This window comes from Tenrec ecaudatus, chromosome 2 (assembly GCF_050624435.1).
Source record: "Tenrec ecaudatus isolate mTenEca1 chromosome 2, mTenEca1.hap1, whole genome shotgun sequence".
NCBI lineage: Eukaryota > Metazoa > Chordata > Mammalia > Afrosoricida > Tenrecidae > Tenrec > Tenrec ecaudatus.
In genome coordinates, this window is record NC_134531.1 from 288,742,840 (window position 1) to 288,814,313 (window position 71,474).

Sequence of the window (71,474 nt, forward strand, 5' to 3'; positions counted from 1 at the left end):
TAGAAATCTGGTTTGTCTCTCTAGAGAACCCTGTCCAACACAACTAGTATCAACATATGGGGTAATATCAGACTTATGGACTTGATCTGGACTGGGCTGGGATGTGTTCTCAATATCCAATTATTATTTGATATAAAGCTCTCTCTTACACTCATATGAGGGCCTCCCTATATTTGTTTCTCTAGTCATCCCTGCCTAAAACAATACTCCTAAGACAAAGTGCACACTATGATAGTATCTCCCATAGTAAATTTATGAGGATAAGTCGGCAGATCAGTTGCTATTGAGTCAATTGTACCTCGTGGTGATCCTACGTGTATCTGAGTAGAACGGCGCTCCAAGAGGTTTGAAAGGTCACATTTTTAGGAACGTTACCAGATCTTGTTTCTGAGTTGCCTCTGGGTGGATTTGAACCTCCAACCTTTTGGTTGGCAGCTGAACATGTCAAACATTCCTACCACCCAGCAACAAGAATACAACAATACATGATAAAGCCGCGAGAATCACGAGTCTCCCAACTGAGAGCTATTTGTTTCTTGGCTGTCTGTGTGCTGTGCATGTGTGTATGTATTTGTGTTTGTGTATATGTGTGTGTGCATGAGTACTCTTGCATCTATTTGGGTACCCACTTGAGTATTTTGGAAATGTGGGGGTAGAGAGATGATCTCCTTTCTTTATGAGTCAGCCCTGATTCCTTTTTACCTCTCCTGGACTGGTCTAGTGCCCAAAGCAAACATGTGATTGAGTCCAGTAACAACTTGGGCCGAGAAGATGCTTGGGGCTGGATTCTGAAGCAGACACTGCAGTGTGGCTTGGCCCAGGCCCTTGGCAGAGCTCTGGTGTTAGGTTCCATCGGAGGCCCTGCTGGAAAAGGCACTGGTACCTTTTCAGAAACTTGCCAAATCAGGCACAGACTTCCTGGCAGCCCCACTGAGGCAGCTCACTGATTGGAATCTGGCTCTCAGGGGGTGACTGGCAAGAGAAACAAAAGCAAAACAACCTACCAAATCCTTACACACCTTATAAAATGTGCCTTGGAAATTTTGTCCCCAAACTGTCAAAGAGTAGAACTAATGATCCTATCCCCGCACTACTCCTCCCAAGGCCAAATTCTTGGGCATTCAAATTTATATGTACAGAAAATACATCCAATTAGCTTGATATTTATTATTATTATTTTTAATCTGACCATTGCCAGCATCAAGTGAGTCTGTGGCTCAAAGTAAAATCAGGTTAGGCCACTCCTTCTGAAGCCCAGGAAAGGTAATGGGGTCGTTCTCCTCTGCCTGGTGGCTCACTGTGCATCCAAGATTGGCTTCCTTGTTTTGGAAAGGGTGATGGCAATGTATGTACAAATGTCCTTGATACAATTGATGTATGGATTGTTATAAGAGCTGCAATAGCTCCTAATCAAATGATTTATTAACAATAAAAATAATAGAGACTTCCAGGCCCCTCACAGTCACAAAAGCAACCAAGCCAAGCCCGTCAGGTCATAGGACTTTATTTCACTTCAAAGGCCAACTTTTGAAATCATGTGCGTGTAACCCGCCTGCGAGACATTGCCCTGATTCTCTGCATTTCCTCTGATGGGATAAGTCAGCTTGTCTCCACTCTGTCTGAGGTTGTGGAACCGGAATTCCATTGGCGGGATGGAATGTAGATTAGGTTCCTCAGGTCTAACTGAACCCAGAAGGATCAATTTAGAGAGGGAATATGGGATAGCTTCCAGCTGCCACCTGGTGGAAACGTCAGGTATCGAACAAGCAGGTCACAGCTGGATTTTCACCTGCTCAGCGAACCAAATTAAACCACACACACTGCCATGGAGTCACGCCTGGCTCGTGGCGATCCCTGCGGGTTTCCCAGATGGTAACTGCGGGTGTAGAAAGCCCATGCTTCCTCCCGCGGAGCGGTGGGTGGTTTCGAAGTGCCGACCCTGTGGATCGCAGCCACCACTCCACCCCCCGGGGTCCCGATGCTCCCCAAAAGCCCTGTTAAGATGCCCACGAAAGAATCCAGGACGTTGAGCAGTAGGAAGACTTAACACCCCCGCCCCCCCGACGCCCCCACAGCTGCCCTTGAGAAAGGCTGGTGGTCAGAGCCTGCTTAGGGGGGGGGGGTTGGGGGGGGTGTCCATCTGCTTCCACAGCCAGGCATGCAAGCCCACGGAGCACAGAGAGCAGACCCCACAGAGACAAGTCTGGGTGCCAAGGCTTGATAAGTTACAGGAAATGATGAACCGAACCAGAAACAGCTTGATTAAATTGCCACATTTGGAATAGTTGCTTTATTGGCATCTGATCATGGGGAACTGTCACCCATCATGGGGTCTTTTCAGGTGGGGGCCATGATATTTGAACGGTGAAAAGGGAAAGCAGGCAGGACCTTGGGCCTTCACTCCAGGTGGCCTGTCTCCTGGCTGCAGAAGTTAAAAAACAAAGGACAGGCTCACTGCCATGGTCAGGGTAGAACTGAGTCTGTGAGTTTGAGACTGTAGCTGCCCCCCACCCCCTGCCCCCAAACCGTTTTATTAGGAGCTAATCCAGACACAGTACCATTCCGTAGTTCAAGCACATCAAGCAGTATTGAACCATTGCTACCAAATTCAGTTTCAAAACATTTTCTTCCTTCTTGAACTCCTTGATATCAGCACCCCACCCTTACTTCCTGAGGTAGTTTATTGTACCAACCTGGCTGATAAATATATGTGGGGTTAATTGCAGGGTGGAGGGATAAATGGCTCGGTGAGCCTCGCCTTTCCAGTTCTCAGGTCTCTTGCTTTGTGATGGTGGGACCAGGGTGCAGCTGCCTTAGCCAGTTTCCTGCTTCAACTGACAAAGCTCATTTCCTGCAAGACATCCCTGAAGAGAAGCCACACGCACCTACCCCGATGCAGGCCTGGGTGCTGGAGCAGCTGTGTGGAGACCCTTGCCAGCACATAGATGCTTACACATTCACTGACTCGGCTTTCCTCCTGCAGTCGGCATCATTGCGTCTATCTTGTAAGGTGGAGGAGGACTTTGTGGATTGGTGTTGGACATATGGGTTAATGGGTTAATATTGGACTTGTGGGCTTGGGCATTACTGGGTTGGGATGTTTCCTAGATGCACACTTAACTTTTATATAAAACTCTCTCTTATACATATGAGTTTCTGTGGATTTGTTTCTCTAATGTACCCAGACTAACACATTCCCCCATCTCCCCCCACTGTTACACCCCAACCGCAACCAGGAACACATATTCTAGTTGTCTCTATAGACTCTTCAATCCTGGGTTTCATATACCAAAAAAACATACATAAACACATAGCAAAGCTTCAAGAAGGCTATTCACAATGAAAAAATGCAACAGAGATCAACCCTAATATGAGAAAACACAGATCCACCCAAGTGGATCACATCAGAACAGGAATAAAAGGAACGTGGGCCCAGCGCGTGGGTTTCAATGAACAGGTTTTATTAGAGGTGTTTAGACTGGACGAAGAGTCAAAGGGGCAGGGGGAGGGGCGCGTGGAAGACAGAGTGGAGAGAGAACAGCAGAAAGGAAGAAGGAGAGCTAGAGAGAGGAAAAGAAAGAGGGACGGACGTGCGACCACAAGAGAAGGTGAAGAAACACAGAGAGCAGGACCAAAGGAATCTATATTAATAAACTTTGGGGACAGAAATAAATGATTAGGTCTAAAAGGAGCCGGACACCCCTCTCACCGCCCACCCCCCCCCAACCCCTGCCATTGACTGTGGGACCAGCAGGACAGTGAGGGGGGAGGGAGGTTTTGAGGGTGTCACGTTACACTGGATGGGGATGTAAAAGGGGTTAGAGAAGCTGCTATGGCTGAGACCTGTAGCTGCTGGACCCTTTAAGTGACAAAGTTTTAACCCTTCAAGTCATATTTGTCATTTTAATCTACGAGAGAGACGGTAACTTTTTATCGGAGGAAAAAGCCGCCTTTCTCCTGAAGAGCAGCTGGTGGTTTTGAACTGCTGACGGTGAGGATCACAAGGATATACAGTTGTTATTTTTAGGAAATTGAAATATGGGAGCTATCTTGACTCTCTATACAATTCTTGTTTTTTTTAAATACAATTCTTATTTATTTATTTTTGGTGATGTTTCCCCTCCCCAATTTTTCCTTTTCCTCAACTGTGATATTTCATGCATCTTGAGATTATTTTTTTTAATTTTGGAAGCCTATCTTCAAGTATTTCCCCCTGAAATGAAAACTACAATTTGACCCAGGGAAATGATCGTTCTTATACAGATCCTATAGTTCATCCTTAAGGACTCAGATCAAAATCCTAGTAAGAATTCACCGCAGGAATTCAGATGAAACATTCTGTGGTAGTTACACAATCTGTTGTCAATTTGGGACTTGAGAGGATTAAGAGTGAAGAGGGTGGAGTCTAGTCTGTCAATTGGATAATAGCCAATGAGGCCTCTATGTGGGCATGGCCTTCTCCTGAGGATTCTGGGAATTCTTGGATTTCCTCCTTAGAGGTGGAAGATACACTCTATTTACTCCCTAGGAGACATTGCAGCTGACAAGACACATGGAACTATGCTAGTGCCCAGAGCAGGAGAAGCCACATGGACCTATCCTGATGCAACCAGACCTCTGAGGCCAGAGAAGTCACATAGAGACCCCTGCCAGCTCTGAGATGCTTACAATGCCACTGGATCCAAAGATTTTCTACTCACTGGCCTGTGATTGTCCTGCATTTGGCATCATTGTATATGTTTTGTGAGTCTGACGAGGACTTTATAGATTGGTATTGGATATATAGGCTAATATTGGGCTTATGGGCTTGGACTGGGTTGGGATGCTTTCTTAATGTACAATTACCCTTTATATAAGACTTTCTCTTATACACATGAGTTTCTATGAATTTGTTTCTCTAGTCTACCCAGACTAACACACATACATTAGTTTTCTGAGCCTCAGTGCAAATAGGAGCTGTCTTCTTAAGAGGTATGCATGCAATTTACCTTTCAAAATGGGAAATATAGTTTGCTTTTACAAGGAGCTGTAAACAGCTTAAATGGCCATTAGTAGAAGAATGGCTAAAGGAACTCTGGTACATACACACAGTGGAATACAATGCAACCCTAAAAACAATTGTGGCAATTATACAATCTGTTGTCAATTTGAGAGGATTAAGAGTAAAGGGGTGGAGTTTAGCATGTCAATCATGTCACAGCTTGATGACCTCATTTAGATATGCTAAGGAGATAAACAGCTCACTGGAGGGGGACAGAGGCTCATTGCCTGGTAGATATTGCAGCTGACAAGACACATGGAGCTACAGCAGTGCCCTGAGATTGAGGGACCACGTGGAGACCTCTGCCAGCGCTGACGCTTACAACACCTCTGGATCCACAAGACTTCCCACTCACTGACCTGTGATCTTCCTGCATTCCATGCCATTGCATGTGCTTCACGAGTCTGAAGAGAGATTCATAGGTTGCTGTCAGATAGATGGGCTAATATCGGACTTATGGACTTGATCTGGTCTGGGCTGGGATGTTTTCTTAATGTACGATTGCTCTTTATATAAAGATATTTTTTTTAATCTTTTTATTGGGGCTCATAAGGCTCTTATCACAATCTGTACATACATCAAGTGAGCAAAGCACCCTTATACATTCGTTGCACTCGTCATTCTCATAATTCACCTTCCACTTGGGTTCCTGAAATCAGCTCGGTTTCCCTTTTTTCCCCCCATCCCCCTCCCTCCCCGATCCCACCCCTGGTCCCTTGATAGTTTATAAATAATTATTATATCTTATCTTACACTCCCCGGCGTCTCCCCTCACCCGCCTCCCCATTGCCCATCTCCCAGAGAGGAGGTTACACATAGATCTCCGAGATCGGTTCTCCCTTTCTACTCCCCCTTCCCTCCTGGTGTCGCCACTCCCACCGCTGGTGTTGAGGGGTTCGTCTGTCCTAGATTCCCTGTGCCTCCGGATCCCCACTGCACTGCTGTACATCCTCTGGTATAACCAGGTCCGCAAGGCAAGGTAGAATTGGGGTCATGATGATTGGGAGGGGAGGAAACGTTCAGGAACTAGAGGAAGGTTTTGAGTTTCATTGTTGCTAAAAGATCTTTTTTATTCACCTGAGTCTCCCTAGATTTGTTTCTCTAGTCTACCCGGACTAACACAAAAATGAAACCATGAAACACCTCATGACATGTAGGGACCTGAAAACTATTATACTGAGTGAAGCTAGCCAATCACAAGTGGACACCTACTATATGAGACCACTACTCTAAGGATCAACTCCGAGATGCAGGTCGGCTTCTGCTCTCAGGGCATGCAATCCCCCAAGCAATGAGGTAGAGAGCCTGCCTTGTTAGTGCCCACGGAACATATATCATCCCTTTTACATGTACGTCTTAAAAATCACTTCAACAGAGGAGACCTCATCTCAGCCAGGGTCAGTTGCTCAAGGTGGAGGGAGAAGAAGAAGGCCATTGAGCTGCTGCCATACAACATTATGCTGTAGTCACTCCAAATCCACAGTCTGCTACAAGAGGGACAAGCAAATTCAAGTCAAGATAGGGGGAATGGAGCATTAAGCTAGTTAATGTTCACTGTGCCAACCTGGTCGATAAACACATGCAGGTTAATTGAAGGGTGGAGTGATAAATGGTTCGGTGAGCCTCACCTTCCTAGTTCTAGGGTCTCTTGCTCTCTGATGGTCAGACCAGGGTGTAGCTGCCTTAGCCAGTTCCCTACTTCAGCTGGCAAGGCTCACTTTCTGCAAGACATCCCCAAGGAGAAGCCACATGGACCTACCCCGATGCAGGCCTGGGTGCTAGAGCAGCCGTGTGGAGACCCCTGCCAGCGCTGAGATGCTTACATATTCACTGATCTGGCTTTCCTCCTGGAGTTGGCATCATTGTGTCTGCTTTGTGAGATGGAGGAGGACTCTTTAGATCAATGTCATACATATGGTCTGAAGTTGGACTTATGGGCTTGGGCAGCACTGGTTTGGGATGCATTCTTAATGTACACTTACCCTTTATATAAAACTCGTTCTTATATATAGGAGTTTCTGTGGACTTGTTTCCCTAGTGTGCCTAGACTAACACAGAGAAAGTGGATACACTTATGTTGGTGGGCACACCAGGTAGAGCAATCTTCCAATGCACAGAAACACTTCGCAAATACTTACAGAGAACCCAAGGGGAGAAGATGCCAGGGCCCTGTTCCTGATTGGACATTTTTGACCTAGTTCCCATCTAGTCCTCAGTGACCCAGTCTGTGTGCGGTGGACTGCTGGGACTTTAGACTCTGTCCTTTGAAGGTACGCACATCTTTCAGAGGCCACACAGAAGGGCTTGATGTGCAAACCCCACAACACAAATTGAGTTTTACCTCAAACCCACCGATAGCAGTGTCCAGGAAGTGAAACCTCCCTAGGACGTTAGGCTGAAACGCCCTAGTGGGAGAAGCAGAAGACTGCGGTCCCAAGGCTATGGTATTGGTGATGGCTATGGGCTTTGGTTCAGATCTCTTGCTTTGTGGTTGCCCAGTGTACGGTGGTACGGGACTACCATGCTATCATGATTTTCATTTGAGAAGAGCCCTTCTCATCAGCAGTCAAGTAGGTGGCTAACTGGTACGCCGTGCCATCATCCAGGGATACCAAGGAGGTCAGACAAGTTTTGAGGGAGGAGAGCCGCTGACGATGAAGTGAAGAAAGTAGAAAGGTGAAGATGGAGCTCTAGAGTCCAGGTAACTGCTCCCCAGTCTAATGTTCAGGGGAGAAATCTGCCGTGGAGCCGTCATGGATGAGTTTTTAATGTACGGGGGAGTGTACCAGGGGGAGTGTGTATAGTGGTAGACAAGGAACTGAGCAAGGAAGAGGAACTGTCCAGCAAGATGCAGCTGGAGCAGGGAGTGAGGAGGAGAGCCAGTCAGCTGGCATGTCACGGGTGCCAGGGAAGAGATTATTTCAAAGAGGAAGGGTCAGTAGCGTGAAAGGAAGACCCAGAATTTCATGAAAAGGAGGTTATTGCTGAGTGTGCAGGCTTCTCTGCTTCACATCATCTCTTCCTCCTTCTCTGGGACACTGAAGCTGAACCCTGTAGGTCTTATCACTTGGGCGCCCCTGGGTGCCTCATTGGGTGCAGCCAATAGTGGGCAGTTCAGCAGGCCAGAGAGGGCCCATCTGTCTCGTCATTTCCTCCTGCCTTAGTGCCTGACCTCTGACAGCAATGGAGCTCCCCTGCCACTTGCTTCCACCAAGGGTCCTCTTCCCCCCGGTTCTAGTTCTCACCACGTCCTCCTATTGTCTCCTCCTCTCCAAGAAGGACCATGGCTTTCTATACCTGCCACTCTCTGAGGCCTCGCCAAACATGTTTGTTTGTGAACCCCTGCGTGCTCCGCCGATGGAGGCCCTGTGCTGTAACCATTCGGAATACTGACAGAGAACCCAATGTTAGCATAAAGGTAGAAGACACATTGCCTAAGAATGAGTAGATTGGGTGGGGAGGAAAAAGTTATACTTTCAAAAATGTTGGCTGGAGAGAGAGAGAGAGAGAGAGAGAGAGAGAGAGAGAGAGAGAGAGAGAGAGAGAGAGAGAGAGAGAGAGAGAGAGAGAGAGAGAGAGAGAACGCAAGTGGACAAACCAGGCAGAGAACCTCTGCTCAAGACTTGTTTATGTTGCAATGCTAGTGGCAAAGGGCCAATGAAATGGAAACTCCGCTGCCACCGAGTGTCTTCCAGCTCCCTGTAACCTGGGTGGGGTTGGTGGGGCTCAGTCCACCGTGACAGGAGCAGACAGTGTCTTATTTCTCTGTAAAGGGTCAGTAGAGGAACACTTACTGTCCATGTGAGAGTGTAATTAATTAATTGCCTAAAGCATGACAAGGCAGAACGATTTGGAACCTAGAACACAGGAGAATTTGCCTCGGTGAGTTCAATTCTCTCTCTCTCTCTCTCTCTGAGTCCATTCCGACCCAGAGTGACCCCATAGGGAAGGGCAGGACTGAACTGCCTCTGTGAGTTTCCGAGTCCGTAACTCTTTACCGGAGTTGAAAGCCCCAGTCTTCACCTGTGGTGTGTCCAGGCCACCTTATTTCACCAGTTGGAGGTGCGGTAATGGGAACTTGAGAGGATTTTTGTCCTAAGACATCTGTTGTCCCCTGTAATCACAGAAAATGCAGAGAGCATGATGCTTATCTGGGGGTGGTGCAACCTCTGTGCAGGATGAACAACTGAGAGGCTGAAGTTGTGAGTTGCCTCCAGGCCCCTCAGCAGAAAGGCTTTTGAAAAGCGAATCCGTGAAACACTATGGAATACAGTGCTAGTCTGGCACACACAGGGTCACCGGATGCCACTCAATAGCAAACTGGTGGTGGTGGTGGGGTTAACATAGGATCCAGCTTATGCCAGGAGAACGTGAGTCTAATGAGTATAGTGGGGCATTGAGAATCTTGGCAGGAGGTGGATCAGAGATGAAAAGTGCAGGTAGGTAGGTTCAGATAGGGAGAGACTAGAGGTTGAGGATTTGTGATTTAGTGAGGCTTAAGATCAGATCTATAACCCCCAGAATCATAAACAACAAAATGATTGGTTTTACTTTTATTTACTTCTGTAGGGTAGATACTATGAGATATTTTCCGAGGGATTCAAATGATTGGTTTTTGGCTACAGAGCAGGCAAGTAGTTTTATTTTTTGAATTGAGGTAAAAATATGGGATATATTCTATAATAAAAGTATAGACTATATTATTTTTCCAATTCTGCTTTTTCACATGTATACTCCAGTGATGAGGTTGGCATCGATCATGTCGATTAATCAAATGGTCATTGTGTAAAGTCATTAAGTTTAGCAATAACGGATACATGAGTGTTTACAACGTGTCTCTCACTCTTTTAACGTGTGAATGTCAGAGATGAACACCCTTGTCTGGAGTCCCCTTTTCACTGTTGAACTTATTTATTTATTAGTTTAGAAACTGAGTAAGCAATCATGGTGTATTAGTCTGGCAGACTAGAGAAACGAAAGTCATAAGCACTCATATTTTATATCCCAACCTAGGGTTGTCCAAACCCGTAAGTCCAACCCATATATCTGACACCAATCCACCAAGCCCATAAGTTCAGCCCATATGTCGGATACCAATCCACAAAGTCCTCCTCCAGCTCACAAAACACACACAGTGACATTGACTGCAGGAGGAAAGCCAAATCAGTGAATGTGTAAGCATCTCAGCACTGACAGGGGTCTCCACATGGGTGCTCCAGCATCCAGGGTAGGTCCATATGGCTTCTCCTTAGGGATGTCTTGCAGGAAGTGAGTCTTGCCATCTGAAGCAGAGAACTGGCTAAGGCAGCTGCACCCTGGTCTGACCATCAGAGAGCAAGAGACCCAAGAACTAGAAAGGCGAGGCTCACCGAGTCATTTATCCCTCCACCCTTCAATTAACCCCACAGGTGTTTATTGGCCTTGACACAACAAACCTTAACTATCACACATGGCTTCCATTTTAGAGCTCAAATCCAGTTTCTAGCCCTCCCCCCGGCATAATACTTTGATAGGCTGATGTTTATTCAATACCCACAATTGTTATGCTCAATTTGCCAGGGTACAGTATGAGGCAATTCTAATCTGTCCTGTATTCGCTGTGAACCAGTGGACTTCAGAGACACAGCAATCCCTCAAGACAAAACTTTCCGGCATGTCTCCTGCCCTCTAGTGGCCAATATTTTGTATAACGTCCTGCTGATAAAATGCAGTTTGTAGAATCCTCCTTTCAGCCACCACAGAGCAAAGTACAGAAGAAGCCTCATCTATACGCCAAGCACTCCATCTTTCTCCTGTGGTGAGTTCAAGGAAATATTTTTTCCTATCATCACAGAAAATCCAGGCTTGGGATAGGGTTGGAGCAGGGGCAGATCACCCAATAAACGAGGTAAACGTGGGCTTGATTGTGCTATTTTGACTTGTCCGTAGAGAATTTTCACATGTGGTTTTATCACATCATTACGGTTTTTTACAGATTAGTCAGCAGCCTATGCTGACCTTGTTTATTTGGTAATCCTTGATTGGATTGGAGCTAAGGGATGATAATGGAATGGGTCAATAAGTATTTACGTATGTCTGCATGTGGACAGCGTGACAAGCATACCTATAAGCAAGCACGCACACACACACACACACACACACACACACATCTGTGTTCGCTTAAGACGTTGGCATGCACTATTTTGGTTTGACAATGAATTTTGTCTCATTATAATAACAACACATTTTTAAATGTAAAATACAAATAATATTATGCTACTATTGGGAAAATTACTGTTAATACTTGGTTTAGATCAGTGGTTCTCAACCTTCCTAATGCTGCGGCCCTTTCATACAGTTCCTCATGTTGTGGTGACCCCCCCAACCACAAAATTATTTTTGTTTCTACTTTATCACTGTAATTTTGCTACTGTGATGAATCGGGCAAATCCTGTGAAAGGGTCGTTCAACCCCCAAAGGGGTTATGACCTACAGGTTGAGAATTGCTGGTTTAGATCCTTCTAGATCATTTTCTTTCAATAAGTGGATGTGTATTTTTCTCCCCATGGGATCCCACTGTAAATGGTTTTCAAATTGATTTTAAAAATCCCTTAGGTTACTGATAAAAGATAGCTCACATTCACATGTATTTCTTTATAGCAGGTGGTTTCCAAACCCTTGGTAGGAAATGTCATGTGAGCCACCTCTAGGGGTCTGGGCAGGCTGATGGGTGGGCCCTGTTTCCCCAGACACCCTCAGCCACTGTTCACCAGAGAGCAAGAACGAGCGGGGCAGGACTAACAGAGCCATTTATCTCTTTGCCCTCTAATCAAATGGCAACCTGATTAATCCCATGTTCCTATTAGCCAGGTTGGCACAATAAACCTAACTATCACAGGGAGTGTGGATAGGATGGTTAGGAAAAATTACTGAGAAAATGACCCCCAAAATGGAGATTGTGTTTCAGGGGGGTGATGTTTTAGGTAGAGAAAAAGAGGTGGGCAAAAAATGGATTATGGCAAGTGTTTTAAGCAAGTAAGGATAACACCCTGCCACTCAGTTACTTCAGACTCATGGTGACACCTTGTGTTACCAGGTAGAGCTAGTCTTAGTCTTTAAGGATGACCACCAGGACTTTCTTCCAGTGCTGCTGAGTGGGTTCAAACAGCTTTTAGATTCACCTGCAGGTTAAGCTAGATGCACTGAAGAAAAGGTGTGAAGGCCACATCTGACCTCTAGCTGCACAACAGAGGAGAATCCAACTCCACAGCTGCCCAAGGATGATTGATTCCTATTAGGCAGACGAGGTCAGACATGCCTCCATGCTTCAACCTTCTTCATCCAATTCTACGTCTCTGCGAGGCTGAATGAATTGCAATGGCCACAGAGAACTCACACGGATTATGATTATGACGGTGTATTACAGAAGTTAATGGGTTACAAGTCAGGAGTAGAAATGTTGAAAGATACAGGGTTTTGTTTGTTTTTTTAAGTGATTTTGAGGCAGGGACAAAGAAACCTGTGGAATGTGAAAAGGGCCTGGGACCTTCAATACCCATCCCCACCCCCCAACCCCATACCATTTCTGTAACCTACTTGCTAACTGCTGGCCAGACCTCCCCACCTCAAGCCCTGTGAATCCACTCCCCTTCCTTATAAAATGCTCCCGGACAGACTGAACTTGGGGCTCAGTCTCAGGATAAGAATCCACTGAGGCACATGTCAACACAATAAAGTCCTTCTTTTTGCTACACCCCACCTGGCACTGGCAACTCCTGCAGAGTGACTCTGGAAACAGTTCTTCTCAGCCTTGCTGCATGCACACCTCTGGCTGGGCTTCGGTTCCTCAGCTGGGCATTTTATAAGATTCCTGCCGGGCTTCGACAAGCTTGACAAGGATTCTTTAGCTCTGCTGTTGGCACTCACCTTTACTCCTCCCTGGGCCAGGAAACCTGCCCTCTGTCTCACTCAGGCACCTCTGCTTCTCATCTCAGTGTCTGCTCCGCTGTGACTCTTTTCCCTTGATGGTTGTGGATTCTCTCTTCTTGCTTCTAAGATGCCTTTCTACCCAGTGGAATGGCACAACAGACCAATCCCCACATGAACTCTCGACACCTTGTCTGCATGTTCCCACCTGTCTTTTTTTTATTAAAATACATTCATGTTTTATTATGCTTTTAAGATAAGCAAAATGATCCCTTTGATAAAACTATTTTAAATAATTTTAAAACAAATTCTCAGTAAAATGTACTATTTTATTTATAAATCATTTTATTGGGGCTCATACAACTCTTATCACAATCCATATACATTCGTTGCCCTCATCATTCTCAAAATTCGCCTTCCACTTGGGTTCCTGAAATCAGCTCATTTTCCTTTTTTCCCTCCCCGCCCCCCCTCACCCATCTTTTGTTGGGAGTTACAAAAACTTTGGATCGAAAGGTCACACCAAGTAATTACATTGTGCCACTGTGCACTATGTAGTAAAAGTAACAATGTTAATACTCCTAAGAGTAGATACATGTTAGGCACTATGCCAAAGCACTTGACATGTATTAACTCATTTAATCTAACGATGAGACCACACAGTGAAGTAGGTGATGCTGTGATTTTCACTTTCCTTTTGCCCATGAGCAGACTAAGTTCTGGAAATGTGACATGTCTTTCCCCAAATAACACAGCTCATAGGTGACAGTCAGAATTGGAACCTCACCAAAATCCACCTAGGGCTGATGGCAATGCATCATGGTGGGTGGGGGCCCTTGGCTGGAGAGGAGTCAGCTATTTCTGAGGTAAATGAGGCAGGCGGGAGCGGCGGGCCTTGGGATAGCATTTCCTCTTGAACACTGATCAGGAGTGCGGGTGATGGAGTCACACAAGCTTCAAGCGGATTGGATGCGTTTGTGCTGTCATTCTAGACATGGAGGGGTCGTCTTTGACTTACTTGGATAGTCACTCTTTCCTTTCGTTCCAGCTTACAGTTTGCCTAAGCCCTCTTTCCTTTATTTCCTCCTTTCCCCTGGAGTCTAAGGCGGAGTTGGAGGTGCATGCACTAATTCAACTCTGGCCTCGGTGTAAAATTCTTGAGAGTAGTCTCAAACTTATCTGTGCCCGAGAATTATATATGTAGAAGCTTAAGGAAGGAAGGAAAGGTGGGAAGGAGAGAGGGGGAGAGAAGAAAGGAAGGGAAGTGGGGAGGGAGGCAGGATGGAAAGCAGAATCCTGATTCGATTCCATTAAACAGTCCCAAAGCACTCCCCTGGGGCTGGGGTCCCTGACTGGTACAAATGGCGAGGCACTCCATTTCTAGTTGAAAAACCATCCACTTGGAGGCGCCTCGAAGCACTAGCCCATAGAACAGACAGGTTCTGTCAATTCTGACAGGTGCGGGCTCAAACAACCCTGCGGAGCAAAGCATGCTGTCGTCAAGAGTCGGGATTCATTACTAATGATTAGAGGGCAACTGACCGCAACCACAACCCTCGCGACTCCGACGCTCAGGCCAGTGGTTGGATCTTTTCCAGTCCCGCCTGCTAGCAGTAGTTGAATAATGAATGTTAGGCACCAGATGGTTTCCAAAGAGGCCGGGTGGCATACATTTTGCACTGATGATTGCAGGGGCAGCAGTTCGAAACCACCAGTTGCTCAGCAAGAGAAAGATGAGGCTTTCTGTTCTCCTACAGCGTTACAGTCTCCCCAACGCACAGAGGAATGTATACTCAGCCACATTCCGTCCCAGTCCGGTACCTTGAGTCCAAATCCGGCAGTGGGTGTGGTTTGTGAAGGCGGCCTCCGGAAGCCCCTCCCTCTTACCCGCCCCCTTACCACCGGTCACGCCTCTGCCTCTTTCCGGAAGCCCCCTCCCTCTTACCCGCCCCCTTCCAGCCGGCCCCGCCCCTACCTCTGTCCAAGGTGGCTTCCCGTCGCTTCCTCGTCCCTCTTCCCCGCCCACTTCCGGCTTTCTCAGTTCCCTCCCCCGGCTCTCAAGATGGCTGCCGGGCGCCCGGGGCCGGAGCCGTGGAACCGCGTGAAGATTCCCAGAGCCGGGAGCCGCACCGCAGTGACCGTGCAGGACCCTGGTCCGGCCCTGTGTGAGTTGGGGGCTCCAGCGGGGAAGCGGCGGCCGCAGGGACGGCAGACGTTTGCGCGGGCGGCCTTCCGGCGCGGGAGGCGCACGTGGGCCGGGGGCGGGGCTTCCTGGGTCCGTGGGGCGCTGGGGCGCGCGCGGTGAGGCGGGGCCTTCCGGCGCACTTGGGCCGGGGGCGGGGCTTCCTGGGTCCGTGGGGCGCTGGGGCGCGCGCGGTGAGGCGGGGCCTTCTGGCGCTCGTGGGCCGGGGGGCGGGGCTTCCTGGGTCCGTGGGGCGCTGGGGCGCGCGCGGTGAGGCGGAGCCTTTCGGCGCACGTGGGCCGGGGGCGGGGCTTCCTGGGTCCGTGGGGCGCTGGGGCGCGCGCGGTGAGGCGGAGCCTTTCGGCGCACGTGGGCCGGGGGCGGGGCTTCCTGGGTCCGTGGGGCGCTGGGGCGCGCGCGGTGAGGCGGGGCCTTCTGGCGCTCGTGGGCCGGGGGGCGGGGCTTCCTGGGTCCGTGGGGCGCTGGGGCGCGCGCGGTGAGGCGGGGCCTTCTGGCGCTCGTGGGCCGGGGGGCGGGGCTTCCTGGGTCCGTGGGGCGCTGGGGCGCGCGCGGTGAGGCGGGGCCTTCTGGCGCGCGGGGGGCGGGGCTTCCTGGGTCAGTGGGGCGCTGGGGCGCGCGCGGTGACGCGGGCTGGGCAGGTTTCCCTGGTGGGCTCCTCGAGCCTCCTGCTTCGTTGCTCTGGTCCGTTGCTTACCTCGTATTCCGCTGCCGCCGTGAGGCTTAGACTGGGCCGGGCCGGTGACGGATAAAAGCCCAGCCCTGCGCTGTGGGATGAAAGAGGCGCCCAAAGTTAGGAGGGAATAGTGCTGCCTGGGAATGTACTCTGGTCACCGGACCGAGTTGGTCTTCAATCGCTATCTTGTGACATCTCTATGGATCTAGTTCTTCCTACCCGTCCGTGGTGTTGGGAGTGTAATGATGTCATTTAGGACCCCTGTTTGGTGGTATTGCTTTTGTTAGACTGTGGGAGCAGTAGTTGGCTTGGCGCTGGACTTGAACTTGACTTTTCCCCTTTGCTGGAGTGTGGAGGGAGTTATTTAACCTGCTTTGGTTTGCCCATTTTCAAATGGGGACCAAAGGGGGGCCCACTTTGTTGGAGGAACGGATTCTTGTTATGGGTGAAGCAGATGGGACACTGCCTGACCTGGGAAAGAAGTACTCAAGAGCCAGAAGCTAATTTTAATACCAACTACCTGGAACCCTTCCTATGAATCTTCTAGTCCATCAGCCCGATGGATGTAGTGTTCAGATTAATCTTTCCTATTCCTCTGTTCATGACTTCCTTACCAAGCTCTACATGAAAACAACAGAAACTTTCTGCCCTCCTCTGGCTACCCCCCAAGACAGACTAAAGAGTCAGTAGAAGTGTCCTAAAGGGGTTCCAAGGCGGTAATCTGCAGGAAGCCGACTACTACATTTTTCTCCAGATCACTTTTGGGTTAGCACGGTGTTGTTTTAACCACTCCCGCCAGGGCTGGCTGAGAGCCATAGAGGACACGACTCTATGGTCGATTTTTCTAAAGATATTCTTACCCTGTTTCTCCGAAAATAAGACCGTGTCTTATATTAATATTTGCACCCAAAGATGTGCTAGGTCTTATTTTCAGGGGTTATCATATTTTTCCATGAAGAAGAATACGATATACATTTATTGTTCATTGTTTATTAAAAGAGACCGTGCACTTCCTGTCTGCTCTGGGTGCGCTGCAGCCACCAGTGAGCTGCACGGTGGTGCCTGCTGCTACCGTCCAAAGCCCAGAGTTACAGTAGCTTGGTGGGGGGGGGCGCTTATTTTCTGGGAGGTCTTATTTTCGGGAGGATGCCTTATATTTCAGGGAGAGGCAAAACTAAGTAGGTCTTATTTTGGGGGGATGTCTTACTTTCGGGGAAACACGGTATCTAACTCAAAACCAGTATCCAAGTATTTAGCATGGACTTTTACAAGTATAAGTTGACCTGGGTCGGAGCCCTGGTGGTGGTGTGGTTACACTTGAGGCTGCTAATGCAAGGTTATCAATTTGCTCTGTTGGAGAAAGCTGAGGCTTTGTAAAGTTACAGGGTCGTAAACTCACAGGGACAGTCTTCCCTGCCCCTTAGGGTCACTCTGGGTAGTGGGTATTTTCTTTCTTTTGAGAAGGAACTCTGTCAGCATAATAGGTTAGGCCTTAAGTTGTTAATGTCAGGGTGTTGGAACCCACCAGCCCACTGAGGGTGAAAGATGAGGCTTGCTGCTCCCATAAAGATTTACCGCCTGGAAACATGAGGGTAGTAGTACGATAGGATGGCAGGGAGTTTGGTTTTGTTTTTTAAGAGTATGAGTTTATCTATTCTTGCTATTTACAACCTGCAGGGTGCTAACTAATTGTATACCAAATGACTGCCAAGGTTTCATCTAACGATGGTTACAATTATGATAAAATGTGATGGAGGAATACTTTCTTGTTCAGCAAATCTTATCGCAATGATTTTCTGTCATTTTCCAATTTTTCATCTCCTCAGAATAATTATGTGCTCACAGTTGGGGTTGCTTTTGTTATTTCATTCTCTCCCTTCCACAGAAGGAAAGATGCTTCTTTCAGTGTCTTTTATGTACTTGCTATAGAAATATGTACTGTCTTATTAAAATCTCTGGGTAGGCCGTTGCGTTGCAGCTGCCATTAAAGAGTGCTGCCTCGTCACCCGGTTGCTGCAGAGCCCAGCCCTGGACGCAGAGACAGATGTGTTGTGCGCAGTCATTTACAGCAATCACCACAGAATGGGCCGCCACAAGCCCCACTTGGCCCTCAAACAGGTGAGGAGAAAGTCCGTGTTTAAGTCTGCCACTTACTATTTTGTAGGACAGCTCTATGATTTGCATTCCTTCAGGTCACAGTTACCTGGAGATTTTCATTTATTCCTGAAAACATTTCGCTTAAAAAAAAGAAAGAAAATATGATATTAGTTGTTTCTTAGTCTTGTTTCTGGTGACTAAATAGCTTTTTGTAACTGAAAAAAATACACAGTAGTTCAGGAGCCCTGCTGGCACAGTGGTTACATGCTCAACGGTAAACCAGAGGTTCCACAGTTTGAACCCACCTGCTGCTCCAGGGGAGAAAGACGAGGCTGCCTGCTTCCTTGAAGATTTACAGCCTTGAAAACCCAATGGGGCAGGTCCTATAGGGCCCTTATTAGTCTGTCTTGACTCACTATCCTTTTTGTTTTCTCCAGGGCACAGATATATGATAATTTGAGCAAATGGTAGCCATTGGGAAGTAGTTTCCCAAGCACAGTCAAAATTCTGAAACCATAACAAACGTGTAGTGACTTTATTGTGGGATCAGTAGAACATTAGGGTAATTGGTTATGTAAGTGTAAAGTGGATTCATGAAATATTTAATACACAAAATTGGGCCTCTTGGAACAGAGCTTTGAGTTTCTTCACTCCGGGTGGAGAATGTGTTGAGGATCTGGATCTCGCTCTGCCTTCTCAGTCACATTTGTAACCCCATTTGCATTATATACGTGTGAACGTGTGCTGCACTTGCTCTTCCAGGTTGAGCAGTGTTTAAAACGTTTGAAAACCATGGATTTGGAGGGTTCAATTGAAGATCTCTCGGCGCTGTTCTCGTCCAGGTAAGTGATCTGGCTGCCTTGTGAAGTGGTAGGCAGGGAACTTGATGTCTTGTGATCTCCCTGGGAGGTGGAACGTACCTCCGCTAACCAGGTCCAGTTTTAAGGAAGGCTACTTGGTACCTGGGGAAATAAATATCCACCCACTGGCTTGTGCCAGAGACTGGAGGGGCATGGAAATCTTGGCCTCAGTGGACTACAGTGAAGCCTCTCGTGGTTGTTGTTGAGCATAACCATCACATATTGAGAGCCCTGTGGCATCGAATTGGTCTTGGACCACCAGCCACCCCAAGGGAGAAAGACGGGCTTTCACCTCCCATAGAGTTACAGTCTCGGAAACTCACAGGGACAGTTGTACCCTGCCCTAGAAGGTCACTGTGAATCGGAATTGACTCAGTGGCAGTGAGTTTTTGGGAGTTCGCAATCTGATTGTAAAGCAAGTCTGCATTTGAAAAGTGATACACAAACACATTGTATTTCAAGATGAAGTAATAATACCTTTCTGTTCTTGTCCAGTGGACATCAGCCTGTCTCTGCCAAAGAGTGTGTCATCCCCAGCCAGCCAGTGGTCGAAGGGGTGTTGATGAAGGTGTTGGGAGCCTGTAAGCTGTTACTTCGCTTGCTGGACTGTTGTTGCAAGACATTCCTGTATCCTTGAATCCATTTGAGCGTCTTCCTTGACCGGGAATTGTGTGGGTGTATTTCTTACTATTTCTCTTTGAAGGGAGAAGTTTGTGGGAGATAGTGCTTTTGGACAGTTCTTGAAAGTTAGCTTCTTGGCCACCTCTTTCCCAGAATTGTCTGTCAGCCCAGTGTTTCTCAAAGTGGGCAATGCTGCCCCCTGGGGGTACTGGAATGATGGGGTAGGGGTTGGGAAACTTCAAAAACATGCCTACACAATCCTGCATTGGTTACACGTTGAGCTGCTAACTACAAGGTCAGCGATTCAAAACCATCAGATGGGAGAGATGAGGTTTCCTACTTCCAATATAAAGTTACAAACTTGGGAACTCAGAGACAGTTCTTCATTATGAGTCAGACTTAGTGAGTTGTAGGTTATAGGATACATATTTTTAATTGCCTCGGAGTGCTGAGTAATTTTTTTGAAAAGGGTATAGGCAGGCCATATAAGTGGGACCGTAAGGTCGAGTCACCTAAGAGCTTTAGTCATTTGAAATGATTACTCTTAGAACCGAAACCGTAGAAACTTAATAGAAATGTAATAACAGGAGAGATGGTAGAGCAAATATTACTGAATTTCTGTTATTGAGTGTAGAACACGTCTAAGGCTTTCATACTTCCAGAATCTTGCTTTTGTTTCCAATGTGTTCTCTTGTAAACAACGCTCATGGAACAAAATTACTTTGGTTTTGCTTGCTGGCCTTCACTCGATTCTCCAGCCTGACTGTGAAGCATCTTGGTGTGCACGAGTTCATTATTTTAAACCTTGTGATGGTGGCGCTGGTGAGCAGGTTGTGGTATGTATACGTCCTTCAGATCCTTTATTCTTTCTCAGACCTCTGCCTCCGTCCGCCTCGGCTTCTCATGAGTAGTTTTCAAGGGGGACTCAGTGGCAGTGATCCCACAGCAGCCGGACCGTTGGTGGCGTTGCTGGGCTGGCTGTGCACGTGGTGATTTCCGCCATGAGGTTTCGGATTTGACCTTGTGCATGTGCTTTCCCATCTTTCCTTCCCCTGCAGCCTCACTCCCCTGGAGCCTGGTTGAGTTGATGCCAAGAACACTAGCAAGACTTGAACACTAAACAGACCTCTTGCATGCTATGCTCTATCTCGTGACCCTGACCGGATGGGTCCTTAGACTCAGAACCTGCCCATATTTTGTAATGAGACCTGTGTGGGGCCATTGAAGTAGGATGGAAAGCTCTGATGTTCCAGGGAGAAAGCTGGGCAGGGGCAGGAGGAAGATGAGTGACAGTTCTGCTTTTGGAGAAGCAGCTGACCTGTTTCCTTTGTGGGGAATTCTTTTTAATTGCGAGGAATACCCATGTGGCAACATGTGCCACTTCCTCACACACGCAGCTCAGTGACATTAGTGCAGTTTGACCATCGCTCTAACCTGCTCCCAGCTTAGTGCCCCCTACACATTGGAGGCCTCTTTTCCCCTCTCGGGAGACCTTGTGGCGTAGTTATTGAGTTGAGCTGCAACCGGAAGGCCAGCAGTTCGAAACCGTCGCAACTCCTTGAGAGAAAGAAAGTGTGAAAAGGTAGAGTCCCTGAAGCTCACAGGGGCAGGTCTCCCCTGCCCCATCTGGCCGCTGTGAGTGGGCCTGGCCTCCTGGTAGTGAGTGTTTCTTCAATCAGCTTGCTTATTTGTAACCTGATGTAACAATATTGCCCAATCAGGGGTTTTTAAATGTCAAACCTTCATCCTCTAAAGTTCCATCTATTTTAAAAAGTTACATGCATGTAAGAAATTCAGAAGTATAGAATGTGCAGAACCTGAAATTTGTCGGAAATCTCACCCCACACAGATACCATAACCACATGTACGATTTTGATGTGCATGCGTTGAACCATTTCTTTGTGTAGTACTTTTTTCACTTTTAAAAAATTTCAGTAAGATTTTATACTTGGAGTTTTCTTTTTGAGTTAAACAAATCTGTCGTCTTACAGATTCATATTTTAGTACTTTCTAGCTATATATAAAAGCAGGAGTAGTGGGCATTGATTTTCAGCGTGGACTCTGTTATGGTGACTTTGTAAATTGTAATTACTGGCTAACTGAGAACCTTTCTTTCTTTCTGTAGGGTTCTCTATAAAGGGGTTTTAAAAAGACTCATGTCGTTGTACGAGCCATTGTTTGGACTGCTACAAGAAATCTCCCGGATTCAACCAATGCCTTACTTTCAGGATTTCACGTTTCCTCCTGAGATTGCAGACTTTTTAGGACAGCCGTATTTTGACGTCTGTAAGAGGGCAAAGCCTACACCGTTTGCAGCTAAAGGAGTAACTAGATTGCTGAATAAACTATTTCTAACAAAAGAGCAACAATCACCATTGCCCATTGAAGAAGCCTTACTTAGAATTAGGAAGAACGTCACACCGCTGAAGAGCAATGTAGACTATTCTGTGGATCTTGGGCAGCCAGTGAAGAGTAAGAAAGTCTGCAAAGGTGAGTTGCTTTGACGTGCACACACACTCTAGTAGAAGCTATTGGGCTGTCTGTGTCATCCTGTGCGCGAGGGAGAATCAGTGGTCGCCCACAGTGATGATCTTTGGAGAGGTACAAGAATACCTGCTGTCTCTGCTTGAGAATTTACAGTGGTTTCTTTGGGTCTGGGTCTTTTTAGTTCTTTGCTTTCTTGGTTTCCCTTTTATCGTCGTTGTCCAAAAATGCTTATAAGCATTTAGGAGTTTGTCGTACATTTAGAAGAGCATTCCTAAATTTTTGTGTTTGGGGTCTTTTCCCTCTACAGAAGAATCATCAGCATTTGATGTGAGAGCCTTCTGCAGACAGCTGAAACAAAAAACTGCACAGGTTGGTCTGGCTTATTTTAATAGAGCTTATCCATTTGTAGTGTGGATGCCACTGACCTGTAAAACAACCAAACACAAAGTGAATCCACTGCTATTGGGTTGATTTAGACTCATGGAGGCCCTGTAAGACAGTCAAACTGCTCCCGTGAGTTTCCTAGGCTGTAAATCTTGACGAGAGTAGAAAGCCCTATCTTTCTCCATGAAGCGGCTAGTGGGCTTGAACTGCTGACCTTGTAGTGTAACCCACTAGGCCATCAGTAAGTGGGTTACACTTGTCACTTACTTATGATAGGATTTGAATCCTTTTTATTCCTTGCTCTGAGCCGAGTGCCTTCTTAGTCCTCAGTGTTTGGTTCTGAAGGAACATAGGTGATTTCATGGGATTTTAATGGGTCCAGTTAATTGAATGCCTTCAGAGAAGTTTTAGAAAAATTTCTCTAGAATTGGGAAGTGGCCCCTGGGGACCTAGTGGAAGTGTGGCTTGCACTGCAACTTAAGTGTATGGGCTTTGCCGTCACCCAGAAACGGTGAGGCCTAACTGGCTTGTCCTAGCTGGGTCACCTTGCACAAGCCCCTGGGCTTCTCTTGGCCTGTCTCTCCTAATTACAGTATGTTCTCTGTAGGGCTGTGCCAGTTATAAGGCACGCCACGTGTTCAACGGTGAGTGCAGTAGGGGAGCACTTCGTTGTTTTTAGAGAGCATCGATGTCGTCATCCTTGTCCTTTTTCATGAGACTTCTAGTCCGTTCTTCCTGTCGGGGTTCTGGATTTAACACAATTTCTCTCATTACTGAGAATGTCTAAATTCTGTTGTCCGGACCTAAGAGGTACATCGGACACATGCTCAGCTTCTGTTACGCTTAAAATCTATCTTCTCAAACGTTTTATTCATTTCCTTTGTGGGTTATGTCATCCCTTCTATTTATGAATTCTTAGGCATATTTAATAAGCCAGGGTACTTTGTTGAACTCTTATAAGGACTCCTTCTAGCATATCCTGTTTAATTCATAAGTTCCAGATAAAGGAGTAATAATAGCTGATACTCACGTTGCAATTACTCTGTGCCAAGCGTTCTGAATGCTTTCTATAGATCAATGCTTATATTTCTCAGAAAAGGCCATGAGGTAGGTATTATTGATGTTTCCATATTGCTGGTGAGGAAACTGAGGCATTGAAAGATCAAGAAGCTTCCTCAGCCCCCCAGCAGTCTGGTCTCATTGTCTCTGTTCTGTGCCATCACACCAGGCTCAAACATGAAATCCTCAGTTGCCTGCCTCGAGAGAACTGTGCCTCTTTGTGACCCTTGGAACTTGTGTCACCTCTGTCACCTGGCCGTTCTGTCACCTGGCCGTCTGCTCCTCGGGCAGCTGGTCTGAAGCTGACTGATCAGATCTCTTTTCTTCATGACTAATCATAGCCACATTTTTATTAGCACTAATAGCTCACTTTCTGTTTGAGCAAATTTCTCTTCCTATCACCAAATATTCACTTGATAGATCTCATTGGTGTTCTACATTTTGGGGGGAGCTGAACAATTTGGAAGAGGGCAAGCTAGCTAAGGAGGTTAAGCCACTTATATTAAATCTGTATAAAATTGAATTCATTTGCAGCGGGGCCTTTCCTAGTACACAGGGAAGAACACAGACAAAACTTGTGTTAGAAAAAGTGGAATGAAACTAAATCTTTTAAGACACAAAGAAACTTAAGTGAGTTGAAGAAGGCTTTTTACTAAGTTCTTGCTTGTAAACACTGCTTGCTTTCCGGCTTTGCTAGTCGTGTGAGTCTGGCTTTTTCTGGCTCTATGTTAACACATTACTGTCATGTTTGAAATATTATTCTCACTGTTCGTGTTTCAGGAGACCGGCTTTGAGTGGAAACATCCTCAGGCCAACGTAAAGGGCACCAGGCATTCTCCGCTGAAAGTGACGGAACCCAGTCCCTGTGCCAAACGGTTGGTGCAAAGCCTCCGAGAGGCTGAGACTTTCGGGCAACTTTGCGAAGAAATCCAGTTGGCGGTTGTGTGGTGCAGGAGCAACAAACTCAGAGCTCAGGCCACCTTTCTGGGCAACAAACTTCTTAAAAGTCACCGGCTGAAACATGTGGAGGCTCAAGGGTTCAGGTAGGTAGACCACAAAGAGTGGAGTCCTATGTTTTTTCTTTTGTCATCGAGGCAGACATGTATACACCCCGGTCGCTTTTCTGTAAAACAGGATGTCTGCCCAGCAGCCGGACGACGGCTAAGGGTGGGGTCTACCCCAACTGCAGCCCTTTTTGGTTTTGTCAGGACAAAGGTGCCCATCATAGTGAGGAAGAAAGTGAAATCAGGTCATGAATTATCATGATCCTTGCCATTCCAGCTGTTTATTCAGAACACTTCAGGAATGTCTACTGTGCCGGGATGACCACTGACATAGTCCTCCCAAGGCTCCTGCTTGGTAGGAGTGGGGGTGGGGGAGGAATGGCATTTGCTATGAGTGTCAGGGCAGCTGGATGCAGGGTGCTGCTTCCTGTGAGGGCTCATGCCAGCCTACCTGCCAGGACTGAGGCCAGCAGTCATGCTCACAGCAGCCTCTCCTGTCGATTCTTTCCCTGCGATTCTCACATTCCCAGAACTGCATAAAGGTGGCTGTCTGATTGTGAGCCAGCATTGCATGAAGCACCACGTGGAGAGACTTTAGACTTTTATCCTTTTTCTTGGAAAAAGAGTAGCTGCCCGTGGGGACATTGTCACTCATGGATGGGCATCCAGGCCCCTACTGACCTTCAGGGAGGCAGTCGTTCTGGCCAGTCTTTCACAGAAGTACCCCTTAGGAAATTACCTGCGCATCCACCGTCAGTTCTGGACTGCGGATATAGGTATCATACACCTGCTCAGGGCTTTCTAATGGGTGTCAGTGAACCGCTCTAACTGCCCAAAATCTATTAAGCTTTCTTTTTAAAGAGTCTTGGAAAAGATATGCCCACTTTAGAAGACCACCATCTGGGTAGTGAGGGTTTTAGAACAAGTTTTGATTAAAAATCAGGGCAGATGTCGAGTATTCGAGGGATGCATGATTTGGGGAGGTTTTCCCACTGGAGACAGCTGCTGGTCTGCAGCCCTCTGAACAGGATTTCTTCTCTGTGGAAGCTCAGCCTGGGACAGAGAGGCTTTCTGCTCAATATTGGCCTTACTGTCAGCATCGGGTGAGGCAGAGGTTAGAATGATTAAACGATAATGGGAAAGTTAACAAATGTGTTTACTTGGGTAAACATTTTTCTGTACCCCTTAAAAAGTGTTCTTTCATGCTGCGCAGTAATACGTTTCAGAAATACATGGCATTTATAGTACATTTTGCAGCAGACTTGATGTCCACACTAAACTGGATGGGTAGCAGAACTGCATTTTCTAGATGAAGAATGGGAAAGTTTTGTTCCATGTGCTCAAATTTGAGATCTAGAACTCAGTTCAGGACTTGCTTTTTTAAAAATTCCACCTCTTTACATTCAGCTGAAAGGTACCATATATACTTGAGTATAAGCTGAGGCACCTAATTTTACTACAACAAACTGGGGGGGCTTTTTCAGCATAAAAAATGTATAATCTCAATGTATATACGGTACTTAAAATTTTTCAAGTGAGGTCGTGATTTACATTATAATGGTCTTCCTCGGTTTCCTATCTGCTTAAAACAGTTAGTGGGGAAGTGTGGAGGGGCTGAGAGTCCTCCCGAAATACTAACCTTCCAATCTGCTGATCCCATGTGGGGAGGCAGCCCTGTGAGGTGCTGTTGTGCCCGTCCCAGGGCACCTGGCCAGATGCAAAATTCAGAACTATCAGATGCTTGAGTTCTGAATTTCCAAATATGAAGATATGCTGTCAGAATTAGGGTAACGGAAGGCTGTCAGTTTGTCAGGGAAAGTCCTGCCTTCTCTTTCTTCACCTGTTCTTTTTTTATCAGCCACCTGCCACAACACCAAATTAGTACAGAGATTCCACCATCTGTGAAACCTTGGGCTGGATTCCGTTAGGCACTGAAGTGCTGAGCGATTCCATTGCTCGGCATCCTCCCTAGGCCGTTGTAGTTACTTTCTTTACATTGGTAGCATAATGGGACTGGACTCTCTGCCTACAACCTGAGTCACAGGGCTTGATCCAACCAGTTTTATGTTGAAACTCCTATTTCCATGTTCCTCGTGGTGATTTTGGGATTGTACACAGGCCTCTTGTTCTGGGCGACCAGGGCAATTCCAAGTCCTGGCCACACTGTAGTGCGGCGCCCTCTGACATTCTGCTAGGGCCTTTGGCTGTAGCAGCTTTGCTAAGCCATCTTGCTGAGGGTTCTACTGCACCAAGGCGGCCTGATGGCACCCATATAGGGTTGCTCTGAGTTGGAAGTGACTCAGTTATTCTGCTTTACCAAGTACGTTCCCTGCGCCCTCCAGAGATGTGTCCAAGTGCATGATCCTAGAAACAAGTCTCAACATCCTTGTTTCTAAGAAGTATTCTCGCTGTACTTCTTTTTAGATTAGTTGGTTCTTTGGGCAGCCTAATTATGGTATGTCAACACCGTAATTCAAACATATCGATTCCTCTGTGGTTGTCTGTCTTTATTGCCCAGCTTTCACATGCACGTGAGGGGATTGAAAAAAGTACCACGGCCTGGGTCAGGTACACCTGGGTCCTCAAAGTGCTGTTTTTATGCACTTTAAAGCTTTGTCTTTCAACATTTTAAAGAGGCCTTTTGCAGCAGATCTGTCCAGTGCAGCACATGGTTTGGTTTCTTGACTGCTGCTTCCAAGGGCGTTGGTGACTCCGAGTCTAACCAAATCCTTTTCAGTCCTTTCTGTTTGTCCTGGGGTTGCTATTGGCTCCAGTAGTAAGGATTCCGTTTCTCTTTATGTTGTGTTGTAATCACTACTGAAGGTATACTCTTTGGTCTTCGAGCCTTCCGATGACAGCACGTGAGGTTGTCATCAGCACTTGTTTGTCAACGGGTCCCCCGTCTAATGCTGCTTTTCATACAGTCCAGCTTCTCAGGGTATTGCTCAGCATACAGATCAAAAGGATACAACGCTGAGGCATACCTTTCTTGATCTTATCCTATTAGAACAGCCGCTGCCTCGGTACATGGACAGGTTCCACAGGAACACAAGCAGTGTTCTGTGTAGTGTATCCGTAATTTGTTATAATCCAGTCATAGGCCTTGAACATACACTGTGCTTTTCTGTTCAGTTGGCAGTTGGTAGAATTAGAAAGGAGACAAAAGAGCTTGAGAATGTTTTCCTGCATCTTAACAAACTCGTTTTTCATTTCTCTCCTCTCAAGCTTGCCAAAGAAATTAGAGTGCATAAAGACATCTATTTGCAACTGCTTGCTTCGTGGCTCAGGTAACAAAACTTCAAAGCATCATCTGAGACCGAGAAGATCACAGAATAAATTTTTACGGAGACAAAGGAAACCACAGAGAACACTGCAGCCAAGCCTTTTAAAGGAAATTCAGCAGGTTCCTCCAGGGACTCCGAAGGGGGCCACAGGTACCAGTGTGAAACAAAGACTCTCACACCTTGCAGCTAACAGAGCTGGGCTGTACCCTCACAGTACGCAACTCTTAAACAATAAAGCTTCAACCCTTGGTGGAACTAAGGAGAAACAAAATGATCGAAATCTTACAGGAAGCACTGAAAATAAAATTGGTTCCCGGACAGTGATCCAAGTGGACAGACATAATACATCAGGAACTATGAAGGAGACAGATGATATTGATGACATTTTTGCTTTAATGGGAATTTAGATGCTTATTGCCTTTCAGCCGTGAGCAAGCTGCTCAAGGTGCTGCTGTTTCCGTGGAGCTGCTGAGAGCTGGAAGTAGCGCTTGGACCGAGGAGCTGCAGCAGAGCAATGCTGCACGGGGGAGTTTGCGGTTCCATCGGCATTCACTGCAGCGTTGTGTCATTTAATGAACAAACACTTACTGGCTTCAACTATAAGCCAGGGACCACGATGAAAAATTAGGTGCCATTCCTTGACTGAGGCTGGTCAGTCCTGGAAAAGCTGAATATTATGTTACCGGAATTGAAGACTTTGAATAATGAAGTTTACAGAAACCTGATTTGACTTGAGGGTTGGGTGAGGACTAGGGATGGTGCACAGGAAATAGCTCTTTCCTTTCTGGCTCAGTTGTGGGTATGTCCACCTCGGCATTTCAAGGCTTCCTGCTTCCGATGTTTTTGCTTTGTTTATATCTGTGGTGCTCTGGTGGTGCCGTGGTTCTAAGTTGGGCTGGTAATTGCAAGGTCAACAGTTCAAAATCACCAGTCACTCTGGGAGAAAAATGGGCTTTCTACTACTCCCTTAAAGAGTTACTGCCTTGGGAACTCACAGGGGCAGTTCTACCCTGTCTTGGAGGGTGGCTATGAGTTGGCATTGACCCAGTGAGAGGTTTTTTTGGTTTGGTGGGTATATAGAAATAAAAATCTAAATGTAAAACTAGTTTCCTGATATATCCTGTCTATATGAAGCAGCTTAAAAAACTTCCATCGCCTTTTAGCTCCTTGTCCATTCCTGAAGGTACGTCCCTCTCCAATCCCTCCCCAGAGAACCTTGCTCTCTTCTGTTTACACCATGTCAGAAAGGCAGATGGCATCCTAGGAGGGCTCAATGCAGACAGCTTTCAAATGTTCTGTCTTTACGGCAGGAAAAGAACTGTGATGGGGCGAGGTTACTTGAGGATGCAGTGTGGATGGGTGGGCTGTTTCCCAACACAATTCTTACAGGACAGGCAGCCTTTGCTACCCCAAGAATAAAGTAGTACACTGTCAATAATGAAACACTCTTCAGTTGAACTAAACTGGCATTTTTCTCACCAATGCCATTTCCAGTTCTTAACAAGCCCGTGTATGTTCTTGGGGAAAATCGAATCCCTTGGTAATCCCCAAATAGTTTCTAGAGCCCAAGCTGACCTTTCTGCTTCGCAATTCAGATTCCTTCAGCTTTTGAAGTTCTCCAAAAGGCTTTTAGTGCATTGGGTTGCTGATGGTTCATTCCAAACTAAATCTTTTCTTCAAAAAGGATGGCTTGGCTTTAGCTCTGTCAGTTGGCAAACCAACCTTCCCATATTAAACACACCCCACTCTGCCAGCAAACCTCCTGCCCAAAGACACTCAGCCTCACACCCTGGACCAAGGAGCCTGCCGCTCTCTTCTGTCTTATGCTGCTGCCGCTTTCCCCCACCTCTCGGGCTTGTTCTTGATGGTTGTGAGAGATTCCTTTCATTAGACAACATGATACTTACTTCCTCCATGGCAGGATTTTTTTTGCATGTGACTAATTTACCTGTGAATCCTGTTACATTGTTCTCTCCATTTGCCACTGTCCTCTGAGAAAGATAGGGTTTTCTACTCCAATAGTTAGTCTCAGAAACTCACAGGGGCAGTTCTGTCCTGTCCTACAGGGTTGCTATGAGTCTCCACTGACTGAATGGCCGCGAGTTTGGGTTTTGGTTTCTTCAGGTAGATTCCCTGATGTAACCATTTTAAGAAACCCTGATGGCACTGTGGGTTAGGTGTTGGGCTGCCAGCTGCAACATCAGTGATTTAAACCCAAGAGTTAGTGCAAAGGAGAAAGATGAGACTCTGATCCTCTACATACAGATCTGCGATGCTGGGAACCCTTTCTGGGTCACTGAGTTTGATGGCACTTGGTGTGCATCCTAATGCCATTTCAGTCTTCACGTATGGACTTACAAATAGTGCTCAAAGAAATCAAGTAATTTGCCGGCTATCCAGTGTACAACCACCGGTAGAACTAACTAAAAACAGAATTCTGGTCTTAACATCTTGAATCCCATTTTCTGCCTTCAAAGATGAATGATCCTAGACAGTGTTTCCAGCAATGGACTGAACTTAAACTTTCCAAGAACAATTTTTTTTTTAATCCATTAGACTCAAGAAACAAGTAACCGGCCACCAATGGACCTTAAAAACGCCCTTTAACTGAACCTACTTTAATATTTAAAAAATATACATGAGATATTTTTGAAAAAAACAAACAAACACAGTCCAATAAATAACATGGCAAAATCTTTTCTACACAGTAGTAATTGATTTTCCTTTTATGGATTTCTGTATAGTCTTGTCAGCTTGTTGGGAAAAACAGCTCGAAGCTGTTCTAATGAATGAGCAGCACAATTTGTAAACTTGTTTCTCAGACACACATTACTTTGAAAAGCACAGATTTTTAACAAACAATCCTGCAAGTTCTAGAAACAATGTTTAAAACAACATTGAAATGATTTTATGTGTTTAACTCCAATTGGCATAAAAACTTTGGATCTTCAGTTCCGTCGGGAGTTCTCAGCCTTAAGATTTCCTGTTATACTTGCTATAAAGCACTTCAACAGATGGATTCCAGAATAGGTTACTGCACTGTGGGAAGAAAACAAGTACACTCTTCTTTATTTCCAATGTAATAATAGATTTGAATTAATCTAAACACATACATGTTGATCTAAATATATATACAGGTGCACATATTTATATCAATCTATTTAAAACTTCATATCTATGCAATTTACTCAATAAATTTTTAAAAATCATTTTATTGGGGGCTCGTGCAATTCTTATCACAGTCCATCCATCATGTCAAGAACATACGTACATTTGTTGCCATCATCATTCTCAAAACATTTGCCTTCTACTTGAGCCCTTAATATCTGCTGCTCATTTTCCCCCTCCCTCCCCACTCCCCCTACCCCATGAACCCTTCATCATTCATATATTGTTTTTCTGTGTATCTAAAAATTTATTATGAATAATACTCATAATAAATTTTTACAGATACACAGAAAAACAATAAAGTCAGTGCCCTAGTATATACATCACAGATATTTTCAAACCCTGCCCTCCCCCTATCATTATGAACTCTTGCAAATTCCATCTATGAAGCAAAATGTCCTTTAACTTATCTTCTCTTCAGGCCCTTTGTGTCCAGTATTTTAAAATTAGATGACATACATTATCTGGTCCATTTCCTTCATGATTGTAGAATTTGGGTATCCTCTATTTTGCGTTATATTTCCTAGGATAGAAGTCTTTATTTCTTTAGTCCCGTCTCCCGCCGCCCCCCCTCGGGGTGTGTGTGTGTGTGAGTATTTGACATCGTCTTAATAATTTGCACCTGTTTCAGTTGCTTAAAATCACCATTACTGTGATCTACTAGCTATCTATTATATCCACCCATCAGCATGAAGCTCAGGCACAGATCCTCTAGTTTTGATATGCAGGTAAAATATTGTCTGCTGTCCTGACTGTGTAGCATGTTAAGACTTTTTGACCAAAGAAGCTTGTTTGAGACTAGCCTGTAATGATGCTTAGATTTTAACAGCTTCTATATACATATAAGAGATATGTTAGTCTACCCAGTAAAATATAGTACTTTGAACTCATTTGCCTTATTTCTAACAACTTAAGATATTTTCTTTTGTTCTTACTCAGTTCTTATCTGTTAGAAATTTCAGTACATTAAAAAAAAAAAACCCATAGAAAAAAAAAAGACCGGCCTTGGCATCCATCTTGCACCATTTACATTTTTGTACCCTGCTGGGGAAGAGCTGTCCTGCTGGTTAGCATTTCCTTATCTACAGGCTTAAAGACGCTGTCTGTCTACTGCACACTTTGTCTTCCCTCCCCAAGAGTACACAAGAGGAAATAGCACTTGACCTTTATATTAACCATTCTGTGAAACCTAGAGCAGTGGTTCTCAACCTGTGGGTCGTGACCCCATTGGGAGGTCAAATGACCCTTTCATGGGGTCACCTGATTTATAACAGTAGCTAACAAAAATAATTTTATGATTGGGGGGGTCAAGGGTCATGGCATTAGGAAGGTTGAGAACCAACCACTGTTCTAGAGGAATGGCAGGGAGTGTGGCCACACGAGAAGGTAGAGGTATGCTGCAGTCCTGGAAGCCAGTGCGCTCGCGTGGTGTGTCCATTCCTTGATTCTGAGTGCTATGTGACCCTCTAGTGCCCTGGTCACCTATGGTAGTGCAGTGGGAGCAGTGATTCTAGGGACTGGCAGCAGAGAGCGGGCTTACCCAGAGAGGAACATCTCTAACACGTGCCAGGAATCTGATCCTGCCATTTACAGACCCTATGGTCTTTGGCAAGAGAAGAAATTAGCATTTGTTACATGCCTACTTAGTGTATAGCGATCACAATACATCTTATTTAGTCCTTCGGACGGAGTTACAGCTGTGCCAGGAAGTGGAAGGAAACATGCAAAATCTATTTCAGGAAATTCTTCTCAGGTACTCCCTGGATTTCTCCCACATGTAAGCGTCTCGGTGAAATAGATTTACTGTGAGGACCAATTAAGTATTAGAATTTAATTATTTGTAACCTCTCCCAAGATCATCTGTGTTCAAGTGAAGAAAGGAGGAGCATTTTGTAGGAAGGAATGAAGAGAATTTCATTCTGTCAGGCATGCTCAGAATTCCAGAAATGTACATCTGACCTAGAGTGGTACAATCTAAACTGACTCCTAAGGTATCGTTTTGTACGTAATTATGTATAACTCAGTTTCATGTGGTTTTCTCATAGCAACTAGTAAACTGTCTTCCACAATGCAACCAAAGTAAGAACATCACCATCTGCCCTGGTACACACTACTTACGTGTTCAAGGTAGGAAATGAACGTGCAGGCCACAGCATCATCACTAGACCGTACTGTAGTGTCTCTACACCATTAGGAATTTACCATTCCTTCTGCTAATAATGCTCAGTTCTGATTTGAAGCATTTCTTCTTTATAAGAAAATTCTCTCACAACCTGTACTGGATTTTTTTTCCTTTGAGGGGTAGGGGATTGAGAAATTGTTGACAGCATCTTTGATTTTAAAAGGCAAACTATTTTTACTTCCCTTGTGGTATATATAGTAGAGTTGAGCTATGCTGCGGCAGAATGAGAATGCAGTGTAGGAAAAACCCAGCAAGAACCAGCAGAAAGCAGCACCTGGAGGAAAGCAAAGTGCTACTGGGCCAGCCATGCATAGGAAGTGCATACTCAGACTCTTCCGCTTCAAATGGCACCTTAACTCAAGAGTGCTTTAACACTGGGCTATATTGAGCCACGGATATAAAACAGTTAAATTCTTACCTCACAGGAAACAACTGCGGAAAACATCCTTGAGTTTGAGTGTCCACAAATTTCTGGATTGAAAGCACTTGTTTTAAAAGATGTCCCTTGGACGACTTGTCAATTTTTGTTAATACCATCTGTAAGAAAACCAGTTTTTAGCATCAGTACAGTTTTTCTGTATTTACAGTACTTTTACACATTTTAACTTAGTTCTACAGTAAGGGCCACATGACCTGCGAGAGGCACTTAAGACACGGCTGTGAAGGTGAAGGAGCTAACGCGTGCAGCATGTAATGCATTCAGGTGCCCGTGATATTTCACCACAGCTGGTCCTCTGACAACATGCATTTGAACTGAAATGGGCCCATTTAGAGGTGGAATTTTTTCAATAAATATAACGGACCCTTTTTGGTAGGGGCACTGAAACTAAAGCAAAGGTGGGAGAAGTGATACTGAATGGAAACAGTTTTTGAGAAATGACAAACCACAGACAGCAGGTGAAAAAGAAGACTGGTTCTGGAAAGCTGGCATGCACCAGGTAGGCAGCCCACGTCGGGAGCTCTGGCGATCAGTGAACCTGGTGCCCAGGGGGGGCGAGTGGGGGGACTAAGTAAATGAAAAGACCCCTGAGACAACCCTGCCACCCAGTCTAGAGTCACTCTGGAGCCTCAGGGATGTGTGTCCTGGTCCCAGGAATTCCCTGGCCTGCTACTTCAGACCCTGTCATGGCCACCATCCACCAATTGGCCCCTCTCTTCAGCCTGATCACCACACCCAGAGCTAGCCAGTTGCCCTATTGAGTGCCCTACAACCACAGCTGGACCCCCACCCAGCGACTGTCCACCCGGAGCACTCTCCACCACGAGCTGCTCCCTTCTTCCTAGGCTCCCTACTTTCCAGATGGTGGTGAGTCCCTCCCATCGCCCAATCACAACCCAACAACAGAGGCTAGGCCCTGTTTGCAGTCGGCTTGCAGTAAGTTTAGTCACTTGGGCAGCTCTCCCCACCATTGCCTGGACCCCCCTCCCCAAATCCTGCTGTAGCAGTGGTTCCTCTCCTATCCTCCCACCATCACTTGGCACCCTGCCCATAGAAGTGACAGCTTGGCTTCTGCCGCCACACAATGCCCTTGCCCACAGTGGTGGCAGCTGCCCCCTCTGTTGCCTGGCACCCCACCATGTGGCAGTGGGGCTTTTCCTGTAGTGGCCCAGCACCTCCACCAGTAGCAATGGTGTTTTCCCCATCTTCCTGTGCAGCGGGCCCAGACAAACAAGGCTACACTTGCTGCCTGCAAGCCAATGTACACTGAGAGGGCCTGTCCTCCAAATAGAGAATCCGGATAAAGAGAGTAAAACCTCGGTGAGATAAAGTAGCCCAACATTCCAGCATGCTTGGCTATCGGCAGCCTGTAGAAGCATTCCTACCAGCCTCAGAGAGTCCTGGGAACATCGACTCCCTGGAAAAGGGCACCAAGCTCCTCCAAAACAACAAGCAGACAGCAAACTGCCTCAACAACTTCAACAAAAAATCAGGAGAAGTAAAATGCATTGTTAGTGGAAGCCCTGAATCTAGCTATGTGAATAGAACAAGCTAAGTTGAGCTCTCACAGAAAGAATTCTTCAAAATGCTGCTTGGAATCATACCGGATATGAAAGAAACATTACAGAAAAAGGGTGAAAAGATAGAGGAGATAAAGGCCATGCACCAAACAGAAATACACAGCGAAGGGTGAAACATCAAAGGGAAATACAAGTTAAGGAACGAGGTAACAAAAGCAAATAACAGGCTTTGCGGACAGATTAGAAGAATCACACCAGTAACCTTGAGGATAACCAGGCCGAGGTAAAAAACTGAGAACAGTCAAACAAGATAATCAAAGATGAAGAAAACCTGAGAACAATGTTGGCTGCTATGAAGAGGAACAATATCAGAACAGAACAGGACACAACAAAGAAGTCAATGGCAAAAATCGCAAGGGAATTCCTAGAGGAAAACATCCCCAACTTAATGAGAATCAGGTGAGAATCCAGGAAGCGGAGAGGACACTAGCTAGACTGTCTCCAAGGAAGAATTTGCCAGGGCATATAATAGTTAAAACTATCCAACTTTGAGGAAAAGGAGAGACTCATTAGCGCAGCTAATGAAAAAAAGGGAATCACATGTAAAAGTACCCAAAGAAGAATATGCTCCAACTTATCAGCAGACACCATGAAGAAGAGGAGTGGAGAAACACCTTCTGAAAATTGAAAGGAAACAATGGAAACCCACGAATCCTCTATCCAGCCAAATTATCTATCAAGACAGCGAAAAGTCTTCACAGATAAGGAAAAACTCAAAAGATTATGATAAAAGAGACCCAGCTCTACAAAACATCCTTGCCAACGCAGTGTGGTCAGAACAACGCTCACCGAGCACAAACAGAGCACCACACAGAGCAACTACTCCCAGAGGTCAACTCATTGAAAACAGCCCCCAAGACGAGGGCTATGTTCCCTCTTATACAGAGGGAATCTGGAAAGCTAGGATTCCACGGTAGGAAAGCCTCCACTTTGGTAAGTTAAAGTCCAACTACTATTATGCTTTAAAGATTGTTCCCAGATTCTCCCCTAACACCTATGCTGCCTTAAAGTGAGCACATGGTTGATTTTATCTCCCTACAGAAGCTGGCATCCTGTTGCTATCTCTTCCTGCCATGCCACCCAGCCCCTCTCATAATTCTCAAGGTGTTCAGGTTGTTCCTGGAGTCTTGATCAGGATTATGAAGGGGGAAAGAAGGCAGTGATTAAGTCAGATATACCCTGGGTTACAAAGAAGGGGGATTGCATGGGACAATTACTCTTACTAACCCATGTCCCTGTTAACAGAAACTACACCAATCAGGACGGAAAGCCAGAGAATTCAGGTATAACCTTGGGTCATTGGATATTCTGGAATGCTCTCATGGATAAATTAACAAGAGTGCCTATTTATGGGCACACTACCATAGAATGTGTCTGACTCCATTTTATTCTCTCCTTTCTTTCCTATTCTCTATGACTACTATAATCTTCATATTATTATAACTGTACAATTGTGTCTAATGACCCTTCGGTTGTTAGAGGCTGGTCTCCTCTGACACAAGGTAACCTTGGCTCAATGGTGTAAGGAAGGCAAGAATAAACCACAAGGCTCATTTGCACAATGCACTGATAAGAAGGTGTCAGAGTCACCAGCCTCTGACAATTGTGGGCAGTCTGTAGATGCAATTATAGGGCGATAACATATGAAGATTATAGTAAAGCCATAGAAGATAAGCGAAGTAGGAGAGAAGATAAAATAAAGGAGACAGACATTTTATGGTGGCATGCTCACCTCTGGGACAGCCATCTCAGCAGCCAGGACCACAGAGAGTGGGAGGAGAGTGCCTTTACTGTTTTAGGGCCTTGATAGGTAGCCATTAGTCACGCATATTGAGAAGTTATGTATGTCACAAGGTGGGCGGTAATCACAGTAAAGTCCCTGAGCTCACAGGTGAGGAAACCCAATAGAGGAATGCCAATACCTGCATTGGGGAAAGGCATGAATGGGTATGGGTGTCTTGGTGGGAACAGATAATCAAAGAATGTCTGCTTCTACAGGGAGGCAGAAGCAACCATGTGCTCACTTTAAGGCAGAATAGCTGTTAGGGGAGAAGCTGTGGGAATGACATTTAAAGCAGGATAGTGTGCTTGGACTTTATCTCTAATTTAGCTTTCCAGATTCTTGCTGCGTTAGGGAATACAGTCCTGGTCATATTTCCCTGTGTTAGTTTCCCACATTTCCCCCTTTTGTTTTATGCACTCAATTGTTCTATACATCGAAAGCCGCCAAGGAAAATTTAATGACAATGTTAATGTAGCCAGGTCAAAAATTCAAGCTTATGGCAAATATTCTGAATCCAAGCTTTGGGGATAAAATCCCACTATACTGCTCTACTATTGGGGGAAGGTATGAGAGGGGTTGGATGCTGTGGTGGGAAGAGATAGAGGAAATAGGGATGTCTGCTTCTACAGAGAGACAGAATCAACCACTGCTCACTTTAAAGCAGCACACCTGTTAGGGAGAATCTGTGGAAATGACATTTAATGCAGGATAATGTAGCTGAACTTTATATCTAACTTACCAAAGTGGTGGCTTTCCTACTGTGGAATACTAGCTTTCCAGATTCCCGCTGTTATAAGTTAGGGAGTAAGTTCTACCTAGTCATATTTCCCTCAGTGTTACAGTTTCCCACAAGGGCGGTAGGAAAACACCCAACACAAAAGGTACGCAGTGACATCAGAGAGTCCACTGATGGATTCTACAACTCTATCAATAGACTGAACTCGCCCATTAAAAGACAGTCTAGCGGACTGGCTTAGCAAATACAACCCACCGATCTGCTGCCTACAAGAGACACATCTCAAGCTTGCGGACAGAAATAGGCTGAGAATCAAAGGCTGGAGAAAAATATAACAAACAGCAATTCAGAAAAAGCAAAGGTTGCAATCCTAATCTCTGAAAAAATTGATCTCAAGGTGCAAGCCCTACCAAGAGATACGGAGGGGAACTATATAATGTTCAAGGGATCAGTAGACCAAGAACTAGTGAGCATAATAAACATTTATGTACCCGAGACCCACAAAATTCATCAAACACTCCAAAGGATGAAAAAAGAAATCACAGGCTCAACAATCATAGTAGGCAACTTTAATACACTGCTCCCTGAAAAAGATAAATCACAGGGTAAAAATCTTAAAAGGAAGTTACAAAACTATACAGTTAGACGATTTGACTTCTTGATAAGACAATTTCAGAGCTCTCCACCCAAATGCAAAAAAAACCCAACATTCTTTTCAAGTTCACAGGGTACAAACTGGAAGATAAAGCACACTATGGGGCACAAGTTGAGTCTATGCAAATTCAAACACATAGAGGTCACTCAGACTTCCCTCTCAGGCCACTACGCCATAAGGCTGGAAATCAGCAAAAGGAGGACTACGAAAACAAGGGCAAACAACTGGAGGATGAATAACTGTCTACTGATAAATGAGTGGGTACTGACCCAGATCGGAGACAAAATCAGAAAGTTTTTATAAACAAATGAGAATGCGAGAATATGTCGTACCAAACCTTTGGGACAGCAAAAGCAGTTAGCAGATGAAGACTCATAGTAAAAGGAAGAGAGACTTATGATTGACACGCTGGCACAAAACCTCCAGCAATTAGAACAGGGTCAAAAGGATTAGTCTCCCAATTGCAAAAAGAAATAATAAAAATTAGGGCAGAAATAAGCAAGTGGGAAAACAAGTAAACTATGAAAAAAAAAAAAACCAATGCAGCAAAAAGCTTGTTCTTTTAATGGATTAGTAGAATCGATAGACCAATGGCAAACCTAACCAAAGAAAGGAAGGAACAATTACCAATAATCAGGATGAGGGGTGAAACAGACAGTTTCTCAGGAGAATTCTACCATTCAGGGAAGAACTGGCACCAATCCTACACAAACTCTTCCAGAGCACAGAAAAAGGTGGCAAACTCCCAAACTCTTTCTATGAAGCTAGCATATCACTGATACCTAAAGTGTTGTGGGTAAGGATCCCACAAGAACTGAGAACGACAGACTGCTATCTCTAATGAACATCGATGCAAAAATCCTTAAAATACTGGCCAATACAAAAGTTTATAAAACAATTCACCATGACAAAGTGGGATTCATTCCGGGGATAATCCAACATCCGAAAGTCCATCAGCATTATTCATCACAATAAGAAAAATGATACAACCACGTGCTAATGCAGAGAGGACTGTGGGACTGGCATTTTTCCTATGAGTGATTATGTTCATTAAGCCCCGCGAGTCTTTTAAGTTATTTCTAATGATTCAAATGGCTTTTGCAAACACCAAAACCCATAAAACCCCAAAAAGTGGCAGTCTAGTAACATGGCTTGATATGCATTAATTTCACTGTTCAGGTTTAGTAGTTTCTGTCACCTGTCTGAAACCCCATTCTAGCCATGGAGCTCTTCCTTTCTTTCTTAGGAAGGAACTTAAACAGAATGCTGCTTTATTTGGAAGGTCATAAAGTAAAATTAATGTCTACACTCCACTCTCCGCCAAATGACAGCGAGAACACTAGGAAGAGACTGGCAGAAGGATTTTGTTTTAAGCATGTTGAAATCCTACTGAGTGTGCTGCAGCCTGCCAAGTTCTTGGAATGAGTCTTCACCCCAGATCGGCTTAGCAAGGTTCTCAGCTGCAGAGTGTTACCTGCTAAGCTGCTGCTAAGTAGCGACTGCCATATTTGGACAAATGTTTATACTGCCGTATAAAACACACAAGAGAAAGCATTTAGGGACCTAAGAGGAAAGCTTAAAAAAACGACTTTTACTTTGACTCGAAGTCCAAAAACAAAGCTCAGAGAAATAAAACTTATGTTAATATGAAGTTGATAATGGAGAAAATATTTTATTTTCTTCAGTTTCTTATCTTCTGAGAGGCCAGTCCTGTTCATTCATTTATAAGCACACAGCACACACACACACACACACATTTCTAACCATCTCACCAACAAATACTTACCACATAAGGTAATGCAAATTCTTCACACATTTCTATGGCGATATTGTCACTTTTATTAATTCCAACAACACTATCCACTAACAAAAATGTTCTTATCAAGCTGTAAGAATGCAGAAATGAAGATCAATGGAAAAAATATGAAGAATATTCATTCACTTATTGCCGTCCCCTAGCCCCCACTCAAAAAAAACCACTAAGCAAAACCTCACTGCCACCAGCTCATAACAACTCCATTAAACTAAGAAATTCCCTTTGAGTGATTCTCAAACCGAAATTTAGACATTTCTGTAGGCAAAAGGATTTTTAATTGTCCAAGAAGTTCATCCAACAGTTCAATAGGTTTCAAGGCTGCTTATTTCAATAACTAAACTGACTAAATGAAAACTTATTTCAATAAGTACTTATTAAACAGAGGACACCAAGACTGGCTACATGTGAATGAGCCCTTCCTTTAAAAAGCGGGGATTCTGGTGGAGAACAAGACAAGACTCATAGAAATGTTTAAGTTCCTTCACATTACCTTAAAGAACCCTAACATATAACCGAAAACAGGCAGTGTATTTCTGCAGTGATTTCTTAAGTAATTACTTCATCTTAGTTTCTATGTTTGCCTGAAAAGCTACAACCAAAATATGTATAACCATTTCTTTACACTTCAAAGGTTTAACATTGTTTTCTATATATTATGCAATTCAAGAAGCACAAGCCACTAGATAAAAGATACGGTGTGACATCAGAAGTATCTTAACAAAGATCAGCATTTAAGTTTAATAAAATCAGATACATTAGTCAACAACTCTCATTTTCAAAATTAGCTAAGTTTGATTTTTTAAAAAGCTAAAACCTAATAAATTAGCTCTGCTCAAGTATTTTATACAGTTTTAATTGATGAAAACAATTACACTTACATACAGGCAGACACTGAGCAAGCAGTGCATCCTTCAGTCATTAACGCTGCACTGCAGAATAAAACGGGCCTTCACTTGCAAAGGCTGAAGTGTTCACTGTGCACAGATTGCTCAGTTACATGTGTAACTATGAGAAGAAAAATGTTTCCTTACTTCCTCCGTTCTTTTAGGTAGGCCTCTACCATGTCAACAAAATCTTTAGGGGCTCGATAGCCGTAACCAGGCATGTCCACCACTGTAAAGTACTTTCCGACTTTGAAAAAGTTCATTTTCTTTGTGTGTCCCTTAGAAAGTAAACAGAAAATAAATGCGCCTTAAAACATACCTTTACATAGCTCACAGTGCAAATGTTTCCTACCCCCAAGATGTCAGTAAGTATTTATTAAACCCTAAGTATTCTGTAGAAAATCGTAGGTCTGGTGTAGACTGCACAGTGAAAGATGTGAGGAGTGGCCAGGGACGAGCTGAGAATATACTTACCGAGCTTGTTATGTTTTTGTTTGTAAATCAAATCTGCATGACCTAGGAAGAAATTCAGGTCCCAAATTGGAACATGTGGGAAAAGAATTCTGGAGTGTTTCTCGCTTGACTACATGTCACTGGCGGTGAAACAGCTAGTCTATTGGAGATGATGCGACTGCATTAAAATGCAGGCATCCAGGTTTTCCGAAGTCCTACTCTCAAAGCCTAAAATGCTGAAAACCCCGCCAAGGCCAGGGCCTGTTTAAGGCAGAAAGCTGCCAGAGAATGAGCAACAGAAGAGCCCAAAGACTTTTTACCTATGAAAGGTAAAAAACCCCGTCACAGAAAAGCAAGGCATCACTGCATTTGATTACACAGTGGATAATTGGACACTCTTTCCAGAGACAAGATGTTCTGCCTATTTTCTGGTGCTTTCACTTAAGTTTTTTAAAAAGCATGAATGACTTTGTAACTATAAATATTTATGCAACAAAAATCCATGTAAAGATGATGGTTTGTCCATGCTTTTGTGTCCATGGAAGAGTCTCTCATTTGAAAAAGATTAAGATAATAAATAAAGTTAGTGAGCTTTTTGGAACTTAGAAGAAATATTTTCAGAGGACAGATGCTTTTAAATGGCGATTAGGTCCTAGGTCAGTGTATTTGTGTAGTTAGAGGAAACTGACTTTGGAACCACACATTGGAACTGCCAAAAACCCACTTTCCATGTCCTCACCGAGCAGGAAGTAACAGTGGAGCTAGGTCATTTGGTGGGGCAGGGCAGCACTGAGGTGAAAGGATTGAAGAATAAAAGCAAGGTTTACCAACACTTAATTTCTGACCATGAGCAACCATGACAGCTACCATGTTAAGTGGAAAGAACAGAAGACACTTTTCACGTGATCATGGCGGGTGGAGGGTGAGCATTCGTGTGGATGGAAATGGACTTAGAGGTGAGTTTTAAGAGGAAGGCATTTCAGGTATTGGGAGAGAGGTGTCTGTATCACTGAGGAGGAAGTAAAGAGAATTAAAGAAAACAACTACAGCAGACTGACTTGGATCTGAAGTCCCCTCATAATTTGGCCTTGAGTATATGAGGGGCAATATCTGTACCTCTTTCTCAACCTACCTATATACCTACCTACATATTACATACTTATATGCACAGAGAAACGTCTAAATGCACTGCTGTCAGGTTGACTGCTGACTCCCAGTGACCCACGGGGGTTTCCAAGGCTGTCCATCGTATGGAAACATAGTTACATCTTTCTCCCTCAGAGTGGCTGCTGGGATTAAGCAAGTGTGTGTTTAACCACTGCATCACCAGGGACCCTTATACAGCAGCAAGGTCTAAAAAAGATGGCAAGGATTAAAGAAACCCTAAAAGCTGTTTCACTAAACTCAGTGCAGACCTAGGTCACTGTCATGGAAGCACAGACTGTTGTTCGATGACACCAAGTGGGCCGTAACTCATGACAACCTCATGCTCAATGGAACGAACAGCTGCTGGGTTCTGTGCCATCCAACTGGGGCCAAAGCTCAGATCACCGTGATCCATACAGTTGGCAGGGACTGAGTTTTGGAATGAGATCACCAGGCCTTCTTTCTAGTCCATGTTAATCTAAAAGCTCTGCTAAAACCTGTTTAACATCATAGCAACATGCAAACCTCCAGGACAGATGGGCAGGGAGTGCACGTAATTGAACTGGCTGGGAATTGAACCTGGACCTCTGCATGGAAGGCAAGAATCCTACAGCTGAACAACCACTGCTCCCATACAATGACAATAAGGACAAGTATTGCCAAGTAATTGTCATATAAAAAGATTCTTTTAAAAAGATTTGAACAAAGGGGAAAGTTCTTCATGATTAAGACTGCTAAAATAAACTCGGCTACGGCCATTTTTTCCAGAGAAATACACAGGTATGAAATGAAACGCTTTTCTGTTGAAGGAGCCCTGGTGGGGTGGTAAGTGATGTGTTCAGCTGCTAACCTAACAAGGTCAGTGGTTCAAACCAACCAGCTGTCCCATGGGCGAAAAACGAGGTTGTCTGCTTCCGTAAAGGTTTGCAGCCTCCGAAATTCAGAGACTCTATATTATGGGGTCAGTGAGGCAGAACTGACTTGATGACAGTGGGCTGGATTTGGTTCACTCTATTACTTGCTTGGAAGAAGCTACCCCAGGAACTCAGATGACAAATACGATTTCTTGCACCTCCTAACATTTGCTACCCCGTCAGTTCAGAGGTAGTCTAGATATAACCATGTCAACATACCGGTTTTTTTGAGACTCTGACTTCAACCTCCGGGGCCAGTGAAAATAACGCCTTTATTAGGGAGGATTTTCCAACATTGCTTTTGCCAATGAAACATACCTTACATAAGGAGAAAGAATATAATTTAGTGCTAGAGCACACACACACACACACACACACACACATAAATAACATATGCTCTATTAGCTGCGAAAGGCTACCAAGCTGTTTGCAGGTTGTCTGCCTATATAAAAAGTGGCTTACGGTTAGTCAAACTTCAAATTCTAACATACATCTAATATGTACTCTGTTCACAGCACTAACATATTTTCTTATTTACCTTTGACAAAATCCCTGCAAGGTATGTACTAATCATTATCCTCATTTTACCATGGGGGGGCGGGTGGTGTCACCAGCGGAGAGACATTAAATAACTAGTTCAAAATCATACCCCTAAAAATAGCAAGAAGTGGGATTTGAACGTAAGACCTACCTGGAGATCTGTGCTTTCAATTCTACTTCTACTACTCAAGAATATTTGCAGCACCTATTAAGCATTTTGTATTTACACATTTTCTGAAGTGAAAAATACTCTTCAACGAAATTTTCTCTAAAGTACAGCTACATGTCCAGAACTGCGTTTTCTCACAACTCCCAGAAGAAAGCGAAAGACTGAGGCTGTTCCTTTTTCTTGCCATCTCCGGTTCCAACGAAGCTTTCTTTCTGTCGTCCTCGGGAGTGTGCAAGGCAACAGAACCTTCCTGACACGAATCCCTCACACATGGCTGTCATTTCTACCACTTGGCTTGGAGGGAAAGAATGCCCACGCCAATGTTCTGCTGCAACTTCCTAAAAGAGAGGTGCTCCAGTGGGACGCAGCCGTGTCCTGGCAGGGAGCTGCAGTCATTCACACCAGACTCAGGAGATATGGAATAAAGGGCATTACTGCCCAAGTCAGAGGGACGTTGGTGGAAAGCAGAAAACTGGAGAGATGTTTACCTGTGTTTCATTGACTCAGCAAAGGCATCTGGATTATAGCAAATTATAGATAACATTACAAAGAATGGGAATTCCAGAACACTTCATTATGTTCTTGTGGAATCTGTACATCGACTAAGAACAGAACTCAAACAGAACAAAGAGATACTTCATGGTGTAAGTCAGGAAAGGTGTGTATCAATCCTTTCCCAGATGCACACACACAATCTGTAGATGGATTATGAAGAAAATCCTTACATGGGGGATTGAAGGCAGGCTCCTTAACAACCTTGGATATGCGCCTGATACTCCCTTACTTGCTGAAACCAAAAGGATTCAAAGCACTTACAGATGAAGCTCAAAGACTGCAGCATGCCTATGGATCACACCTCACGGAAACCAAAAGGAATTCTCACAACCAGACCCAGAGACAGCATCGCGATACATGGAAAAAGGTTGAAGTTCACAAGGATTTCATTTTACTTGAACCCAAAAGCATACACCAAGGAAGAGGCAATCAAGAAATCAAAAGATGTATTCGCAACTCAAAAATTCACATTGAATTGGGTCCACTGGCAAATCTGCTGCAAAACCTCTTTGAAGAGTTTAAGAACAAAGAGGTCACTTCAAGGACTATGGTGGGTCTGACCAGAGCCTTGGTATTTTCACTGTCTCATCTGCATGTGAAAGGTGGACAATGAATAAAGATGACTGACAAATCACTAATGCCTTTAAATGCCAGTGCTGATGAAGAAGACTGGAAACATGGAGAACCAGAAGACCAAAGCAAATTTGTCTTGAAGTGCTGTCAGAAAGCTGCGCAGGACAGAGGATGCTAAAGGCTTTGTCTTCCGTACTTTGCACTTTGGACATGTTCTCAGCAGGACCTATCCTTGGGGAAGGGCATCAAGGTCAGTGAATAAATGAGAGGGCTGCAGCAAGGACCAGTGTTTGTTCTGTTGTACTGAAAAAGGTACAGCACAAACCAGTGATTCCCAAGGAGGCCAGGACCACCCTCTGGGGGTGTTCTGAAATCTGTGATGGCATTTTTTAGTTATTAATACAATGGGTTGGGGAATGGAGGGACATTTAATGGACAGGGCTTAAAATACTAAATACGATGGAGTAACCCCCATTAAAAAAAACGGGGGGGGGGGAAGTTCTGCTGATGTGAGTGGGATAGTGCATTTGGAGTTCATTCCACCAGGTCTGACTGTTAATCACGCTTTCTATTTAGAGGTTCTTAAAAGACTGTATAACAGTGTGTGACAAAAAAGGCCTGATTTGTGGCAGAAGGGGGACTGGTTTTGCCACTATGACAATGCACCTGCTCACACAGCCATCTCAGCATGCCAGTGTTGGTATAAAACACACACACACACCACCATCACCCCCCCATCCCTCTCTTACCCCAAGCACCTGACTCTGCTCCATGTTTCTGAGAATGAAGTGGGTCATGAAAGGGCAGCGATTTGACAACATAGAAGAGGTGAAGAAAAAAAATGAGGGAGGTGCTGCCAGCCACCCAAACAGATGAGTTTGAAAAATGTTTTCAAGGATAGAACCTCAGATTTGACAAATGTACTTTGAAGGTGATATGGTTGTTTTGTTAAAAAATGTAGACACATAGCTTTGGCGGAAAAGCCGATTTTTGGGGGGGAATCCCCTCATATTTTTTGTAAAACCAGGGTCAACACTTCAAAATGACTGGACCCTGCATGAAATATGAATGCCCTGCCAGATTATATCCAATGCTAAAATCCCAAAGGCTCTGCAATCCAATTGATTCCGACTCATAAAGATAGGGTTTCGGAGACTGTACATCTTTTCGAGAGTGGACAGCCTCATCTTTTTGCTGTGCAGCGGCTGGTAGGTTTGAAGCACCAACCTTGTGTTAACAGCACAATGCTTATACTACCACACCACTGGGAACCTTCCATTTATACAGCAGTTCTGAATGTCTTGGGATGAAACGTTTCAGTGCAGTAGTGCATTCAGTGCCAATGTAAGGACATCTGAGATTCCCTCTTGTACAGAGTTGGCACAAATTGTTATTGAACCCGAGGAGGCCCATGGGTGGGGAGGGGAGGTTTACTCAGAAAATTTTACTAACAGCTGTTTTATGAACTTTTCACATCGTTATCCCTTAAAAATAGGATGAGCTTTTGCACATGCAGGGGCATTTAGATTGTGACATGGCTTGGCTCATGTTGTGTGATTATTAAACTCTTAGGTTCTTCACTCCCACCAAATTCCTTGGACACGTTTTCAATGAAGTGCAGTGAATGGGAATTCACTTTAAATAGGAAAAAGGCGGTGGATTTTGTTAGGGCTTACTTTAAACCTTGTGAATTCTTCTACTTTCACTACCCAAACAGTTCAAGCTAATAAGCATGTTCATTTAGTTGAGAAGCAAGTGCATTTCCAGAGTTAATTCCAAAATTAACCAGAACAAAGCTACTAATCTCTCTCCTTTAGGTGCCCCAAACCCCAACAAGGTGACAGCCCAGGAGGCGCCGCGGGACTCCGGGGTCGGGGGCGTGTCAGAGCGGCGGGTGCGCACCCGGGCGCGCTCCCCGCGGGGCGCTCTCACCTCGGGGCGCAGGAGGGCCGGGGCGTGGTCCAGGCGCACCGCCGAGCTGACGTACTCGATGTGGTGGCGGGCCGCGGACGTGAAGAGGTGGTCCGCCTGCGCTAGGTCGTCCAGGCTCGGGTCGAAGGTTCGCAGGTGAAGGTTGTGCCCCGAGTCCGGGGCGAGGTACCGCGAGAGCTCGCGCAGCGGGAACACCAACTTCGTGAACTGCCCGCTCGGGAGCCCGAGGGCCTCTCCAAAGGCCGGGGACGTGCTATACGCCCGGCTCCCGCGCTTCCGCGCCGCCGGGGCCTGGAGCACTCTCCCTACACAGAGTCGCAGCCGCCGCACGGCCATTCTCCTCTCCCAGAAGCCTCGGGGGCACGGTTGCGCGTGCGCGCGTCCCGCTGCCGCTCCCGCTAGGCCTCCTGGGAATTGTAGTTTGGGCTGGCCTCCCGGTTTTCCCAGGGTGGTGGTGATTGCTCCAGGTCGACCTGTGCTGGCAGCGTGGGAGCGTTGCTGGCCTAAAGGATTTCCCCTGCGCTTTGGTCCTGGCTGGGACTGTGCCTTTCACACACGCCCTGGGGAGGCTGTTTGACACTTTTCAGAGGTGAAAAGGCGTCCCTAGCACATTGCACCTCCATCAAAGGAATGCGGATGTGTATGAAAGAAGCGTGACACTCTGTCGGCCGTTTTTATTTTCATAGTTTCTCATCGTCTAAAGGACCATTGATATGTGCCAAGGGTGAACACTACCGGAAAAACACCTTTGCAGAAAAGCGTAAGGGCTGGTGAAAAATGTGGTTGAAGCAGCCCCTCGTTTTCATAAGAGGGGCTGTCCGTTTTTCAGTCTTCTCTAGAGCTGGGGGGAATATCATTAAAATCTGAAGATGGTTTACAATATTCAAGCAAAACAACGGCGCGTAGGTGTTACCGAATTGTTTAGCGGAAGTTACAGACGTTATTATGTCAAACGTTCATTTTTTCCCAAGCAACTTAACATGTAAAACGGACCAGGAGGGAGATACAGCTATCAAATGATGAAATGAAGAACACAGACTTGTTGTCTTGTGGGTTTTCCAAAGCAGTAACCTGTATGGAAATCGATGGCCAGGTCTTTCTTCTGCAGTGGCTGCTGGGTTTCAATTGATGACATCCACGGTTAGCAGCCAAGCATTCAGCCACTGCTCCACGATGGATGGTGCTGTTCGGGGCCCCAAAGTCAGTTCCTCAAATAGTGACAAAACACTTCCAGGTCTTGTGCCATCCTGTGGCAAGCCACTGTCAATTCCTCTCCCTGAGGATTTTCTTCTCTTTTGCTCACCCTCTGCTCAACCAAGCACAATGTAAAGCCTAGTCTTGGCCATCCTCATGTATTTCTAAGGAGCATTTGGTCTCTACCACTAAAACATATTTGTTCTTCTGTCAGTCGTAGTCTATACAATATTCTTCACCAAAACTAAATTCGTATGCATCGATTCTTTTTGATCTTGCTTATTCATTGTCCAGCAATTGAAATTTTAATATTCCTCTAAGTGAGTATTGTCTTTGTTTTTGAATACTTTAAAGAGATCTTTCGTAGCAGCATTATCCAATACAGTATATTGTTTGCTTTTTTGACTCTGGGAGTGAAAGGGTGTTGACTGTGGATTTATAAGATCTCTCTCTCCGGGCTAGAGTTACACCTCCGTCCTTGGCTCCAAACGAGAAAGAATTCACGCCAAAGCCTGGCTCGTGATCCAAGTGAATTTAATGAGAATTAAAAGAAGCTTCAGGTTTTACGCGGCACCCATAGGATTCCTTTCGACCATGCAGCCTGGCAGAGACTGCTTGGGGTCACGCAAAGATCTCTCTTCCAAGTTTTCCTCCAAAAAGGACTATCTCAAGTTCTCTGCCCATTTTCTTCCCTAGTTCCTCTCTCTCTCTCCTCCTGGCTCCTGCTTTTTCAAGGATTCCAGGGGGAGGCGTGGTGGACGACCCCAGATCGACCCCATTGGCTGGATTGAATTCACCTGACCCAGGTGGGCCGATCCAGGATTAGCGCCCACCCCTGCCCACCAGCGGGAAAACCTAGGCTTTGTTCTATGCTTGGCTCTCCTGGGCATGTCAATGGACATCCCATCCCTGCCTATCTGCCTAACAGACTCATCTACAATGAAATCCTTGGCAACTTCAGTCTTCTCCATTTGTCATGACATTGTCTGTTGGCTCAGTTGTGAGGGGTTTCGTTTTCTTTGTACTGGGTGTTAATCCTTCCTGAAAGATGTAGTGCTGGGTCTTCATCGGCAAGTGCTTCAAGTCCATTTCAATGATCACAGTCAAGATTGGGTCCTCTACATATCACAGGTTATTAATTTGCCTTCCTGCAATCCTGATGTTGAGATTTTATTTAGACAGACCAGCTAATTGAATTATGTGCTCAGCATGCATCTGTAGGATGAAAGGACACAACCCTGGGTCACACTTTCCCTGAATTTAACATGAAGTGTCCCCTTGTTCCAGGAAAACCATTGCTCCTCAGTCAACATATGGTTTCCCCAGGAGAGCAATGAAGGATTCTGGGAATCTCATTCTTTGTCACATTATCATAACTTATCATGATCCACAAAATTGAATGCCTTTGATTTAGTCAATGAAATACAAGCCAACATCTTTATGGTGCTTTCTACTTTCAGCCAGGCTGGATCTGACACCACCAATGATATTTATTTATTTCACATGCTCTTCTGAATCCAGCTTGGATTTCTAGCAGTTCCCCATGGAAGTACTGTTGCAACTGTCTTTGACATATCCTCTGCAAAATTGTCCTCGCATGCGACATTAATGAAATTGTTCTGCATTCTGTTAGATCACCTTTCTTTGAAATGGGCATGAATATCTATCTCCTCCATTCAATTGGTCAAGGCGCTGTCTTTCAAATTTCTCAGCATAGGTGAGTGACCACTTCCAGCATTGTATCATTTGTTCCGACATTTCCTTTGGTGTCTTATCAATTCCTGGAGCTTTATTTTCACAATGCCTTCAGAGCTGTTGGGCTTATTCCTTAATATCATCAGTGCTTGATCATATGCTGCCTCCTGTAATGATTGATTATCAACCAATTCTTTTGGTTGATTCTTTGTTATCCTTACATCTTCTTTTGTTGCTTCGTGCTTCACACAATTAGAATCCTTCAGTAGTTCAACTAGAGTCTTAAGTTTTTTTTCCTTCAATTTTCTCAGAGAGACAATGCTGAGCATGTTCTTTTTTGGTTTTCTAACTCCACGTCTTTGCACATTTCATTATATTTTGGGGGGGTCCTTTTGGACATCTTCTGTTTAGCTTTTTAACCTCAGGATTTCTGCCATTTGTTTTAACATCCCTATATTCTAAAGCAAGTTTCAGAGTCTCCTGACACCCATTCTCCTTTTCAGCCAATCCACCAGTCAGGACTAAATCTTATTAAACAATAGGCCCAATTAGCAGCGGCACTATTCACGCACAGTCTCCTGAACGATTCCCCATGTATTTTAGTAACTAATCAGTATACTGCCCAAATGAATTTTGATACAAAAATCAATGAGCAGAAAAAAAAAAAGAAAAGAAGCTGTTGGGAAATAGATTTACTTATTAAAAGGAAAATGAGCCAATAATAAATTATTCCATGTTTAAAAATTATTGGGGAGAAGAAAGGTAATCTTTGTTTGAAAAATACACTTATTGAAGCTCAAGTAATAAAACTAAATAAAGACTCTTTATATAAGTTTTTTTCAGAAAAAGTATTATAATTGTAATAAGTAGGTTAATTTTATTAATCTTGGAACAAATTTGTCTCATTTTTTCTGACAAAAAAAATCAGTGAGCAGGAGCAATGATTTTGAGAGTAGGCCATACAGCGGTTTTACCTGCTGCTGCTGCCACTGAAAGAATAGCTTCTTTTTTTTTTTTAATTAAAGCTAATCTTAGCAATAAATAGGCTTTGAGGCTTTCTTCTGTCCCCAAGTGTAACTGCCCTGTAGTAAAAAACACATTTTTGGTATACATTCAGAATTTCTACATTCCCATATTACTCTGTTTGTATTTCACTCAGACTACTGTTTTAAGTTTCACATTTTCTATGTCACTATATTTGGAAATCTTGCTTTATAATTGCATGCCCACCTACATAATAAATTGCCTTGGGCCCCAGTCACTGAGCCACGGAGGACTCAGCAGCCTCCCCCTCGAGCCCCCTCGCTTCCCGACGCTCCGTCCCCGCTGCCCACCTTCTCCAGCCGCCGCCTTCCGCAGGCCGTTTCCACGGAGGAAAAGGAATCATATGGTATGTCCGCTATCCAGAACCTCCACTCTTTCGACTCCTTTGCTGATGCAAGTAAGGGTGATGACCTGCTGCCTGCGGGGACAGAGGATTATATCCAGATAAGAATTCAACAGCGCAACGGCATCTACCCTATATTCCTGACTTTGCTCCTTCAGACGTCCTTGATCTGCAAAATCCAAAGAGGGTTGCTATCATTTTATAGCAGTAAAATGTCCTGACCACTGTCCAAGGGATCGCTGATGACTATGACAAAAAGAAGCTAGTGAAGGCCTTTAAGAAGACGTTTGCCTGCAATGGAACTGTGACTGGGCATCCAGAATACGGAGCAGTGATTCAGCTCCAGGGTGACCAGCGCAAGAACATATGCTAGTTCCTTTTAGAGATTGGACTGGCTAAGGACGACCAGCTGAAGGTTCATGGGTTTTAAGTGCTTGTGGCTCACGGAAGCTTAAGTGAGGATTTCCTTGCAATGAGTAGAAAAGTTCCCTCTGTCCCTTGTCACAAGTTTAAAACCTCACCGCTTGTATGATGTAACCATTTGGGGTCCACTTTGAACTTGGACTAGTGTAACTCCTTCAGGCAATAAACTGAAAAGAGCCACGCCCCCCCCCCCAAATAGCCTTGAGTGAAAACATAGGATGGTAAGTCAGAAAGTACTGCTATAAAATTATAGCAACCCCCCCCCTTTTTTTAAAAGATCTGTTTTCTGGATATATATCCTCCATCTAAGATGCTGTATTTCTACTTTTCCTCCAAAGAATGTTGCACTTTTCTATTAAAATCACATTGGAATGGAAGATAGGGCATTTTCCAGGGGGCTCCAATCATATTCCTGTAAGTGCTCTTTGGATTTTGCAGATCAAGGACGTCTGAAGGAGCAAAGTCAGGAATATAGGGTGGATGGGGGAAGATGTCCAAACGAAATTCTCCTAGGATAGTCCTTGTTAGAATGTGCGGGTGCATTATTACACTGGGGGTGTGGTTCAGTGAGGGGGGGTGTCATTCCGTGGCCCAACTTTAAGAACATCTGACATAGAACCTAGGACAATCCCATGCACTCATTCTGAAAACGTCTTAAGGAAATAGAAAATTCCTCTGGTGAGAAAATGGCCAGAAAAGTTGTGTCAAGGTGAGGAATTGATGATCGCAGGGATGTGCACTTACTTTTTGATATCTGTATTGAGAAGTTTTATTTTTCTCTCTTCTTGATAAGTCATTTTCTAAAGAAATCACATCCGTTTCTGCATGGTTATGGTTAATACCGCGAAACAGTTCAGATTGCCTATAATTCTCAGTGGTTAGCAGACACTGCACTAGCTGCTCTTGCATAATGTGATCTAAGGAAATCATTGTTCATGACTTGATCTGATGTGATCAGCCAATCAGTTGTAAGGGAAGTGACATGGGGTGTGTGGCCTGCTTCCATAATATGTGGATTTTCTGACAAAACCCCCTCCAGACCCTGTACTCTGCGATACTTGACCTCTGGTTCCCCTGTGAAGTCTCAAACTTGCCCCCTCACCAGCAGATGTTGAATTCACCCAACCCCAGTCTGATCTATAATTTTGAGACTTGTTCTCATAATTTGGCGAGTCATTTCCTTGAAGTAGATCTCTCTCTCCTAGACACAAACACACCAATGCTTCACCGTTTTGCTTCTTAGAAAACCCAGAGCAAGTCTCTCTCATAACAAAGTATCAGAGTGTGTAAGCACTCCCCCGTGGACCTAGATATTATCCAAGCAGAAGAAAGGGGAGGCTTTGTACGCCTATAAAGGGTTCAAGTCTCAGAAGCTCACAGAGGCCGTTCAGCCTGTCCTGTATTCATACTCTATCATCTTGCCAATGAATACATGAAAAATCTGGGTTTTGTTTGTTTGTTTGAAACTAACTTGTGTGTCACAAAATATATTTAAATCTGTTTCAAGTTTACTTTTCCTCCTTTTTACAACTTTAAACCAGTGTTTAGACCTGGTGGGTAAGGAATGTGGGGTTTTGTTTTTTTTTAAGGCTATGAAGATCCTTTTCTCTCTCTTAAAGAGAAAGCTTTATTTTTATCATTATTATTCGTGTGTCTTTTGTTGGTGGGCTACAACACCTCCCAAGAAATCAGGGGGCATGTAGTTGAACAGGTCTTGCACCAAAACAGTGACGGTTCCCCAATAGCTGCCACGCCCCCCCCTATGTGGATCTTCCTCCTCCTCTTCCTTCTTTTTCCACCCACGCTCCTTCCTTCCCTCCCTGCCCCACCCCTCCTCTCCCTCCCCTCCCTCTTCATCTTCCCTAGCTTCCCCAGCCCCCACCATCCCCAGGGCTCACCATCCTCTTAAAGCCTTGTCCTTTGGTCTGAAAACCATTTTTCCTCTTTCCCTTTCCCTTTCGAATAATGGTGTCACAAGATATTTATGAGACTGACTAACTTTGCTAAGCACAATGCCTCCAATGTTTCCCGTATTTGACAGAATCGGCGTTGTGTTCTAAGGATGCATAAGATTTCATTGTGCAGATCTGCCAGTCTGTGTATCCTTTCCTCCAAAGACCAAGCTTTTTAAAACTGGGTTTCATTTTTTCACTCTTATAGAACTTGCTCCAATGAATATGGGTATACACATATCGGTTCATATTTTGTTCTCGGTTTCTCTAGGATATGTACCAAAGAGAGGGATTGCAGGATCCCACGGTATTTGTAGTTATGTTTTTCAAAGGAAGTGCCAGCCTGTTTTCACAGTGGCTGTAAAATTCTACAGTCTTACCAGCAATGTAAAAGCATTCCAATCTCTCCACATCCTCTCCAGCATTGGTTACTTTCTATTTTAAAAAAATGCGAAGTGTGTTGGTCTTAGGTGATACCTCATTGTTGTTTTAATTTCCATTTCTCCTATAGCTAATGCAGGAGAGCTTTTCTTCCTATGACTGTTGGACACCTGGATGTTATCTTTAGTAAATTGTCTACTCATTTCTTGTGCCCATATTTTGATGAGGTTATTTGTGTTTATTTTATTAAAGTGTTATAGACTTCTATAGATTTTATAAATTAGCCCTTTATCCGATATATCATCACCAAATATTTTTTTCAAATCTGTGAGTCCTCTTTTGATGAGCATAAATGTCATATTTTTAGAAGATCCCAGTTCTCTATTTTGTCTTTTATTGTGTGAGTGTTTTTCATTATATTTGGTATTGTATTTATGTCTGGTATTAGAGACCTTCAGTTTATCCCTATTTTTCATTGATGATTCTTATGGTTCTAGGGTTCATACTTAATCATATTTCTTGTTTGAATCCCGTTTACCTGATTATTAGAAAAAAATGAGCATACCTTGATAATTTGGTTAACTATATGAGGAGACAAAAAAAGTTCGTAGAAAATTCCATTATTTTACAATTCCATTTTCCATGAACTTTTTGAAGCCCCTTCATAGATCTTCTTTTATAGACCTCATGCTTTCTTTGAATTTATTCATCTAATTTAACTTACAGTATCTATTTAATTACTAAGGATAATGATCCATTTCTTCTCATTTTCTGTACACTTTTTTCATCATTTGTCTCCATCTTTTGACTTTTTAATAATGCCTTTGGCTGCATAGCTTGTCATTTGTGGATGGTCAACTTTTTAGTCTTTTAAGTACTGAGACGTTTGTGTCATGTTTAGAAAAGTCTATTACATTTCTTTTTAAAATGCAACCCACCTTTTTCATTTACTAGTGTCATGGGTTTCTAGGAGGAAGATTGAGCTGTTAGCAGGATAGTAGTTATATAATTTCATGCCAACTGATAAACAGATTGTAGGGGTGCCGTCTAGCCTGTCAATGAGGTCGCCGCCTGATGGTCTCCTTATGAGTGTGGTCTTCTCATAAGGAGGTTCCTGGGAACCCTGCCCTCACCTTCCTGTTGAAGAGCCACGCTGGGATGCTGCCACCACCATTGGATCCACAAGACTTTGCCCCCACTGGCCATTGATGTTTCTGCAATCTGCATCATTGCCTGTGGCCACATGCGTCTGAAGAGGAACTTATGCACTAATATCGGACTTAGGGGCTCGCATTGGACTTACGGACTTGATCTGGACTGGGTTAGGATGCTTGCTTGATACATGACTACTTCTTTCTGTCCTCATACAGCAGGGCATTGACCGGTAATCTCTAGCATTCTAGTTACTGTACTAGTACACACTAACATTCTCCAAATCCATTCCATTCCAGTTTTGTTCTTAAAGCCATGGCGGAACCAGAAAAAAAACAACCATTTGAAACCCTGTGACTCCAGCACTGTACCCACTAGACTGTCTTCCATTTGATAGCAATTGTACAGAAGATAAAGATCAGGGTTAAGGATTAGCTCTTGTTTATAGCTACCTGGCTCAGTAAATATTTGTGAATGAATGTTAGCAAGGACTAGCTATTCCTGTCCCAGGTTATTGGATCCATACTTGAAGTGAACATATGTTCGTTTGAACTGTTCCAGACACTGTACATACAAGGGGAATTCTTCTCCCACACAGTGTGCTCCTGGGGGCTGTATCAGTTATAGACCTCCATTCTTGTGACCACAGGCAGTGGGGTTGGGCCATTTATTATCTGTGGCATGACCATAATGACTGTTTGCAGAGTGTCCCAATGACCCGAAGCCACCCAGTCATCTGTGGTTGGAGTAGGAGGCACAGCAGACTCTGCCATCATGGCTTGTGTCAGGATTCTGAAAGGTAGGTCCAGCCTCATGATGGTGCTCCTCCCGCCCTAAAGAGGAAGCCCCAAGTGCCCACACAGTGAATAAAGCCAACACCCAGTGTAAGATAGCATGAAGGGTGGGGGCGGGGATTGGGTGACTTCTCCTGACTTATTTTAGGTCCTTATTCTCTGTCCCTCTGCTCTCAGGTGACACAAAGCAATACGCTCCGCACTGTGCATGTACGATGAGTTGGACTTTCTATGACTTGACCTGGAAGATCCTGCTTAATACAGCATGGTAGGAGGCTGTGTGATTCCTTGGCTGATGCCACATGAAGGGCCCACAGAGGACTTTTCATGATAACTGGAGGACCCTAAGTAAATATTGGCCCTGTCATAGTGTCCCAATGGTAAAGCTTTAGTGACTGTGATCACGAGTTCAGCAGGCAGAAACATTGTCCTTCCTTTGTGTAGCAACGGGAATTCAGAACGTCTGAGGACCCCCCTTTCCCTCAGTATGTACCCTCATCAAATAGGTATTCAGCATCTTTTGTAAAGGCCAACACTCTGGTGAGACTGTGAAATTCAGCAGGGCCCGGGATGTGGTGCTTGGAGTTCTGCTGAAAAAAAAGAACCTTTCTCTTTTGATAATTTATGAGAGAGTTTTCTATATCATTTTTAATTTAATATGATTGGGAAAATCTGGCATACTTTATACTTCTTTCTTAGAATCGGTTTTTGGTGATAAAATTTATTTGACCTACATGTTATGGTGATAGACTGTCCTGTTCAATTAATGAGACTAGAAGAAGGTAGGTAGAACAATGGCAGGAGCCATGTCATTGGGATGAGATCATGTCAATTATTCTTTTAGAGATGCTCGCCTCTGTACTAAATGGCCAGTGGGTCCAGGGTGACTCTAGTTTATGTCTAAGTCCAATAGGTATCCTGTTTAGGGAATCCATGTAAGGCTTTGTGATGGTTAAGGATTATGGCAATTAAACACTCCTGGGTCAGGGAAGGGGCAGAGAACAATCTATCAATGGGGTCACAGTCTGATGGTGTTGCTTCTTTGGGTGTGTGGCCTTTTGCAGAAGAGAGAAACAAACGCAACAGAGAACTCTCTTTGGCCCTTGGCCTTCTGCTGAAGCTAAACCTTGTGCCTGGTGAATTGCCTCCTGATCCTAGGAGCCACCAGTGGTACTGCATCCCCCACCAACAGTGAATTCATTCGGCCAACTTCGGGTTCATATTGCCCCTGCATCCTGCCAGCCTGTGCCTCCCACCCCCTCACTTCCACTGTCTCTACTTCATCATCGGGTTTCCTGTTCATCAGCTTCCACTGGTCAGGAGAAGCTTGACCTGAATCAAGCTAGAATCGCCTGTTTCTACAACTGTGGAAGCCCATCTCTTGATATAAAACCCTTTCTATGTGCAACACACACAAATGTCACGGGTTTGGCTTCTCTAGAGAATCCAACCTAACACAGGCATGAAGCAGGAAACCACTGTAGGCCTAGGTAGATAAGCAGAACCAGGGATATCAGCGAATGAGAAGGCACAGCACACACATACACTCCACTCCCACCTAAGTGGAGAAATGTTTTGGAGGCTATGAGAGAAAGACAAAGAGTCTAAGAATACTTACTCCTAGATGCAGGGAGAAATCATGGATTCGATCCTCAACATCCAATTAGCACAAGTCCTTTTGTGTACTCATCTGCTGTTTAGTAATTAATGCTCATCAAGTTCCTTGCTATGCCTGGGATGACCTAGACACCCTAATATCCAAACTCGAGTCAGTTCTGACTCACAGTGGCTCGATCGTACAAGCTAGAACTGCCCCCGTGAGTTTCTCAGATGAACTCTCTTGGAGAGTGAAAAGCCTCATCTTTCTCCTGCGGAGTGACTGCTGGCTTTGAATTGCTGACCTCCAGTTAGCAGCCCAGTGAATAACCACCCAGGCTCCTAATAACCTAGATACCAGAGATAGAATCTCAATGTGGTTGGGACCACTAACTCTTCTATGAGGAAGACAACATTGGGGTCAGGGAAGGACGCTGTGATCTCTGAATAAGGATGATGTGGGAGAACTTTCCACAGGTAACTTGTTTCGGTGGTTGTTGATTGCCTTTGAGTCAGTTCCGACTCATGGTGACCTGTCCAACAGAATGAAATATTCCCTGAGCCTGCGCCGGCTTCACAAGCACCAGGATGCTCGAATCGATCACCGTGGCTCTCTTGTCAGTCCATCTCACCGCCGGTCTCCTTCTCCTGACCCTCTTTGGACGAACAGGATGTTCTCTGCTTGCTAAACTTTCTCGATGTAACCAGAGTATCCACCATCACGAAAGCGGGCGTGCAGCAGCTCGCTAAGAAATCACCTTATGTATCGACTAGGCCATGAAGAGAAATGTCTGACACAAATGCAGCGCGACATCTGCCTTGGCGACTCAGCTTCTGAATTAGACGATTGAGTTTTCTTCTCGAAATCTATGTTACAATTAGTCAAGAAGCAGCCGAGATGCCTTTCCTTAGGTCATCAAATCACCTCGAAGTACTGTGTATGTCATTAATGTGCCCCTGGCTAATATGTGTAACTTCAGAGGCGGTTGATTCTTGCCTCAGCTTTTGTAGACTTCTTTTAAAGCTATACCGGCTGCCCTGACACATCTCTCTGGAGAGATCTGGAGATAAAATATCAGAGAGTGCTCATGTGTAGGAGGTGAGTTCTTAGAATGATCTGGTTTCTGGAGGAGGAGAAGTGTAAAGATTTCCTTACCTCGAGGTTGTTTTTCTCAGAAAAATGGTTTTTGCTTTTGTAATTTGCACTCCCTGCCATGTTAATATTAAGGTGTTTTTAAACATTCTTTGCCACATTCAACTTATGCTGTTATAGTAATCAGAGGCCCAGATTTTTGGTTGGGGAAAAATGTACCTTTTGCTGTTGCTCTCACTGCTGGGCTCATGCACATGTTAATTCTTTTTACTTCATAGGCAGGATTATTTGGGCAGGCAAGTTTACCCCTGCGTATGCCTCTATTTTCTGCCTTCATTGTTTTTGTTCCAAGTGAATTGACTATGCTCTGGCCCTCAGAGTAGAGGAGATGGCATTCCATAGGGAGATGAGTTGAAAGATCCATCTACTCACAGCTATGATTTATGACAGCGGAAGGATACACAGCGCAATCAGCAAAGGGAAAGGGGCATCTATTGGGGCAAGTCCAGAGGATACCAGCCACACAGCTTTCCAGTGTCCTCTCTGTGGAGACCCTTCCGTAAGGGGATGTCCAGTTGCCTACAGATGGGCTTTGGGTTCCATTCTACACTTCTCCTCATTCACAATTATATGACTTTTTTTTCTTTGATGCCTGATACCTGATCCCATTGACACCTCGTGACTGGTGTGCTTCTTCCATGTGGGCTTTGTTGCTTCTCAGCTAGATGGCCACTTGTTTACCTTCAAGGCTTTCAGACCCCAGACACTATATCTTTTGATAGCCGGGCACCATCAGCTTTCTTCACCACATTTGCTTATGCATCCACATAAAGCTTCCTTTTTTTTTCTTTTCATTTTTTTGGGGTCACAAACTGGTATTCAACATTTGAATAGCATTTGAGTAGTGCTATTCTTGTTGATATCATTATGGGAGAATGTGGGGTACGGCGATGAAGACCATAAGGATTTGATAGTGTACTGAGATATATGAGGAGTCTTGGTGGCATAGTGGTTATGCAATGGGCTTCTAACTGCAAGGTCAGAAGTTTGAAACCAGTTGTCCCTCCTATGGAGAAAGACCAGGATTTCTACTCCTGTAAAGAGTTACAGTCTTGAAAACCCACCAGGGCAGTTTCACCCCATCCTATAGGGTCACTATGAATAAGCATTGACTTGATGGTAGTGAGCTTGTTTGTTTGGTTTGCTTTGAGATGTTTGTCTTGAACGTGTGGTAGAGAGATTGAGAGATTGGTGTACTTTAAACCCTGATGAGAAAAAAGCAACGTGAACCTGTGAGTGCTTTTGCACCACCTTGGCCAGGCCAGGATTGGCTGTGGTTTGGCAGTTGTGGCCTAGCAATCCTCCACAATGGGACCTAACACAATGCAACCACCTGTGTGATGGGATCTTCTGTGACCACCACACAGCTGTAAGAAGATTCAAGTGGAGTGCAACTCCCGGGCACAACCTGATGCCAGTTTGTGAGAACAAAAGCAGAGCTTAGTGCCAGGGTGCAAGCCGGCCGTGCCACCAAGAGCACGGCTGCATTCAGCTCTTTTTGATCAAGGGTGTACCTACTTCCTGTATAAACAGGCACTGTGGAATACTTGTTTGCTCTTTGCTATGGCTGGATCCTGTGTTGCATCTTTTCATCACGCCCATTCAGTCTGTATGTGGAACAATCAATCTGAGATATTAGCTCTGATTCTTTGTACACGAGATAAGAGCCTACCACATTGCCTGATGAGCCCGGAGCCATTAATGGTCTGTATGCTGTCCCGCCACCTGACCTGCTGGCCTGGGATGTTGTTCACCTCCTCCGTCACAAGGCCTGACCCGCTGACCCTGCATTCACTTGCCTCTGTGTTCCTGCCAATATGTGGTTGATCAGCTTTGTGAGTCAGGAGAAGCGCCCGTCTTACCATCGGACCTGTAGACTTGAAATTGGATTGGATAGTTTCTACCACTTCTACAACTGTGTAAACCATATTCTTGATAAAAATTGCTCTCTAGCTCCATATATACATAAAAATGTAAACATAAATATAAATAATTGGTTTTCCTTCTCTAGAGAGCTCAGCCTAACACAAGTCTTATTAAATTTTGGCATCAACCATAAAATAAATATAAATAGAATGTAAATATGCCCAATTAGCAAAAGAAAATTTAGTTAATCTATTGTCAATGTTATCAAAGAATAAAAAAATAAGAAAGTATGGTAAGTAGACAACTAGAAATAAGATGGCTAACATAAGACCTAATGTAACAATACAATGAATGGATATGACTTAACTAGTAAAATAACAGACCTCTTATATTGGTAATAAATAAAAAATAATAAAACAGAAAAATTGCCCCCAAACACAGAGTTGAGATCAATCAGAGTCACTGTGTTTGAAATGCAATGTTCAGCTCGGCAAAGGCATTCAACTGTGTGCCCCTGTGGAACTTGCATCTGGACCAGGAGACAATTGTGGAGACAGAACCAGGGGACACTGTGGTTTAGAATCAGGGAAGAGGTCTGTTAGCACTGTGCCTTTTCATAATGCCCGTTCCATATGCACACTGAGCAAATAAGCGGAGATGCTCTCTGACATAAGGAAGAAGATATAAGGCACCAACATTGGAGAAAGGCTTACGAACAGCCTGAGATGCGGATGACACAGACTTGCTCACTGAAAGCGAAGATGATTTGAACCCTTACTGATGAAGATCAACAGCTACAGCCTTCCATATGGATTACAACTCAATGTAAAGAAGATAAAAGTCTTCATAACTGCACCAATCGATAATATCATGAGAAACTGAAGTGGCCAAAGATTTCATCTTGCTTGGATCCACAGCCCATGCTCATGGAAATAGCAGTCAAGAGATCATATGACATTTTGTATTATTGGGCAAATCTGCTGCTGGTGCCACTGGAAAACAAAATTTTTTTAAGTGTTGAAGAACAAAGATGTCACTTTGAGGACTAAAGTGCACCTGACTCAAGCCATGGTATTTTTAATAGTCTCATATGCATGTGAAAACTGGACAACGAATAAGAAACACTAGGGAATTAATGCACCTGAAGGATGATGTTGGCAAAGAACATTGAAAGTATCCTGGATTGCCAGAAGAACAAACCAATCTGTCTGGGAAGAAATACAGCCAGATTATTTCTTGAAAGTCAGGATGGTGCGAATTTGTCTCATGAGCTTTGGACATGTTACAGAGTGATCTGGTCCCTGGAGAAAGATGTCATAATAAGAAGAGGACTCTGAAGGAGATGGATTGGCAGAATGGCTATAACATTGGGAAGACTGGGAGGATGGCACAGGACTGTGCTTCGTTCTGTTGGACGAAGTTCACTATGAGTTGAAACGGACTCCAGGGCCCTGACAGCAAGAACTTGCAAGTAGGGGAATTCTGTAGTAGTTTTCTATTGCTGATGTAATAACTTATCACACACTTAGTTTCTTAAGAACAACACAAATGATTTCACAATCCTGGAGGCCAGGATATGAAATGGCTTCCAATAGGCTACAGTCAAGGAGTCAGCAGGGCTCCCTTCTGGAAAGCTCTGAGAAGGAATCTTTTTTCTTCTCAATTCCAGCTTCTAGAGGCTACCAACATTCCTTGGCAAGTGACCCCTTCCTCTGTCTTTATTTAGTTATTTTATTATTTTTTTTCCCTTCCTCTGTCTTTAAAACCTGCCATGGCGCATCTCTAAATTTGTCTCTCTGGCTGATGGTCCTGCTCTCTTCTTTCTCTGATGCCCTTATGTCACATTTCTAAGAAAACTTAACTCTTAGCAGCAAAAGAAATTAATTTTTCTGATATTCTCTTGATCAAACCAAACTTGAGTCATCATAAAAGAGATTATTATCTTTAAACAGAGATTTATTTAACACATGTATAAAAGACAAAGACAGAAATTAGCTTACCCTTCACATTGCTGCCCTTCTGCTTCTCTGAACATTATTTGTCAAGATCTTCCCATGGCCTTTGTGTCCTCCCTCTGGCTAGATGTGTCAGCATTTCATGCATTGAACCATCTTAATTATACAAATGAACATATGCAGGTCTAACAAGATTAATGAGGTAAAACTTTTAAGACCATCATAGTATGGGGAGGAAATTTTAAAGAACGAGAAGACAGTTATGTGTTTCATCGGTGCTATTCTGCACCCTGAATATATCATCCCTTCCAGGTGACCCTTCTGTGAGGGGCCGTTCAATTATCTTACAGGTGGGTATTGGGTCTCCGCGTTGTCCACACCCCTTCACGTCAATTTGAGTGCTTGTTTTTGAACTTCTGATACATATTCCTGTTGACACATGATCACACAGGCTAGTGTTCTTCTTCCATGTGGGCTTTGTTGCTTCCCTGCTAGATGGCTGTTTGTTAACGTCAAGCCTTTAAGACCCCAGATGCTACATCTTTTGATAGCCAGGCACCATCAGCTTTCTTCACCACATTTGCTTATGCACCTTTTCTGTCTCCAGTGATCTTGTGGGGAAGGTGAGTATCATGCAGTGCCATATTATTAGAACAAGCTGTTCTTGCACTGAGATAAGATTTTAGAAACCCAAAGTCCAACTAACTGCTTCCTTGTGGTATTTATATATATAAACAACTAGATATATCTTTATCTACTTAGATATAAATATACACATATATATAGTTTTTATTTACTTGTATTTTCCTCTTTTCATTCTTTCGTTCCTCCTGCTCCACTGTCCTGTTTAGGGCCCCACTTCATTAGGCTCAATTGTTTTACCATGTTCATCCAAGTAAAATACAGAAACATTAAAAAATATTTTATCCACTTCCTTTTCTTGATACAGATTATTTATAATGTAAATATTTCAACACTTTCATGATCTTTACTTCTTCTTTTTCCAAGGTGAGTAATCATAAAAATAATCTTTAGAAAATTCCCCAGAAACACTTTCAATTCCTATTTCATTGCTCCAAAGTTACCGATAACATCTTTTGTGTGTGTGTGTGTGTGTTATTGTTTGAAGTGAACTTGTTTGTCACAAGACTCCAAGTCCACTTCAGTTTCACTTTCCTCCTTTTTTCTTTAAGCCCCTCAGACCACTGTGTAGGTTTGAGGGCTAAGGAATCTGGAGGGAACCGATAACATCTTAAACAGACAAAAAACTATTAAAGTGCGGAAGAAGAAAGTTCACCAATAGGAAAATGGTCACCGAAACAAGTTAGCTAGATGTTAGATAAGCATCATCATCCAAAGGAAGACTCTTTTTACATCTGTTTTCTAGTGGGGCAGTGAAAAAGCAAGCAGTCCCTACCCTGGGCACGATTCTCGCTCTCCAGTGTTAAGGAAGACGTTTGGAACAATGCGAGTGTAGTTGCTTTGATGTTGTGGTGGGTGGAAGGGATGCAGTGATGATTGAGGGCCCTTCATACTCTTCCTCTTGCCTGAGACTATGTCCTGGATCCATAGGGCTGAAGGGAGCTTACTCCCCCTCTTCTTGGGATTGTTGATGGCTATGTACTGATACCGAATGACAAGCAATGGGAGTGACATCCCCAGTGTGTCAGCAAAGATGCTGAACCTTGCATCCGGGATCATCCAGTGGAGAAGAGTCTCAGGCCCACGCGCTCCTCTACTGAACCAGGACCGGTCCTTGCTCCCACTGAGCCAGCGGACCGCGTCTGCCAGGAAAACAAATTTTTAATGTAGATGTTCTCACTTAGAATGGTAGAATTTCATGTACAGAGTTTTTGTTCATTCGTACTTCATTGACATCATTATTGTTGCAGGTGACCACAATAAAGCATTCAATATCGCAGATGGGGGGGGGGGAAATGTGATAAACTGGAGCCATCTGCAAACGCAAGGTTTCTCCAGCTGTACTGCTTATCTTGCTTGCCGATATGTGCAAGATACAAAGATGTAGGGATTTATTTCCCCCAACGTCCCCATGCTTTTGAGTTCATAACTTTAATCACTATCTTCTGGGTACAATAGAGACTGTGTGAAAAGTTCATGTTCAGGAAGTATTTTAAAAGAAGAACTAAAAAGAGTTTCTGGTAGATTGTGAGCGAAGAGGAAAAGTCATGAGGAAAAGGATAAGAACTTGACATCACCTCAGGAACCAAGCCTCACAATGAAGACAAACAGAAAAGTCAGACTTAATAATAAATGTACTTGAAGCATCAGAGATTTAGCAAGATAATGAGGAATTACCGTCAATATTCAGAAAAATATATGTGTGTCTGCTCCCATGTAGCTGCTTTCCCCCTCAAGATATTTGGTGAGACAGAAAGGCTGGCTGGAAGGTTCAGCCATGCTTCTGACAGTCTCTTGGGATGGGGAGAAAGTGAGAGGGGATGATATAGTTCAGGGTCTGCAAAGAATACATCCCAGTCGTGAGAGCAATGAAACCACTCTTGGTATAGAATGAAATTTAACTTTCAAGTAATTTGGTTTATCTTCGAAAATCTGAGTTTTTGAAATTGGCCTAAAGTGACCCTGGATTACTAATGTTCACAGATGCCTCGCAGAAAGAAAGGAGATTCTTCTCTAATTATTAATAGCTGTTTAGTCATCAAGTGAAAAATTTTGAGAACAAGGTATTTTCCAGTATGGAATCATTGTCTCCATCTTCTAAAAGAAATCTTATTAATTACAAAAGGTACTTATGATAGTTAAGGTTTTATGCTAACTTGACTGGGCTGGGATTCTGAGTGGTTTGGCAGCTACGACCTAATAATCACACATGACGAGATCTCCTCAGGGGTGTGATGTGCTTCCAATATAAGTGGATGCTGTGAAAAGCTTGCTAGCTTTTTTGCTGGGCCTGGATTCTATATCTGGCTTGTCCATCTCATTCTTTGGACTTGAGCTAGTGACTTGCCATATTGTCTGTGCATCCTGGGAGTCATCAGTGCCCTCTGATCTTACCAGTTAACCTTAGATTCAGTCACCTCTACAGACTTGAAATTTGCTCACCTCTACAACTGTGTAAACCCTTTCCTTGATATTAACCTCTCTCTCTCTCTCTCTCTCTCTCTCTCTCTATATATATATATATATATATATATATATATATGTCACTGATTTTTCTTTTCTAGAGAAACAAATCTATGGCAATACTTTATTATAAAATCTGATGTACACTACCAGAACCAAAAAGACAAATAAGATCACTAATTAATAAAAATAGTCTTCTCAAAAATACCGTAACATTATCCAGGGCTTCAAATGATTTCTATATTTTATTATTATTTTTTAATCATCTACAGCCACAAGGAATTAATGGAAGTAGGGGAGAATGAGGCAGGTCCAATTACAGCAAACATACAAGATGGGGGGTGGGGGGCAGGTAGCAAGTTTGGTCTTAAACTTGGGGGTGAGAAAGTGAGGATCCTTAAGTCTGGGGTGTGGGACACAACAGGAAGAAGGTCTGGTCTGAGTGGGGCCTGAGGGTCCAGTGAGGGGAGGCTGCAGGGCCAGCCCCTCAGTGCTGAGGAAAAGACCCTTGACTTAGTCTCCTTCAGCCCACAGCCCGTCCTGGCAGTTGCTACTGCTGGAGATTCTGGAAGGAACTTTTGCCAAACTCTTAAGTACTGATCATAATGGCAAAGGAAGAGGGAGGCCCTGATGATATGGGCAGGAAGCCTCCAAAGAGCCCTTTGGTGCCCTATAGGGCCCAGAGCCTCTGCAGCAGCAGCTGGGTGGGATGGACCCGTGGTGGCCTCACACTCTGAGCCTCCACTGTGCCCAGCGGGTCCTGGCCCTGAGTCTTCACCATGTCGAAGGGCAGGGTCAGGGTGGCTGCCACCGTCTCTGAGATGCTGCCAGCCATAGAGCCCACAGATGTCTGATCCCTTTGACGTGGGCCCACTCAGCCAGCTCTTCGCCAGCTCGTAGTTGAACCAATTCAGGGCCAAGAAGGGCACACTCCGCAAGTCAGTGGGCCCCCAGCTCAACCACAGGGAGCCCAGCCGCCCTAAGCATGCTGCACCTGTAGCTTTGTCCTCACCAGCTCTAGGGAGGCTGACCACAGTCACAGTACCCAAGTGGGCCATAGTACCAGCCACCATGAGGGCACAGAGGCCAAAAGTCAAGGCTCGGCCACACAGGAAGGTCTTGAGTTGGTCATAGGCATTGAAGCAGGTGGCAGTGGCTGGCTCAGTCATCACCAGGGTGGCTGGGAGGCCGCTCCATAGGGTCCTGGTGCCCTTGTGCCGCATGATCTTCACAAAGGCACCCATGGTGCCGGTGAATCGGGTGGGATCCTGAAACCAGGGCACAGCGTGTGCCATGTGGACACAAGGACAGGACTGCAGGACAGGAGACACTTCCCTTCCCCACGCCCAGGGGTGTCTGGAAGGGAGAGGTGACCACTGCTCCAATGCCCGAGGCCACCATTCGTTGGAGAGGGCTAGTGCCCCCGGGGTCCTGGTCAGCCATCTAGTTGACCATCTCCATCCGATTCTGACTCTAGACTGGTGCTTGTGTGGCGCTGCACCCAGAACCGGGCGGGCCCATAGGAGCTCCACTGCCGGTGCAGGGTGCACAGGCCGATGTCTGTATTTTAAAAGAACAGAACACATGCTTGGTACCTTAAAAGATAGACATCACAAACAACAGTGAGCAGAAATAATATTTACCCACGCAATTCTAAGTCTTGAAATTATTTAAAAAATAATTTTAAAAAGAGTTTTAAAATACTTTTTTTTAGGTACAAGGAAACAAAAGCCAATGTAAAAATTTCAATGTAGAACTGGGTCTAAAAATGACATAGTAGATGTGGGGGAAAAAAAATCAAGCAGACATTCTAAAGCAGGGAGAAAAAAATAACACAGTAAAACTCAGTAGCAGAACTGAAATTTCAACCAGGAAGTTCATGAGCTCAACAGCTACTCTCAAAACCAGAGGCGGGGGTGGTGGGCGGGGTGGGGGTGAAGGGGGGGGATGCCACATTTAAAAGCTACAATTTCATCAATTAGAGTTCAGCCATTTTCAACAATTGTAGTTGTTAGGTTCTGTGGAGTGAGTCCCGACTCACTGTAACCCTGTGTTGAACAGGAAACAGCACGGGCTGGTCCTGTGTCACCCTCACAATCTCTTCTCCACCGGCTTTGAGTCCATTGGTACAACCATGGTGGCAATCCATCTTGGTGAGGGTCTTCCACCGTTGGGGGGGACCCTTTACTTTACCAAGCCTGGTCTCTTTTTTTCAGGACCCTTCTGACAACATGTGCAAAGTATTTGAGGCAAAGTGTCACCATCCTCACTTGCTAGGCATTTTCTAGTTGTACTGTCTCCAGGGAAGATTTGTTTGTTCTTCCGGCAAGCCACAGTGATCAATCGTCTTTGTCCACACCCTCATTCAAACGCACCACTTCCTTTCTAATATCCCTTACTCACTGAGGTAGTTAGTTTTTGGTGCCAACCTGGCCAATAAACACATGGGGGATTAATTGAAGGGCAGAGGGATAAATGGCAGTGAGCCTCGCCTTTCGAGTTTTTGGGTCTCTTGTTTTCTGATGGTCGGACCATGGTGCAGCTACTTTAGCCAGTTCCCTGCTTCAGCTGGCAAGGCTCACTTCCTGCAAGACATCCTTGAGGAGAAGCCGCATGGACCTACCCTGATGCAGCCCTGGGTAATGGAGCACCCGTGTGGAGACCTCTGCCAGTGCTGAGATGCTCACACATTCACTGACTCAGCTTTCCTCCTGCAGTCGGCATCATTGCGTGTGTTTTGTGAGATGGAGGAGGACTTTGTGGGTCGGTGTTGGACATATGGGTTAATGTTGGACTTGTGGGCTTGGGCAGCACTGGGTTGGGATGTTTCTTGATCGCACTTACCCTTTATATAGAACTTTCTCTTATCCATGAGTTTCTGTGGATTTGTTTCTCTAAAGTATGCAGACTAACACACTCCCTGTGCAGCGTTCTCAAGCATGTGAGGTGTTTGAAAGTCCCATGACTTGGGCCGGGTGCACCTTAGTCCTCAAGGTGACAGCAGTGCTCTCAGCACCTCAAAGAAGTCTTTCGCAGCAGTTGTGCCCAATGCAACACGCTGTTTGATTTCTTGACTGCTGCTTCCGTGAGGGTTGATCATGGATTCAAGACAAACAAAATTCTTGATGACTTCGATTATTCCTCCTGTTATCATGATTGTGTGCACTGGTCCAGTTGAGCACTTTTGTTTTCTCTGCATGGAGGTTGTGCTCGTTTATCTTCCTCAGGAAGGACTTTAAGTCCTCTTTTCTCCCAGCAAGCAAGGCTGTATCATTCGCCATTGCAGCTTGTGAATGAGTCGTCCTCCAATTCTGATACCACGTTCTTCTTACACTCCAGCTTCTCATATTATTTGCTCAGCAGATAGATAAGTATGGTGAAAAGATAACCCCCCGATACATGCCTTTTCTGAGTTTAAACCACTCCACCTCTTGTTCTATTTCACCTATATACAGTTTCAGCCTGAGCAGAAATAAGTGCTCTGGAATTCCCATTCTTTGCAGTGATAGCCACAGCGTGTTATGATTCGTACTGTCAAATGCCTTTTAATAGTCAATAAAATATAAGTAGACATCTTTCTGATAGTCCTGATTTTAGCCAAGATTCTATATTTTCTTCTGAATCAGGGTTAAATTTCTTACAGCTCCCTGTGAATGCACGACCATAGCTCTTGTTAACCATCTTCAGTAAAATGTTACTTGCTTGTGAAAATAATGATATTGTTCTATAATTTCCACATCCTGTTGGGTTCCCTTTCTTTAGAATGGGCACAAATATGGATCTTTAGCAGTGAGTTTTCTAGGTAACTGACTTCCCAATTTCTTGGCATAGACTAGTGAGTGCTTTCAGTACTGCATCAGTTAGCTGTAAAATTTTAATTAATATCCCTTCAATTCCTGGAGCCATGGTGCTCTTGGACTTCTGCCAGTAACATCGCCAGCCTCAAAATGACCACAAGTCCTTTGACGTTCACTAATTCCTAAGATATAGATATTTATGCCTACTATTTTACTTTTGACAACATCCCATTTTTCCTACATTCATACTTCATACATTCCAAGTTCAGTTATTAATGGATATTTTCAGCGGTCTTTTCTCATTTTTGAGTCAATGAAGGTCCTAAGAACTTTTAGTAAATGAATCAAAAGGGACATCAAATAAGATATATCACATTTCAACCTAACTATAAAGAGCCCTGGTGTGGTAGTTACATAATCTGGTGTCAATTTGGGACTTGAGAGGATTAAGAGTGAAGGGGTGGAATCTCGTCTGTCAATTGGGTCATAGCCAATGAGGTCTCTGTTGCCATGGCCTTCTCCTGAGGATTCTGGGAACTCCTGTATTTCCTAATTGGAGGCAGAAAACACTCCCTCTCTCAGCTTACTCCCTGCGAGACATAGCAACTGATAAGACATGCAGAACTACACTAGTGCCCTGAGCTAGAAAAGTCACATGGAGACCCTTTCCAGTGATGAGATGCTTGCAACGCCTCTGGATCCACAAGACTTCCCACCCACTAGCCTGCGATCTTCCTCCATTCAGTGTCATTGCAGGTGTTTTGTGAGTCTGAAGAGGACTTTATACATTGGTATTGGATTTACAGAATTGATCTGGACTGGGCTGGGATGTTTTCTCAATATTCAATTGTCCTGTATGTAAACCTCTTTCTTATACATATATGAGTCACTATGAATTTGTTTCTCCAGTCTACCCAGACTAGCACACCTGGTGGAATAGTATTTATGCTTTGGGCTGCCAACTGCAAGGTCACCAGTTCAAAATTACCAGCCGGCTCCAAAGGAGAAAAACAAGGCTTTCTACTCCCATAAAGAGTTCCAGTCTTGGAAACTCACAGGGGCGGTTCTACTCTGTTTTGGATAGCCACTGTATCTGTCTCTACATAGCTCTCTATCTGATACTAAGGCTATTCACTTCCCCCAACAATGGGATGTGAATGGGATTCACTGGTGACTTAATCTATTTGTAGATCCTGTAAAGTGATTTTGGGCTTCTACTGTCATGCATAGCTTCTGTAACCCAGAGTTTCACAAGTTAGGCTTTGATTCCATTCCCTCCTTCAGATTTGGATCATATTATTTACTGTTCTTGGTGTGCTTCTTTCATGTAGACTTAATTGACACCTCACTTAGGCAGATGCTTGTTTAAAGACAAGCCTTTAAGATTTGAGAATTTATTCTTTCTGATAGCCAGGTACCATCTAGTTTCTTCACCACACTTCACGACAGCATCCATATCTTCAGTGGTCAAAAGTCGGATCTATCTTAATGCACTGCTCAATAAAAGTTATATCCATGTGTGATACCTTGGGAATTACACTCAATTAGTTGACTGGATTATCACTATATTTGGGGACAATACTCACTGCCATTGATTTTATTCTTCGGCACAGCAACCCTACAGGACAAAGTAGAACTGCTCCGGTGAGTTTCGGAGATTGTACATCTTTGTTTTGTTATACGCCATTGAGTTGGTTACCATCCATAGATATCCTATGCGCAACAGAAAGAAACACTACCAGGTCCTGAGTTGTTCCTGCGTTCAAGCCCTTTGTTGCAGCCACTGTGTCAATCCATCTTGTTAAGGGCATTCCTTTTTTTCAATGCCTTTCTACTTTGCCAAGCATGATGTTCTTTTCCAGGGACTGGTCTCTCCTGACA

General features: G+C 44.4%; 2 protein-coding genes and 1 pseudogene across 3 annotated transcripts; 1 reads left to right on the forward strand and 2 right to left on the reverse strand.

The window, feature by feature from the left end:
- Nucleotides 1-14,987: 14,987 nt before the first annotated feature.
- Nucleotides 14,988-28,720, forward strand: RMP64 (ribonuclease MRP subunit p64). The gene is made up of 9 exons (XM_075542527.1): nt 14,988-15,111; nt 17,786-17,940; nt 18,682-18,761; nt 19,275-19,406; nt 20,159-20,236; nt 21,526-21,890; nt 22,195-22,256; nt 24,111-24,373; nt 27,560-28,720. The coding sequence occupies exons 1-9, from the start codon at nt 15,009-15,011 to the stop codon at nt 28,023-28,025; spliced, it is 1,704 nt and encodes a 567-aa protein (XP_075398642.1). The 5' UTR covers nt 14,988-15,008; the 3' UTR covers nt 28,026-28,720.
- A 1,235-nt stretch (nt 28,721-29,955) lies between these two features.
- Nucleotides 29,956-47,486, reverse strand: GTPBP8 (GTP binding protein 8). 2 transcript variants are annotated; one of them, XM_075542528.1, is made up of 6 exons: nt 47,144-47,486; nt 43,594-43,692; nt 41,009-41,139; nt 39,948-40,047; nt 33,387-33,505; nt 29,978-30,657 (listed from the first exon to the last, which is right to left on the reverse strand). In XM_075542528.1, exons 1-6 carry the CDS (start codon nt 47,477-47,479, stop codon nt 30,567-30,569), a joined length of 876 nt encoding a protein of 291 aa, XP_075398643.1. In that variant the 5' UTR covers nt 47,480-47,486; the 3' UTR covers nt 29,978-30,566. The 2 variants fall into 2 exon arrangements, with proteins under 2 accessions (XP_075398644.1, XP_075398643.1); XM_075542529.1 differs by lacking the exon at nt 43,594-43,692 and having other exon boundaries at nt 29,956-30,657.
- Nucleotides 47,487-66,319: 18,833 nt separating this feature from the next.
- LOC142440638 (mitochondrial glutathione transporter SLC25A39 pseudogene) lies at nt 66,320-67,239 on the reverse strand (annotated as a pseudogene).
- Between the last annotated feature and the right edge of the window lie 4,235 nt (nt 67,240-71,474).

What these genes read in the sequence shown, in the direction of transcription:
- GTPBP8 (XM_075542528.1), bottom strand. Translation starts at nt 47,479, where the DNA reads ATGGCCGTGCGGCGGCTGCGACTCTGTGTAGGGAGAGTGCTCCAGGCC. An exon ending in CGGCCCTCCTGCGCCCCGAG is followed by an intron (nt 43,693 to 47,143) that starts GTGAGAGCGCCC and finishes TCCTTATGTAAG; the next exon opens with GTATGTTTCATTGGCAAAAG. An exon ending in AATTTGCATTACCTTATGTG is followed by an intron (nt 33,506 to 39,947) that starts GTAAGTATTTGT and finishes GTTTTCTTACAG; the next exon opens with ATGGTATTAACAAAAATTGA.
- RMP64 (XM_075542527.1), top strand. Translation starts at nt 15,009, where the DNA reads ATGGCTGCCGGGCGCCCGGGGCCGGAGCCGTGGAACCGCGTGAAGATT. An exon ending in CCCACTTGGCCCTCAAACAG is followed by an intron (nt 17,941 to 18,681) that starts GTGAGGAGAAAG and finishes TTGCTCTTCCAG; the next exon opens with GTTGAGCAGTGTTTAAAACG. An exon ending in GCGCTGGTGAGCAGGTTGTG is followed by an intron (nt 20,237 to 21,525) that starts GTATGTATACGT and finishes TTCTTTCTGTAG; the next exon opens with GGTTCTCTATAAAGGGGTTT.